The sequence below is a fragment of the Lolium perenne genome, chromosome 4 (assembly GCF_019359855.2).
Source record: "Lolium perenne isolate Kyuss_39 chromosome 4, Kyuss_2.0, whole genome shotgun sequence".
Taxonomy (NCBI): Eukaryota; Viridiplantae; Streptophyta; class Magnoliopsida; order Poales; family Poaceae; genus Lolium; species Lolium perenne.
The window spans coordinates 94,254,302-94,326,390 of NC_067247.2; the positions used below are offsets into that span (position 1 = coordinate 94,254,302).

At 43.7% G+C, this 72,089-nt stretch overlaps 1 protein-coding gene across 1 annotated transcript; it reads left to right on the forward strand.

The window, feature by feature from the left end:
• The first annotated feature begins 21,997 nt into the window (after nucleotides 1-21,997).
• On the forward strand, nucleotides 21,998-29,149 carry LOC139839036 (uncharacterized). Its single transcript, XM_071829080.1, has 8 exons — nucleotides 21,998-22,919; nucleotides 23,410-24,297; nucleotides 24,757-24,998; nucleotides 25,107-25,758; nucleotides 26,074-26,553; nucleotides 26,620-26,705; nucleotides 26,837-27,526; nucleotides 29,126-29,149. Exons 1-8 carry the CDS (start codon nucleotides 21,998-22,000, stop codon nucleotides 29,147-29,149), a joined length of 3,984 nt encoding a protein of 1,327 aa, XP_071685181.1.
• Nucleotides 29,150-72,089: the final 42,940 nt, after the last annotated feature.

A 72,089-nucleotide genomic window follows, 5' to 3' on the forward strand; every position in this document is an offset into this window, starting at 1 on the left:
ATGAGAGATAGCTTTGCAAGATAATAAATACATGAAAGTAAATGTTAGTGCTGCAGCAATAAAATACACTAAGTAACCATATACCAACAGTACCATGAGTGTGGAAAAGGGTTGGTAATTGTGGTGGCTTTGTCCAAGATTAATTAGTGAAGACATTTAGTTTATTATCTTTGATGTAGTTTTCAATGTGGGGGAGGCTAAATATACAAGCGCTCCACTACTTGGGATTACAAGTACTATATGATTGGATTGTTAGCAAACATCCGTAAATACTAACAATGCATTAAGGTTTCCCCAACCATAGCCTTAAGTTTATGGTCCTCTTACTCCCATACATGCAACTAACCGGGTTGAGCCCTCAGGTTTCTGTCGCTCCGGCAGGACTACCCCCTTCCTTTGCACATACTACTAACCCTATGGTGTTGATCCATGCGCGCACAAGTATAATGGACACCAAAGGACGGTACCATATCAACATACAACTCTAATGAACCATAGACATTCAACAAAGCAATCAAAAGACAAATATACTACATAAACATGACATAGATCATAGGATAAATATTATAGCATCAAACACCATGTTTACATAGGATGGTACAGAGGTTTATGAGAGGATGAACCACTGAATACAAGGAGGACATGGTGATGGAGATGGCGGTGAAGACGTCGGAGAGGGGCAGCGCAGGGCGGCACCGGCGCCGGCGGCGCGGGGAAATCCTTTCCCCGTCGCCAGCAAGGTTGGGGAGCGCCGCCCCTTAGCCTCTCTCCTTCATGGCTTCAAGGGAGCCCTCCCCCATGGAGATGGGATCCATGGGGGAGGCAAAAACATGGCTTTGGTGGCTGGAAATTCGTGGGTGGAGGTGTCCTCCACGAGTTAGGTTTCCTCCCTCTTCTCGGATTTCCGTCACCCCTTTTAGGGTTCCACCAAAACGGGCTTACAGGTCGCGTCCAAACTCCGATTGGGCCGAATTTTAACTCCAGAACGTTCAGCAGAAAATTATCTACAACTTCCTCTTCATGCGCAACTCCGTTGGAGGTCATCTTCGAGGGTAAAACAGACAATCTCCGAAAACAGTTCTGGGACAGATTTCAGCAAAGTTCCAATTCGACTCCAACAAGGTTTCCTCTTGTATTCTTGATAATTCCTACACATCAAAGTGTAAAACAAGAATATTGTGCACTTTTGCAACTATTAATAGGTTAGTCCAAATAAATCATAAACTTAATACAAAAACAAGTGCCAAAGGCATAATATTAACATGAAACAATCAAAATTATAGATACGTTTTGGACGTATCAGAGGGACGAGGAGAATCTGAAGGCTGAAGCAAAAGATCGCATTGGCCCCCTCGCAGATCTCCTTCCCCACCACCTAGCGGTGGAGGTGGAGGCGAAGGCGGAGGCGGAGGCCGGAGATCCCGCTCTCGCTCAAAGTCTCCTCGCAACGTCTCAACGAATACAGATCTGAATACATTGGTCCAAAATGTTTTGGCAGGATGATTCGAGAGGAACCAAAGCCAAAGAGCCTGAACCTTAATCTACCCGGAAACCTGAAGCATTATGATGGCAGTGAAAGGCCGGATACCTGGATAGAGGATTACTACAATGCAGTGACCTTCGCCGGAGGAACTCCCAATATAGCCTGCCGCATGCTCCAGTTGTACCTTGTGGGTCCAGTCCGTATCTGGCTCAGTGACCTCGAGAGTAACTCCATATTTTGCTGGTTCGACCTGAAGAACGCCTTCGAGAAGCACTTCAGAGGCACCTACAAAAGGCCTGCCACGACAAGCGACCTACAGACATGTATCCAGAAGAAGGGTGAAACATCAAGGAACTTCCTCACCCGATGGTTAACAACCGGGAATGAGTGCGAGAACGTAGATAATTGCATAGCTATGCATGCCTTCATAGGTGGATTGCAGAGGGGAGGACTGCTCCGGCATAAGCTTACTTGCTTGGTCAATGAAAATAAGCTAACTTTGGATGACATGATCAACATCGCTAGCAATCACACTGCCGCTGATGACGATGCATGCGGAGACCTCGCAGACACAGCCATACCCCTGCATCAGCAAAAGACGGCAGTAACAACAAGCGGAAAATCCCCCCGACGATCAGAAGAGCGGCAGATCCGACATGGGTGCCATGGCGTTCCTACGCGAAGGTCAAGGAGGCGGAAGAGGCCGCGGTCACGGAGGCGGAGCTGGCAGGGGCCAGCGATGCGCTGACGAAGTCACCGTTGCCGGAACCCGCGCCCCAAACCTACGAGGAATACAGGGTCATGCCATGCTTAGCCCAAATAGATCCGACTACTAGCAAATCCTCTCACACCAACCGCAACTGCAAGTGGGTCAGTGATCTCAAGACTGACCCGAAAGCAGGTTACAAGCGAGCCCGGAAGCACCGCCCACGCGGCAAAGGAGGCAAGGGCAAGAACAAGGACAAGGAGGAGGATAGTTCCGAGGCGATGGACGAGGATGACACTTCGCCTGATCCCAAAGAGGGTTCCGCAGCTAACAATTCCAACCCCTTCGTCAAAAAGAGTGTTGGTGCGTATCACACCTTCCTCGGAACTCCGACGGTCCGGGCCAAGAAATCGGCTCTTCGGATCCTCAATGCGACGGTTCCGGCCGTACCTCAGTATGTCAAGTGGTCGGAAAAACCCTGCACATTTGACAGGGCGGATCACCCGGCCATCATCCCAAAGGAGTGCTACGCCCTGGTTGTGAGTCCCCGCATAGACGGATATGACTTCTCCAAGTGCCTTATGGATGGCGGAGTTAGCCTAAACATCATGTACCTGGAGACTCTGGAGAGGATGAACCTTACCAAGGAACAGCTCAAGCACAGCACCACTGAGTTTCATGGTGTGGTTCCGGGTAAAAAGGCGAATTCCCTTGGCAGCATCAAACTTCCCGTGGCCTTTGGCGATGTTAATAATTTCCACGAAGAGATGATCACGTTTGAAGTTGTGCCTTTCAAAAGCTCCTACCATGTAATCTTCGGCAGGCCCACCTACCACAAGTTCCACGCAAGGGCATGCTACATCTACAACAAGCTCAAGACTCCGGGTCCTAACGACATGATTACCGTATCTGGAGACTACAAGAAAGCGCAAGACTGCAAGGAGGGCGAAGCTGCCTTTGCATAATCCGTCATATCTGGAGAGGAGCTGCGAGGCTACAGAGCCGCGGTGACATGGGCATTACCCTTCGGGTAACTGTTATTGCGCTACCCTATGCGGCCCAACTAGAGGCCCATGAAGACACTCGAGGGCAAGTGGGCAAGTGGGCCACTACGTCGGTGCCGAAGAGGATTCCTTGAAGAACAAGACGAAGAGACAGAGAATACGAGGAAAGTTTAGGACTAGGACCCTTTGTAACCTAGTCGTACTCGGACAGATCTCTTGAGACCTGGCTCCCTATATAAGGGCCACGAGAGGGGTTGCCGAGGGACACACGCAAATCTTAGCAATCATAGCCACCATAAGTCTAGAGCTAGGTCCCTGCAGAACTTAGACTCTCGACGAGATCACAGCCGAAACCTTCGGCACCCTATTGTAACCCAATATTTTCTTAATCAAGATCAGACAGGCAGGACGTAAGAGTTTTACCTCATCGAGGGCCCCGAACCTGGGTAAATCGCTTTCCCCGCTTGTTTGATAACCGATGTCTCGTGTCAGCCTACATGATTCCATCTACCCTAAGCCCCAAACGGAGGGCATTGCCGAGGAGTACCCTCGACAATTGGCGCCGTCTGTGGGAAACCTGTTGGCACAAGATCCGTCATCGGCAGATCCATCTATGTCGTCGGTAGCTTCGTCGACGCCGTCGGCATCACCAAGCTCGAGGAGTCCGATCCGATTCGGTTCCTACGAGTTCACCCCGCACAACGACTCTTCCCGTTCAACTTTCTCGGGTCTGCAAGGAAACCTTGGTATGACGTTCGGGAGCGTCCACTGTAACGTCAACACAGAGGGAGTTCTTCGGTTGCTGGAGCCGTTTGTCCCTAGATCAGCAAGGAAATTGTCCTCATCACCCGCAGGTTCGATCATGTCATCATCGATTGATCTTTCGGCTGGCTTAACGGACTCGACGAGTTCATCTCCACCGTCAAACCCTCGGTCGGTGTCTTCGATGTCGGTTGGATACGATGACCCCATATCATCGGATATGACCTCGTACTAATGTCTGAACTACGACACCAGGCACGGATTGGGATCAAGCGACACACCGTTCATCTGCAGCGCCAGATATTTATCAGGAGAGGATAGCGTCGACAGCGTTGTCAGGACAACCACCTGGAAGACAGCGCGCCATCAAGTCTATGCTACTAATAATGCTGGAAACACAGGGAACGGAGGAGTCGAAGGAGATCGCACCCCCCCGCTCCACCAGGCGACACAACTTCGAAAATAGTGCTAGTAACAACAACGGCGATTACACCATCGCGGAGGAAGAATGGGCGATAGCCTGGGCAGTTGTATTCAACAAATACGCCACTTCCCGCCGGAACTTCGGTTGGAACCCTTAATGCCTATCGCTCTATCTTGGAGAAAAATCAGGAGCGACTATCGAACGAGCAGGCCACCCTCGAATGATGTCTGATAGCAGCAGACCAATCTAGCGAACGGCGGAGGGGCTCACGAGGAAGCGCGTCCCGAAGCAGCGAAGGCGCAGGAAAGCATCGATCAAGGCTGTCTCGACTTTCGGAGGACGATGCTAGAGAAATAACATCAAACCTATCGAAGTCCTTGATGATCACGGACACTGCGGGTATGTTAAGGCCAAAAACTGTCGAAGGAGCAACCGCCAACCTCGCGGCATATACCTCATTAACTAACGATCCAAAGGTTCTATGGCTCAAGCTCATCGGGGTGCACTAGAAAGCCTAACAATCCTGGGAGACAGTCTGGTTCCGCAAAAGGAAAAATCCACGCTTCAAGCCAGCGGCTCAAAGCACCATTCAAGGGACGCCCGAGATGAAATCACCCAGAGTAGAATCGACAAAGCCAGGGGACGGTGAGCTGCAAGGGAGGAGTATGATAGTGACGCCTCGGAAGAAAGCCAGGAGTATGATGGCGAGATGAGGGGAGCTGATTGTTTAAGTTATAAGATCCGCGAGACGATGCCACCCAAAAGGTTCAAACCTACTCCTACTGATGCCGCTAAATATGACGGGCAGCAGGAGCCGAGGTTTTGGATAGATGATTATCTGCAGACTGTGATCTTACACAAAGGAAATCAGATAGCAGCAATGCAGTGCTTGCAACTTTACCTGAAGGATTCGGCACGAGCCTGGCTGAGAGGCCTGCCGAAGGGCTCCATCAAGTCATGGGATGATCTGCTAGATGCTTTCGTCAAAAACTTCCAAGCAACATACAAAAGGCCTGTTGGGATCGAAGAATTATGGCATTGCCAGCAGAAGCCGAAGGAGTCGATGCGTGCATACATTGGGAGGTTCACTAAACTCCTGAACGCTGCCGAAGATGTTTCCATCGATAGAGCAATCAATGCCTTTAGCGATGGCATTCGACGTGAAACTTACATAGCGGAGCTTGGGCGCAAGAAGCCGAAGACCATAACCAAGTTAATGGAAATTTCCAACAGATGGGCTGATGGCGAAGACAACGTGCGAAGGCCTCGACCACGCAGTGATGACGAAGATGTTGATCAGCCGAGGCATGATTCGGGTGGTCGAAGAGATCATCGTAAGAAAAGGAAAGACTGTAGTTATGATGACAGCAACTTGGTAGCCGCAAGATATTCTGATCGACGAGATGACCGGTATGACGACATGCAAGACGATCGACAGGACGGCAATCGAAGTAATTCTAGGAACCGTGGCAACTACAAACCACGACCTCAGAGGACCCCCGAGTTACCCTTCGCTGAGCAGATAAACGCCCCTTGCTACCTGCACGCGTACATCGACTCTAAAGACAACAAGAAGAAATCAAGTCATCTCCTCAGAGACTATCGATAGTTCATCGAGATGCAGAAGCTCATCCAGCAGCAGCAGTCAATTCAACCACAACCGCCACCTCAGCACCAGGTTCAGCAGGTCCAGCCTCATAACTCTAACGAGCCTTTTCCGCCACCACTTGGACAAATGAGTATGATCCATAGAACTAGTGTTTCGAGAAGGGAGATAAAGAAGCTCACCCAAGAAATCAACCTGGCAGAAAGTATCATGGATAATATTCCTGAATAAATCGACTGGTCATCTCAGAGCATTCTGTTCAGCAGAGCAGATCACTCGATGACAATTCCAAAGCCAGGGCACGCTGCTTTAGTAGTCGAAGCGCGAATTTTGAGGGTTTAAAATGAGCAAGGTCTTCATGGACGGTGGAAGCGGATTAAATCTGATGTTCCTCAAAACAATCAAAGACATGAGAATTACGATGAGGATGCTGGAAGAAACAGATACTTGTTTCCACGGGATCCTCCCCACCTTACCGGCGTACTCTCTTGGCAAAGTTTACTTGAACGTTGTGTTTGGAATACCCGATAACTTCAGGAAGGAAAAGATCGAGTTTGAAGTAGTAAACTGGGAATCACAGTATCACGCTATACTCGGAAGATCAGCTTATGCCAAGTTCATGACTGTGCCACATTATGCGTACCTCAAGCTCAAGATGCCTGGGAACAATGGAACAAACATCACAGTCTATGGAAGTTTTTCATGCTCAGATAATTGTGATCGCGTGTTTCAGAGGATTGCTGCCAAGTTTGGACTAAAGCAAGAACCTGACGACTTCCGTTCAAAATCATCAGCACTCGATAACAAGGAAGATGAACGCGTCAAGAAACTGAAGAAGAAACCGGCTGATCTTGCTCTGGAAGCTTCGACAGTAAAACCTTCGGTAGCTGACGGTAAGACCATTATCGAAGAAAACAAAACTCCGGCACTCGCTGCAATAACTCCTGATGAAACCAGTGACGCTTCCAAAGCTATCGGCACGTTGGATAAGCTCGAAGATAAGAAGAACCCTCCTCTTGTTTAAAAGGATGGGTAGCATTATATTTAGTTTTTTCCTATTTTCAATAGGGCCCTTTTAGCCCCTTTGTTCTCGCTTATTTTGTTAATGAAGACTCAAGTTTTGTTTCTTTGAAGTGTTGCAGTAATTCAGGACACCCGAATAAAATCATCAAGAACTTTGTTCGTATACTACAGTGAACATCGGTTTAATTGAAAATATGCCCAAACATTGCACCCTAAAAAGCCTCTGAAATTACGGGTGCTATGATGCAAAATCGATGGGAATCTTGCCTTTTATCCTTAGCTACAGACGCCTCAAAGAGTGCCGCAGATAGCAAGGATCATGAAACACGTACGAAAATGACCCATGTCCGGTACTTTACACTACAGAAGTACTAAAGAGCGACAGAGTCATCGGCAGATCTAGTTCCACCGATTCGTTCGGGAGCTGCTGTCAAGTCATACATCGGTCGAAAGCAAAGTTGCACATACAACAGGTTTAGCAAAACCTGTAACACTAGCTGATCACTCAAATAATTTGCTACCGATAAACATATGTAAAACGAGTAATTCAAATTTACTCCTTCAAATCTTGCCAACGGCATTACCAAAAAGGAGGTACATCTATACACCTGCCGATAAATTAGTTGGACCTTAATCATCCGAACATTCGGATGCAGCAAGTATCGGGGCATTTTCTTTACATCAGGAGTATTTTCTGAACTATTCCTGCGGAGCCTCCACTTCTTCGGCTGATTTCGAGGATCCTTCGAGCCTTTCGATAACAATGGCGACAGGAACCTGCACCTTCGGGTAAAGCAGCCCTAAGTCACCAATAGCGTTGGCAATTGTCATCAAATCTACCGAAGGTTGACATACAAGAACAAGGGCAAATGCAGCTTCAGCTCCTGCGATAAGTTGTGCTCGAATCAAGCTTCGGATCTTCCTAGTATTACTGAATTCTGACATTAAAGTCAACAACGTGGGGGGAACCACGTTCACGGGGAACATTGTCTTCCAGATTATTCTCAATACTTTATAGCACTTGTCGAAGAATCGGTGGACCTGTTGAACCCGATCTTGGAACTTCGCGACAGTGGAAGCCTTTGATTGGTTCTTCCAAAAAAACCTCATCTGAAGATGATAGTTGAGTCAATGCATTTACGCGCTCATGGATACGCTTGTTTTCCTTAGCTGGGTTCGGAGCTATGACTAGAAGGAGAAACGAAGGAAGATGAGAAGACACCTTTTATGAAAGATAAGGAGCAGGAAGTTAAGAGCACTTACAGTTCAAGCTTTCTGTGGCTCTATGTAGTTCAGTAACAGCATAGCGTTCTATGTCAGCCGCCAATTTGTTCTTCTTCCTGATAATAGAAGCCAAAGCATAAGTGCTGCGCATATCCTTCTCCATCTGAGCAATTCGATCCTTCATGCGTTGGAGTCGATCATTCTCACAAATAGCACCCGAAGAGTCATCGATAAATGCAGGCACAGGAAAAACCTGCAAAAGGTTATTAAGAACCATGATGGATTATATGGGTTCAACACTGGAATTTACTCCCATCGGGAGCATGCAAATAAAAGTATTATAACAAGAGGGTAGTGGCAACATTGCCAGTACGAAATTCGTTACAATCACAGAGGTCTTATGACGGGAAATTGTTTCAATCAAGCATGATTACAAAAATGAAGTCAAAGAGCTTGGGTTTGGTTAGACAAGCTTGGTCCGATGGACGATTTCTTTGCTGAGACCAACTCAAGAAGATGGCGAGCACACTTAAGCGCTGGGGTTTTGAAGTCACCCAAGTCAACAAATCGCCCGTCTTGGTCCTTCGGCAGTTCCTTAGACATCTCTTCGATATTGGCTTTGAAACCATGACCCATCGTAAGTTGAAAGGCTAGGAGGGCACCATAGGTGCCACGAAGTACGTTTGAATACCTCGATAACCTCCTTCGTGTTGATGGCAAAAGCATCGATCAACTGTCCCAAAGTCTTGTTCTGGTCAATCTTGAGAAAGATCATCGAGTGCATCTTCACCATGGCTCCCTTACCCTTCTGGAGAAGGTCCTGGACAAGCTTGTGAGACTCAAGGGCCAGTGACAAAGCATTTGCTGGAGAATTGTTCGGGAGTTTGTCCAAAGCTTCAGCAGGGATGTCGCCAGCTTCTACAAGGAACGAAAAGGAAGAGTTCACTAATTGAAAATGGAATCAATAAAGAAAAAATAAAAAAGAAAGCCAAATGAAGAATTACTGAGCAAGGCCAAAGAAGATTGGCGAAGAAGATCATCCTTTTCAATCACCCGAGCTTCGGCAGCAAGCCTGGATATTTCTCCGTCCTTCAGCTTCCTCTTCAGCTCCTCGATTCACCCTTTAAGGAATCAACCTCCTGGCGTGCCTCGGCAGCAATTTTTATTGCGACCTCCAACTTTGAAGAAGAAGACTTGACCTCCTTTTGTAGTTGGGCCTTGTCGACTTCAAGAGAAGTATATTGGGAGGCAAAGGCCTCCAGTGAAGAGATAACGGCTTGCAAATCCTGGGGAAATAAGAAAAAAAGATTATTATTAAACGGAGAATTAACCGTCAGAAAAGTCTTAAAGACCCACTCGGGAGCCACCAGAGATGTATATACTGTTGAAGCGGAAAAGGCTTACAGGTTTATCTGGAGGAGATGTCGTAGTTGCGGCAGCCGAAGGAATCTCCTTCCCTTTGGAGAGGGAAGAATTTGTCGAAATTTGAGCCGCATGGGCTGTAGCAGGAGTCAAAGCCTCGGAGGCTGCTGGATTCGGCTTGTCGGTGCAAGTTTTAGCCTTCTTGCACGGAGGTTCGATGAAACCCTCTTCACTACAAAAGTAAGAAACTAAAAAAAGTGAAAATCGAATACGGATGGACATCATGAGAATCTAATTCTTGAAAAAGTAGCAAGGACTTACAAATCATAAAGATCGTCTTCGTCGGCAAAGCCGCCGGATGATCTCTTTGAAGGCAGCGCGTCGGCCTTCTCCGTAGCTGCATCAACAAAGGCAACACGATCAGCGTCGTCATCATGGATCGACCCCGTTGTATCACTTATATCATCAGCAGGGGATTGAGGATCGATGAAAGAAGCTTCAGGATTCATTGGGTCGTCATGTTGATCTTCTGGGTTTGCATGGGATTCTACGGGGACCTAAGAACCCCTTTTCTCAGAAAAATCGTTCTACAGGTCTTGCAAACATTCGGGAGCTATAGGAATCAGTCGAAGTAATCAAGTGAGAATGATGAAAATTGAAAAGATTAGAAGAAACAGGTCAACAAGAACATGAAGGAAAAGATTTACCTCGGCTGGTGGATGATCAACATCAAATGGCAGTTGGGGAGATATCAGTGGGATTGAGTCTTCTTGGCTAAAAAGAGTGAGGCGCCGGACTTCATCAAGCAGATCCTTCTCAGATAACTCAGCAACATTCACTCTGGTCTCATCTTTGGAGCCCGAATACAACCACATCGGATGGGCCCTAGACATGATTGGCTGAACTCGGCGCTTTAAGAACACAGCAGCTACCTCAGTACCTATCATAGTCTGGCCGTCGGAGTCTTTGGTCCGTAGGAATTTCTCGAATAATCTATCGACTGTGGGTTTTTCGTCGGATGAAAGGATATTTTTCCAAGACTTCTTAGGCTCTGCTTCTAGAACATCGGAGAATTGGGGGAGCTGGGTGTCGGTTGCTGATGAATCTCTGATGTAAAACCACTTAAGCCTCCATCCTTGAACAGATTCTTTCATTGGAAAGTTGAAGTAGTTGAATTCTTTACGGACGACAAACCCAACTCCACCAATGACGAAAGACCCACCACTGCCGTTGCATCTATTCACGAAGAAAATTTTCTTCCACAAACCGAAGTGGGGCTCAATGCCCAGGAACGCCTCACAGAGGGTGATAAAGATGGCAAGATGAAGGATTGAGTTGGGAGTCAACTGCCACAGTTGGATCTCATACACGCGGAGGAGCTGATGAAGAAATTTGTAAGCAGGAAGCGAAAGACCTCGATACAAGAAGGATAAGAACATCACGGTAAAACCGGCAGGGGGATTGGGCCGTGAAGTCGCACCTGGAAGAATGATGTTCCCCTTGTCGGAAGAAATTATTCCAAGGCTTCGTGCCCTCTTCTCATCGCACTTCGTGGTAGTAGAAACTGGCCAATCGACGGGCATTGGCCCAGCTGTGGAGCTTTCCGGCGCGGGCGGCGCCGGAGCTGGGGGAGGAGCATCTGATGCGCTTATCCTTGATGAAGGTGGAGGAGTCTTGGTGGTGGCGCCACTGGCGGAGAGAATATGATTCTTCTTTTTCAGCATTGCGAGATCCGGAGAAGATCTGGGAAACGGCGGCGACGCAGTGGTTGAGAGCGAGGAGAATGAATGAGGAAGAGAGGTTGCGAGAAGAAAGCGTGGAAAGGGGAGAATTTACCCTCTGAGATTATAAAGTAAAAGTAAGATTGAGAATTGAATGGGAACGTGTCGTTGCCTCCAATTTATTAAAGAGATCCCTCTTCATCATAACGCAGAAATCAAGGAGTTACCTTGGTAACTGCACAGAAGTAGGGGTCATTTCCTAAACAGAACCGCGCAGAGGTAGGATGGGCCCGTTGATACGTCTCGAACGTATCTATAATTTCTTATGTTCCATGCTAGTTTTATGACAATACTCATATGTTTTATATACACTTTATATCATTTTTATGCATTTTCCGGCACTAACCTATTAACAAGATGCCGAAGCGCCAGTTCCTGTTTTCTGCTGTTTTTTGTTTCAGAAATCCTACACAGGAAATATTCTCGGAATTGGACGAAACAAAAGCCCACGGTCTTATTTTCCACAAAGTCCGAATAGGAGACGAAGAGGGGCGTCGAGGCGGCCACACCCTAGGGGGGGCATGGCCCCACCCCTGGCCGCATCGCCCTATGGGGTGGGCCCCAAGAGCATCCCCGACTCTGCCCCTTCGCCTATATATTCTCTCCGTCGCGAAAACCCTATTACCGAGAGTCACGATACGAGAAAAGTTCCAGAGACGCCGCGGCCGCCAATCCCATCTCGGGGGATTCAGGAGATCGCCTCCGGCAGCCGGAGAGGGGAATCATCACCTGGAGGACTCTACATCACCATACCCGCCTCCGGACTGATGCGTGAGTAGTTCATCCTTGGACTATGGGTCCATAGCAGTAGTGTAACATCCCTAGTTTTCAAAATACAAAAACCTGCATGCATTCATGGCATCTTTGCATCTGTTCATGTACACACAAAATGTTAAGCACAATTGGGAAACCTATAGCTACATATCCTATTTGCAAAGAACTTTATTTCCCTACCAGGCTAAATTGTGTCAAAACTTTGTTCTCCATTGTTTAAATCAAAGCCCTGGATTTTACAAAAATTTAGAAACTGGTTTGACCCTATTTGGTTTCCTAAAACAAAAGTTGTGAAGAAAACAGTAAAAAGAAAAAATGAAAAATGAAAAGAACAAAAAAAAAAGAGAAAACGGTTCGGACCGGCCAAATGGGCCAGCCCGACCATTTCGGCCCAAAACGGCCGCACCGCACCGGCCCACTCAGCGGGAGAAGCGGCCCGTAGCGCCGAACCGCCTCTGCCCCCTCACGCTGACGGGTGGGACCGCCTGACGCGGGGCCCACGCCTTCTTCCACCTCGAGTCCGAAGCGGACTCCACGCCGCCGCCCCTGACCTAGATCGGCGCGGTTCGATCTCAGCCGTCCGAGGCCGCCTCGACGTCCGTGCCCCCGCCTATATAAACCCCCGCGACCCCGCGTTCTTTTCCCCAAGCCGCCGCCCCCGATCGCGCCGCCTAGCGCCGCCGATTGCTCGCCGTTGCGCCGCGCCTGCCGCCGCCTCCAGCCCAAAGCGCCGCCGCCGCCCTAGTCCGCCGCTTGCCGCGCCACCACCACCACTGCCCGCGTCGCGCGCCTCGCCCCGTCCGCCCCTCGCCGCTGCCGTTTGCCGCCGGTAGCACCGCCGACGCCGTCCACCAGAGCCGCCGCCGCCGCGCCATTACAGCCGGCCAAGGTGAGCTCCACCTACTCCCTATCCCCTTTTCTTTGCTTTTCTTTTCTTTTAATCTGGACCATCTAGATCGAGTAGATCCAACGGTCATAGTCCTCCCAGGGGGCGATCCGCGTGATCACCGCGCGGCCAATCACGTCGCGCCGCGTGGCAGCCTCTGTCAGCGCCCCAGTCAACTCAGTCAAACGCGTTTTAAATTTGAAATTTAAATCTCAGATTTGTTACCCATCTGGTAAAATCCGTAGAAAATCAACCGTAGGGCCAAATTTTGTAAACTTTATAGTTTCGGAAAGCTTACAGTATGTACTACACGTTTGTGCAGTAATATGGCATATGTACTGTGTTAGATATCGCATCAAATTTCAATTAGAGAAATAGACCAGATTACACTATAAAAATTGTATAAAATAATCTACTGGTCCAAATTTGATGATTTTGTACTTTCTGGAATCCTCAGAACATGTACTTTAACTTGGTATAGGATTGGTACAACTTTGATACGTGCACAAACTTGCTTTAGTAAAATCCATCCGAATCAGTAATTCGAAGATAATTCGAATTCTATAAATAGTTTTCGAATAATTCCAATTGCACTACTTTTGTATTACTGTAACCTATCCAGGGAGGTCAAACTCATATTTTTACAACACCTAATGCTTGCAGTAGCTAATTATTAAGATTGTATATGTTAAATAGATACTCGGTTAATGATTTTTCTAAATCAAATTATATGTCCAGAATATTTTATTAACATGACACATATCAGAGAGCACATAATGCAACACTTACACACCACCTCATGTGTGAAATTAAATGGTTGCATAGCATGCATGCATACATGTCTATGATTGTTCATATCGAATGTGTGTTTATTTGTTGTAAATTGTTTGGATAGATTGTGGAGGAGATCAAGGTGGTGCTTGTGATTGCTGTGATTGTGCGGGTTGCTTTGATCAAGGCAAGTGACACTCAATTACCTACTATTTTGTTAAGCATTAGTGTTTTATAAACTAGTATGCATGGTAGGGATTTTGTTTTCGAAAGTTATGCTATGCTTAGATCCTAGTAGTGTGTAGCCATCCTTGAACCATTGCTAGTAATTTTAGTATGCCTAGCAATAACAAAATGCTACCGCTGTTTTGAATATTCTGGATTGTGAGTGTTGGGAATTAAAATTAACAACCTTAATGAAACACCTGGGTGGATTGGTTGATCGGTGGGCGGCTGCTCAGGCTCACGCGCCCTAGGGACTAAAGTGACTCCTCACGCGCCCTAGGGACTAAAGTGATGAATTCCTGAGAGTGCGCAATTGTAAAGTGGCTACTCAGGGCCACATTGTGGTTGTCATCGCCTGAGGGTACACTTGTGGATGGCCACTCAGGGTTAAAGAGATTAAGATGTCGTCCATGTCTTAGTTAGCTTCCAGTGCAGCCTTATGGTATTATGGGCTCTGCCGGGATTAAGTAAGTTGTGAGGCCAAACTTGTTGCTTGACATGATGATGTGGCTAGCTACCAAACGGGAACGGGTCTAGCTGGTTATGGTTGAAGTCTCCCTCTGAAAGATCTTGTCTCATTTCTTCTCTTGGGAAGGATGGGTCGTAAGGTGAAAGTGCACAACCTCTCGAGAGTTAAACCTAAGATCTTAGCCGTGTCCCCGGTTACGGACAATTTGAGCTTTCTAGGCAGGGAATGTACGGAAGAATCTCATCATCTTTTATGAATAAGTTAAAATTTGAGTAGCAACTGTCGGATAGTACATGGGAGATGTAACCATGGTACTATTTATGACATCATTATAAGTTTTGCAAAATGTTTTGATTTGAAATAAAATGTAGGATAAAATTGGCTTTGTGCAAATTTGCCTAAACTCCACTTGCCAAATATCATGTAGATAGCTATGCCCAAAACATCCACCATATAAGTGTCATTTGCCAGTACATCATTGTACTGACCTCCATTCGTGGGGCTGCATATTCAAACGTGCAGGTTCGTCTGAGGAGGAGTACTAGGTAGGATCTCGAGTCTACATTCCAACATGTCTGCCTGTGGCGCATGAAGACAATGGAGGCTCTCTGCAGTTATTTTCCGTTGTGTTTGCTTTGAACATTTGAGCTAGTCTATTTTGGCTATGCAATTTGTAAGACTTTATTTTTTATCTCCTAAGGATCTGCGTTGTAATAAATTTGATACTATTGCTATGATTACTACATTTGAAATGTGTGTGCTATCAGTGATCCCGGGAATAGCACTATACACAGGTATCTTACCTTTATTAAAAGGTAGGGTGTGATACGTCTCCAACGTATCTATAATTTCCGATGTTCCATGCTTGTTTTATGACAATACCAACATGTTTTGTTCACACTTTATATCATTTTCATGCATTTTCCGGAACTAACCTATTAACAAGATGCCACAGTGCCAGTTCCTGTTTTCTGCTGTTTTTGGTTCCAGAAAGGCTGTTCGGGCAATATTCTCGGAATTGGACGAAATCAACGCCAAACCTCCTATTTTTCCCGGAAGCGTCCAGAACACCGAAGAAGAGTCGGAGAGGGGCCAGGGGCCACCACACCACATGGCGGCGCGGGCCAGGCCTAGGCTGCGCCGGCCTAGGGTGTGGCGCCCCCAGGTGCCCCCCTGCGCCGCCTCTTCGCCTATAAAAGCCCTTTCGACCTAAAAACGCAGTACCAATTGACGAAACTCCAGAAAGACTCCAGGGGCGCCGCCACCGTCGCGAAACTCCAATTCGGGGGACAGAACTCTCTGTTCCGGCACCCTGCCGGACGGGGAATTGCCCCCGGAGCCATCTCCACCGCCGTCTTCACCGCCATCTTCACCGCCATCGCTGCTTCCATGATGAGGAGGGAGTAATCCACCTCCGAGGCTGAGGGCTCCGCTGTAGCTATGTGGTTCATCTCTCTCCCATGTACCTCAATACAATAATCTCATGAGCTGCTTTACATGATTGAGATTCATATGAGTTTGTATCACAATTTATCTATGTGCTACTCTAGCAAAGTTATTAAAGTAGTTCTATTCCTCCTGCACGTGTGTAAAGGTGACAGTGTGTGCACCGTGTTAGTACTTGGTTTATGCTATGATCATGATCTCTTGTAGATTGCGAAGTTAACTATTGCTATGATAATATTGATGTGATCTATTCCTCCTACATATGCATGAAGGTGACAGTGTGCATGCTATGTTAGTACTTGGTTTAGTCTGTTGATCTATCTTACACTATAAGGTTACTTAAACATGAGCATTATTGTGGAGCTTGTTAACTCCGGCATTGAGGGTTCGTGTAATCCTACGCAATGTGTTCATCATCCAACAAAAGTGTAGAGTATGCATTTATCTATTCTGTTATGTGATCAATGTTGAGAGTGTCCACTAGTGAAAGTGTAATCCCTAGGCCTTGTTCCTAAATACTGCTGCGTTACTACTGCTTGTTTATCGTTTCTTTAACTGCGTTACTACTGCTGCAATACTACCACCATCAACTACACGCCAGCAAGCTATTTTCTGGCACCGTTGCTACTACTCATATATATTCATACCACCTGTATTTCACTATCTCTTCGCCGAACTAGTGCACCTATTAGGTGTGTTGGGGACACAAGAGACTTCTTGCTTTGTGGTTGCAGGGTTGCATGAGAGGGATATCTTTGACCTCTTCCTCCCTGAGTTCGATAAACCTTGGGTGATCCACTTAAGGGAAAACTTGCTGCTGTTCTACAAACCTCTGCTCTTGGAGGCCCAACACTGTCTACAGGAAAGGAGGGGGAACGTAGACATCAAGCACTTTTCTGGCGCCGTTGCCGGGGAGGAAAGGTAAAAGGTACTCACACTCCGGACCTCGGCTACCAAGCTATTTTCCGCCATTGTAAGTACTCGAAGCTATTTCCTTTAGATCCTGCAATTGCATCTTTTTGTTTCTTGTTTTACACTAGTAAGGCATAATGGAAAACATCTGTGAGCTCTTTGTACTATTTCCTGAGTCAAGACATGAATGGTTTAATGCGAAAATTAAAAAACCTATGGAACCTTATTTGCATGCTAGTAGCAATGATATTAGTATGAACACTTTGAACACCATTGTTGCTAATGATATGGAAAATTCTAAGCTTGGGGAAGCTGGCTTTGATGAGCATGATATTTTTAGTCCCCCAAGCATTGAGGAGAAAATTTACTTTGATGATACTTTGCCTCCTATTTATGATGATTATAATGATATTGGTCTTTTAGTGCCGCCTACTATGGAGAGTAATTTTTATGATGATAATACTATGCCTCCTACACTTGATGAGAATAATAATGATAGCTACTTTGTTGAATTTGCTCCCACTACAACTAATAAAATTGATTATGCTTATGTGGAGAGTAATAATTTTATGCATGAGACTCATGATAAGAATGCTTTATGTGATGGTTATATTGTTGAGTTTGCTCATGTTGCTACTGAAAGTTATTATGAGAGAGGAAAATATGGTGGTAGAAATTTTCATGTTACTAAAACACCTCTCTATGTGCTAAATTTTTTCAAGCTACACTTGTTTTATCTTCCTATGCTTGTTACTTTGCTCTTCATGAACTTGTTTATTTACAAGATTCCTATGCATAGGAAGCATGTTAGACTTAAATGTGTTTTGAATTTGCCTCTGGATGCTCTCTTTCGCTTCAATTACTATTTCTTATGAGTGTATCATTAAAACTGCTGAGCCCATCTTAATGGCTATAAAGAAAAGAACTTCTTGGGAGATAACCCATGTGTTATTTTGCCACAGTACTTTGTTTTATATTTGTGTCTTGGAAGTTGTTTACTACTGTAGCAACCTCTCCTTATCTTAGTTTTGTGTTTTGTTGTGCCAAGTAAAGCCGTTGATAGAAAAGTAAGTACTAGATTTGGATTACTGCGCAGTTCCAGATTTCTTTGCTGTCACGAATCTGGGTCCACCTCCCTGTAGGTAGCTCAGAAAATTAAGCCAATTTACGTGCATGATCCTCAGATATGTACGCAACTTTCATTCAATTTGAGCATTTTCATTTGAGCAAGTCTGGTGCCATTTTAAAATTCGTCAATACGAACTGTTCTGTTTTGACAGATTCTGCCTTTTATTTCGCATTGCCTCTTTTGCTATGTTGGATGAATTTCTTTGATCCACTAATGTCCAGTAGCATTATGCAATGTCCAGAAGTGTTAAGAATGATTGTGTCACCTCTGAATATATTAATTTTTATTGTGCACTAACCCTCTAATGAGTTGTTTCGAGTTTGGTGTGGAGGAAGTTTTCAAGGGTCAAGAAAAGAGGATGATATACTATGATCAAGAAGAGTGAAAGCTCTAAGCTTGGGGATGCCCCGGTGGTTCATCCCTGCATATTTCAAGAAGACTCAAGCGTCTAAGCTTGGGGATGCCCAAGGCATCCCCTTCTTCATCGACAAATTATCAGGTTCCTTCTCTTGAAACTATATTTTTATTCGGTCACATCTTATGTGCTTTACTTGGAGCGTCTGTATGCTTTTGTTTTTGTTTGTGTTTGAATAAATGCTTGTGTGGGAGAGAGACACGCTCCGCTGGTTCGTATGAACACATGTGTTCTTAGCTCATAATATTCATGGCGAAGGTTGAAACTGCTTCGTTAAATTATTATATGGTTGGAATTGGAAAATGCTACATGTAGAAATTGGTGTGATGTCTTGAATAATGTGATACTTGGCAATTGTTGTGCTCTTGTTTAAGCTCTTGCATCATATACCTTGCACCCATTAGTGAGGAAATACATAGAGCTTGTTAAAATTTGGGTTTGCATGAGTGGTTTCTCTAGAGTCTAGATATTTTCTAGAAAGATGTTTGAACAACAAGGAAGACGATGTATAGTTTTATAATGCTTGTAATATGTCTTTTATGTGAGTTTTGCTGTACTAGTTCGTGCTTGTGTTTGCTTCAAACAACCTTGCTAGCCTAAACCTTGTATCGAGAGGGAATACTTCTCATGCATCCAAATCCTTGAGCCAAACAACACTATGCCATTTGTGTCCACCATACCTACCTACTACATGGTATTTTACGCCATTCCAAAGTAAATTGCTTGAGTGCTACCTTTAAAATTCCATCATTCACCTTTGCAATATATAGCTCATGGGACAAATAGCTTAAAAACTATTGTGGTATTGAATATGTAATTATGCACTTTATCTCTTATTAAGTTGCTTGTTGTGCGATAACCATGTTCACTGGAGACGCCATCAACTATTCATTGTTGAATTTCATGTGAGTTGCTATGCATGTCCGTCTTGTCTGAAGTAAGAGAGATCTACCACCCTATGGTTAAGCATGCATATTGTTAGAGAAGAACATTGGGCCGCTAACTAAAGCCATGATCCATGGTGGAAGTTTCAGTTTTGGACATATATCCTCAATCTCATATGAGAAAATTATTAATTGTTGTTACATGCTTATGCATAAAAGAGGAGTCCATTATCTGTTGTCTATGTTGTCCCGGTATGGATGTCTAAGTTGAGAATAATCAATAGCGAGAAATCCAATGCGAGCTTTCTCCTTAGACCTTTGTACAGCGGCATAGAGGTACCCCTTTGTGACACTTGGTTAAAACATGTGCATTGTGATGATCCGGTAGTCCAAGCTAATTAGGACAAGGTGCGGGCACTATTAGTATACTATGCATGAGGCTTGCAACTTGTAAGATATAATTTACATGATACATATGCTTTATTACTACCGTTGACAAAATTGTTTCATGTTTTCAAAATAAAAGCTCTAGCACAAATATAGCAATCGATGCTTTCCTCTTTGAAGGACCATTCTTTTACTTTTATTGTTGAGTCAGTTCACCTATCTTTCTCCACCTCAAGAAGCAAACATTTGTGTGAACTGTGCAATGATTCTTATATACTTGCTTATTGCATTTGTTATATTGCTTTGCATTGACAACTATCCATGAGATATACATGTTACAAGTTGAAAGCAACCGCTGAAACTTAATCTTCCATTGTGTTGCTTCAATGTCTCTACTATGAATTTATTGCTTTATGAGTAACTCTTATGCAAGACTTATTGATGCTTGTCTCGAAAGTACTATTCATGAAAAGTCTTTGCTATATGATTCACTTGTTTACTCATTGCATTTACATTGTTTCGAATCGCTGCATTCATCTCATATGCTTTACAATGGTATGATTAAGATTATGTTGGTAGCATGTCACCTCAGAAATTATCTTTTATCGTTTACCTACTCGAGGACGAGTAGGAACTAAGCTTGGGGATGCTGATACGTCTCCAACGTATCTATAATTTCCGATGTTCCATGCTTGTTTTATGACAATACCAACATGTTTTGTTCACACTTTATATCATTTTCATGCATTTTCCGGAACTAACCTATTAACAAGATGCCACAGTGCCAGTTCCTGTTTTCTGCTGTTTTTGGTTCCAGAAAGGCTGTTCGGGCAATATTCTCGGAATTGGACGAAATCAACGCCAAACCTCCTATTTTTCCCGGAAGCGTCCAGAACACCGAAGAAGAGTCGGAGAGGGGCCAGGGGGCCACCACACCACATGGCGGCGCGGGCCAGGCCTAGGCCGCGCCGGCCTAGGGTGTGGCGCCCCAGTGCCCCTGCGCCGCCTCTTCGCCTATAAAAGCCCTTTCGACCTAAAAACGCAGTACCAATTGACGAAACTCCGTAAAGACTCCAGGGCGCTGCCACCGTCGCGAAACTCCAATTCCCGGGGGACAGAACTCTCTGTTCCGCACCCCGCCGGGACGGGGAATTGCCCCCGGAGCCATCTCCACCGCCGTCTTCACCGCCATCTTCACCGCCATCGCTGCTTCCATGATGAGGAGGGAGTAATCCACCTCCGAGGCTGAGGGCTCCGCTGTAGCTATGTGGTTCATCTCTCTCCCATGTACCTCAATACAATAATCTCATGAGCTGCTTTACATGATTGAGATTCATATGAGTTTGTATCACAATTTATCTATGTGCTACTCTAGCAAAGTTATTAAAGTAGTTCTATTCCTCCTGCACGTGTGTAAAGGTGACAGTGTGTGCACCGTGTTAGTACTTGGTTTATGCTATGATCATGATCTCTTGTAGATTGCGAAGTTAACTATTGCTATGATAATATTGATGTGATCTATTCCTCCTACATATGCATGAAGGTGACAGTGTGCATGCTATGTTAGTACTTGGTTTAGTCTGTTGATCTATCTTACACTATAAGGTTACTTAAACATGAGCATTATTGTGGAGCTTGTTAACTCCGGCATTGAGGGTTCGTGTAATCCTACGCAATGTGTTCATCATCCAACAAAAGTGTAGAGTATGCATTTATCTATTCTGTTATGTGATCAATGTTGAGAGTGTCCACTAGTGAAAGTGTAATCCCTAGGCCTTGTTCCTAAATACTGCTGCGTTACTCTTGTTTTCTTGTTTTTCTTTGCATTACCGCTGCAATACTACCACCATCAACTACACGCCAGCAAGCTATTTTCTGGCACCGTTGCTACTGCTCATATATATTCATACCACCTGTATTTCACTATCTCTTCGCCGAACTAGTGCACCTATTAGGTGTGTTGGGGACACAAGAGACTTCTTGCTTTGTGGTTGCAGGGTTGCATGAGAGGGATATCTTTGACCTCTTCCTCCCTGAGTTCGATAAACCTTGGGTGATCCACTTAAGGGAAAACTTGCTGCTGTTCTACAAACCTCTGCTCTTGGAGGCCCAACACTATCTACAGGAAAGGAGGGGGAACGTAGACATCAGGGTGCTACAAAATGGTATCAGAGCATAGTGTTGCCTGTAGGATCGAGACCCTAGGAATTGGAAAACCATAGGATACAAACTTGTTTAAAATGATAATTATGAAAATTTAATTCTGCACTTATCTATTCTTTTGGATTCCTTTCTAATCTTGCCTTCTCTTATAAAATTTTTAGATGGCCGACTACGACGAGACGTATTGTGCTGGAGACGCACCTTTCTACCTCAGCAGCATACTGTTTGATATGTCATCACTAGTTGGGATACCACCTCCGGTCATCCAGGGCAGACAGCTGTACAAGGAACATGACACAGAGGCTTGGTTGATCAAGACCTTTATTCCAGGAAGTGATGATGACCTTGATGACCCGAGCATGACATATTCTGACATCTACCCTGATTGGGAGAATTCTGTGGAGATCACCATCCAGGGCGCCATCGCCCGCATCCGCCACAAGTTCCATCGTAAGATTCCCCCGACGTCGCCTTACTATCAATTCGGTGAGCGTGCAGGAGATGGTACCCCACTCCGCCGCATTGGTGCTCGGAATGAATCGGTTTGTCGCAACTATATGATCGAGAGGGAGTTTGTGCCCGCTAACACCGAGATGCTGCTGAGGAGGCAAACCACCTTGGTGACTGAAGCCAGGGAGACGCTCCAATATGCCAACGCCAGAAATATGCAGATGGAAGCAGCTCTATTGGCCATAGATGACAAGAGACTGGCGCTAGAAGAGCGCATCGCCCTTCTGGAGGATCCAGTGAAGCTGGAAGAGAAGATAACCATTAGCGACAACTGGGCGAAGGCAGTCCAGAAGACAATAACGCTGATGCTGGAGAACAGGGCCATTGAAACTAAGGAGCATGATGAGATGAAGAAGGAGAATGACGCTTTGAAGATGGAGAACAAGCTTCTGAAGGAAACAATTGAAGAACTCTCGGCTGGGAAAGAGGAAGAAGATCCTCAAGAGAGGCTCATGTTTAACTCCGATGGTGAAGTAGAGCTAGTTGCGGAAGAGAAGAAGGAGAAGAAGAAGAAGAAGAGGAAGACCAGCCAGGAGTCCTACCCCTTAGCATGCTATGGAGCGATCAAGAGATGTTAGAAGATCCCTTTAGACTATTAGGTTTTCTAGTTCATTACGTTTCTTTGTATTGTCCTACTATCTGATGTAAGGCAGTACCAACTATCTTAGTCGTATTTTCGAAACTCGATAAGTTTTAAGTAAAAGTTTGAATTTCTGGTTTCAATGTTTCTGTTTGGTTGTGTGATTTGTTTTGTGCATGGGTAGAAAATTTTACTTCCTAGATCTGTCTATCTTATTCTTATCTGTGCTAAAACTATACCAGATGCCGCCAAGACGTGACCCAACTCAGGATACACTGAATCAGATGATGACAGCTCAGGCACAGCTCATGCAGTTGATGACCCAGTTCATCCAAACCACCCAGAACAACAACAACAATCCACCACCACCACCTCCACCACCTCCGCCACCTCCACCACCACCACCACCCCCAGTGGATAGACTCGCCAGATTTCTGAGACTCCGACCAGCTAAGTTCTCCAGTGCCACTGAACCTATTGTAGCTGATGACTGGCTGCGCTCTGTCAACAAGGACTTAGTCACCTGTGAGTGCACGGAGGCTGAGAAGATTAGGTTCACCGCTCACTTGCTGGAAGGACCTGCTGCGATGTGGTGGGAGACTTATCAACTTACCCATCCAATAGATGGCTTAGACTGGGAAACATTCAAGGAGGGATTCCGTACTGCCCACATCTCCTCGGGCATTATGAATCTCAAGAGAGATGAATTCCGCAGTCTGAGACAGGGAGGGAGAACCCTGAAAGAATACATGGATGATTTCTGTACCTTGGCGAGGTATGCCCCTGAGGACATCGACACTGATGCTAAGAGGAAGGAGAAGTTCCTCAATGGACTTAAGGGTGAACTGAAGATTCCATTGTCGGTAGCTTACGCACCCAGTTACCAGTCCCTACTTGATCAAGCCATCACCCTGGACAACAATATCAAGAAGGAGGAGAACCGCAAGAGGAAGTTTAGCAATAAGAGTCACACTGAGCCATTCCACAAGAAGCACCATTCTTCTGATGGGAATGGAAGTCATAGCTCACACAGGCATAACGGTCATTTCAACAAGGGGAATGGCAATAATTTCAATGGTCACAAGTTCAATGGAGGATCCAGGGGAAATCATTCCAATGGGAACCACAGTGGAAACAATGGCCGTCACAATGGGGGTAATGGACACCCCAATGGTAATAATGGCCAACACCGACACAATTCAAGAGACTTGTCCACTGTCACATGCTACAAGTGTAAGAAGACGGGACATTTTTCCAATGAATGCCCGGAAAATAAGTCCGCTGAAGCTACCAAAACAAATTCATTCCAGAAGGGACAGGCAAACCACCTCAACGTGGAGGAAGTGATGAATGAACCTGATGCTGTGATGGGTATGTTTCCACTCAACTCGTTTACAGCATTGGTTTTATTTGATACTGGTGCATCTCATTCATTCATATCAAGAGCTTTTGTGAATAAAAATGGATTACCCACTGAAACAATAGGAAAAACAATTAAAGTAAGTTCCCCTGGTGGAGAGATGATAGTTAATTCTGGATGTAGAGATTTGATTTTAGAGATTGGCCCTTATAAATTCCCCGCTCACTTAGTAATCCTAGAATCACAAGGTTTGGATGTTATTTTGGGAATGGACTGGATGACAACCCATAGAGGAGTCATAGATTGTGTGAGTAAATCAATCACTCTCACAACCCCCGAGGAAAAACGAATTAGGTTCAAATCCCGATTGGACTTTGGAGAAATAAGGCCGGAAAATCTTAAGGGGGTTAGCCTAGACCAAGTACGCATAGTCAAGGAATACCCTGATGTTTTCCCTGATGAGCTACCAGGAATGCCTCCTGATAGAGATGTGGAGTTCCTTATAGAACTGCTTCCGGGCACAGGCCCTATAGCAAAGAGACCTTACCCTATGTCTACTGATGAGTTGAAGGAGCTCAAGAAACAGCTGAAGGAGCAGTTAGGAAAAGGTTTCATTAGGGAGAGTTCGTCGCCGTGGGGAGCGCCTGTTCTGTTTGTTGAGAAGAAGGACAAGAGCCAGCGCTTGGTTATGGACTACCGTTCGCTAAATGAGGTTACCATCAAGAACAAATACCCCCTACCCAGAATTAATGATCTTTTTGATCAGTTGGTTGGAGCTAGCGTGTTTTCCAAGATCGACCTTCGGTCTGGATATTTTCAGCTCAAGATTAGGGAGCACGACATTCCCAAGACAGCCTTTGTCACTAGATATGGTTCGTATGAGTATACGGTGATGCCGTTCGGCTTAACCAATGCTCCCTCATACTTTATGAATATGATGAACAAAGTGTTCATGGAATTCCTCGACAAGTTTGTCGTAGTCTTCATTGACGACATACTTATCTATTCCAAGAGCGAAGAGGAACATGAGAAACACCTCCGCCTAATATTGGAGAAACTCCGAGAACATCAGCTATATGCCAAGTTTAGTAAATGCGAATTTTGGCTCAGTGAAGTAGGATTTCTTGGACACATCATATCCAAGGATGGGATTGCTGTTGATCCATCCAAGGTAGCAGCTGTGACAGAATGGGAACCGCCCAAGAATGTCGGAGAAATTCGTAGCTTCTTGGGATTAGCAGGTTACTATAGGAGATTCATTGAGAATTTCTCCAAGATTGCGAAACCAATGACTGAGTTGCTGAAGAAAGAGAAGAAGTTTGCTTGGACTGATGCCTGTGAAGCCAGTTTTCAGGAATTGAAGAAGAGATTAGTGTCTGCACCAATTCTGTGTTTACCAGATCTGGAGAAGGAGTTCCAAGTATACTGTGACGCATCTCATCAAGGGCTTGGAAGTGTGTTGATGCAGGAAGGCAAGGTAGCAGCTTATGCTTCGAGGCAACTCAAGAAACATGAAGTCAATTATCCCACACACGACATAGAGTTAGCTTCAGTTGTGCATGCACTGAAGACCTGGAGACACTATTTGATGGGGAAACGATGTGAAGTGTACACCGACCATAAGAGTTTGAAGTACATCTTCACCCAGAAGGAATTGAACATGAGACAAAGAAGATGGTTGGAACTCATCAAGGATTACGATCTGAGTTTGCAATACCACCCCGGTAAAGCAAACGTAGTGGCAGATGCCCTAAGTCGTAAGTCTTATCTGAATTGGCTATCGACAGAGGATCTACCTGAAGATCTGTGCCAGGCATTGAAGGACCTTAGTTTGGAAGTAGTACCAGAAGGATTTGTAGCATCCTTAATAGTACAACCTACGTTGATGGATAAGATAAAAGAAACCCAGAAGGGAGACGAAGATATAGAGAAGATAAAGGAAAACTTGAAGGAGGATAAAGCGAAAGGTTTTAGTGAAGATGAGCAGGGTATTGTTTGGTTTGGAAAGCGTATTTGCGTAGCAAATGATCCTGAACTTAGGAGACTGATATTTCAGGAAGCTCATGAGACACCATATTCCATTCACCCCGGCAATACCAAGATGTACATGGATCTGAAGGAGAGATTTTGGTGGAATAATATGAAGCGAGACATTGCAGAATATATAGCCAAGTGTGATGTGTGTAGCAGAGTAAAGGCTGAGCACCAGAAGCCAGCTGGATTGTTACAGCCACTGAAGGTTCCAGAATGGAAGTGGGACCAAATCGGTATGGACTTTATCACTAGATTACCCCGAACAAAATCCGGTTATGATTCGATTTGGGTTATTGTAGATCGTTTGACCAAGGTAGCTCACTTCGTGCCTGTGAAGACCACTTACACCAGCGCTAAGTTAGCAGATATCTATATGAAGAGGATAGTATGTCTTCACGGTGTTCCTAAGAGTATTGTGTCAGATAGAGGTACCCAATTTACCTCGCATTTCTGGAAGCAGTTGCATGAGTCCTTAGGAACTAGATTGGAGTTCAAGATCTGACATTTCACCCTCAGACAGATGGACAGACTGAGAGAGTGAATCAGATCCTGGAGGATATGCTGAGAGCTTGTGTTATAGACTATGGAACTAGTTGGGATGACAGTTTACCGTATGCGGAGTTCTCCTACAACAATAGCTACCAAGCCAGCATAGAGATGTCCCCATTTGAAGCCCTGTATGGGAGAAAGTGTACCACGCCCCTGCTATGGAGTGGAGTAGGAGAAAGGAGTTTCTTTGTACCAGATATTATCCAGGAAGCCGAAGAAAAGGTTAGACTGATCAAGGATAGATTAAAGGTGGCACGGTCCAGACAGAAGAGCTATGCTGACAACAAGCGTAGAGATGTCTCATATGAAATAGGCGATAGAGTTTATCTCAGAGTGTCACCCCTTCGAGGAGTCAAGAGATTTGGAATTAAGGGAAAGTTAGCCCCAAGGTTCATCGGACCGTTCAAGATCTTATCTCGCAAGGGAGAAGTAGCTTATGAGATAGAATTGCCAGAGATTCTTTCAGCAGTTCATAATGTGTTCCATGTCAGTCAGTTGAAGAAGTGTCACCCTGAGATGTCAGAAACGCCATTGAAGGATACAGTACCGCTCGAGAAAGTTCAACTGGAAAGTGACTTGACATATGAGGAGAAACCCATCAAGATCTTGGAGAGAGCTGAAAGAAATACTCGCACCAAAACTATCAAGTTCTGCAAGGTCCAATGGAGTCACCATACCGAGGAAGAGGCAACCTGGGAACGCGAAGACAGTCTTCGAGAAGATTACCCACACCTATTTGCTAGCCTTTCCGAAGCCCGAGGACGTGCTTCATCTTAAGGGGGTTAGTCTGTAACATCCCTAGTTTTCAAAATACAAAAACCTGCATGCATTCATGGCATCTTTGCATCTGTTCATGTACACACAAAATGTTAAGCACAATTGGGAAACCTATAGCTACATATCCTATTTGCAAAGAACTTTATTTCCCTACCAGGCTAAATTGTGTCAAAACTTTGTTCTCCATTGTTTAAATCAAAGCCCTGGATTTTACAAAAATTTAGAAACTGGTTTGACCCTATTTGGTTTCCTAAAACAAAAGTTGTGAAGAAAACAGTAAAAAGAAAAAAAGAAAAATGAAAAGAACAAAAAAAAAAAAAGAGAAAACGGTTCGGACCGGCCAAATGGGCCAGCCCGACCATTTCGGCCCAAAACGGCCGCACCGCACCGGCCCACTCAGCGGGAGAAGCGGCCCGTAGCGCCGAACCGCCTCTGCCCCCTCACGCTGACGGGTGGGACCGCCTGACGCGGGGCCCACGCCTTCTTCCACCTCGAGTCCGAAGCGGACTCCACGCCGCCGCCCCTGACCTAGATCGGCGCGGTTCGATCTCAGCCGTCCGAGGCCGCCTCGACGTCCGTGCCCCCACCTATATAAACCCCCGCGACCCCGCGTTCTTTTCCCCAAGCCGCCGCCCCCGATCGCGCCGCCTAGCGCCGCCGATTGCTCGCCGTTGCGCCGCGCCTGCCGCCGCCTCCGATAGCGCCGCCGCCGCCCTAGTCCGCCGCTTGCCGCGCCACCACCACCACTGCCCGCGTCGCGCCTCGCCCCGTCCGCCCCTCGCCGCTGCCGTTTGCCGCCGGGAGCACCGCCGACGCCGTCCACCAGAGCCGCCGCCGCCGCGCCATTACAGCCGGCCAAGGTGAGCTCCACCTACTCCCTATCCCCTTTTCTTTGCTTTTCTTTTCTTTTAATCTGGACCATCTAGATCGAGTAGATCCAACGGTCATAGTCCTCCCAGGGGGCGATCCGCGTGATCACCGCGCGGCCAATCACGTCGCGCCGCGTGGCAGCCTCTGTCAGCGCCCCAGTCAACTCAGTCAAACGCGTTTTAAATTTGAAATTTAAATCTCAGATTTGTTACCCATCTTGTAAAATCCATAGAAAATCAACCGTAGGGCCAAATTTTGTAAACTTTATAGTTTCGGAAAGCTTACAGTATGTACTACACGTTTGTGCAGTAATATGGCATATGTACTGTGTTAGATATCGCATCAAATTTCAATTAGAGAAATAGACCAGATTACACTATAAAAATTGTATAAAATAATCTACTGGTCCAAATTTGATGATTTTGTACTTTCTGGAATCCTCAGAACATGTACTTTAACTTGGTATAGGATTGGTACAACTTTGATACGTGCACAAACTTGCTTTAGTAAAATCCATCCGAATCAGTAATTCGAAGATAATTCGAATTCTATAAATAGTTTTCGAATAATTCCAATTGCACTACTTTTGTATTACTGTAACCTATCCAGGGAGCTAATGCTTGCAGTAGCTAATTATTAAGATTGTATATGTTAAATAGATACTCGGTTAATGATTTTTCTAAATCAAATTATATGTCCAGAATATTTTATTAACATGACACATATCAGAGAGCACATAATGCAACACTTACACACCACCTCATGTGTGAAATTAAATGGTTGCATAGCATGCATGCATACATGTCTATGATTGTTCATATCGAATGTGTGTTTATTTGTTGTAAATTGTTTGGATAGATTGTGGAGGAGATCAAGGTGGTGCTTGTGATTGCTGTGATTGTGCGGGTTGCTTTGATCAAGGCAAGTGACACTCAATTACCTACTATTTTGTTAAGCATTAGTGTTTTATAAACTAGTATGCATGGTAGGGATTTTGTTTTCGAAAGTTATGCTATGCTTAGATCCTAGTAGTGTGTAGCCATCCTTGAACCATTGCTAGTAATTTTAGTATGCCTAGCAATAACAAAATGCTACCGCTGTTTTGAATATTCTGGATTGTGAGTGTTGGGAATTAAAATTAACAACCTTAATGAAACACCTGGGTGGATTGGTTGATCGGTGGGCGGCTGCTCAGGCTCACGCGCCCTAGGGACTAAAGTGACTCCTCACGCGCCCTAGGGACTAAAGTGATGAATTCCTGAGAGTGCGCAATTGTAAAGTGGCTACTCAGGGCCACATTGTGGTTGTCATCGCCTGAGGGTACACTTGTGGATGGCCACTCAGGGTTAAAGAGATTAAGATGTCGTCCATGTCTTAGTTAGCTTCCAGTGCAGCCTTATGGTATTATGGGCTCTGCCGGGATTAAGTAAGTTGTGAGGCCAAACTTGTTGCTTGACATGATGATGTGGCTAGCTACCAAACGGGAACGGGTCTAGCTGGTTATGGTTGAAGCCTCCCTCTGAAAGATCTTGTCTCATTTCTTCTCTTGGGAAGGGTGGGTCGTAAGGTGAAAGTGCACAAGCTCTCGAGAGTTAAACCTAAGATCTTAGCCGTGTCCCCGGTTACGGACAATTTGAGCTTTCTAGGCAGGGAATGTACGGAAGAATCTCATCATCTTTTATGAATAAGTTAAAATTTGAGTAGCAACTGTCGGATAGTACATGGGAGATGTAACCATGGTACTATTTATGACATCATTATGAGTTTTGCAAAATGTTTTGATTTGAAATAAAATGTAGGATAAAATTGGCTTTGTGCAAATTTGCCTAAACTCCACTTGCCAAATATCATGTAGATAGCTATGCCCAAAACATCCACCATATAAGTGTCATTTGCCAGTACATCATTGTACTGACCTCCATTCGTGGGGCTGCATATTCAAACGTGCAGGTTCGTCTGAGGAGGAGTACTAGGTAGGATCTCGAGTCTACATTCCAACATGTCTGCCTGTGGCGCATGAAGACAATGGAGGCTCTCTGCAGTTATTTTCCGTTGTGTTTGCTTTGAACATTTGAGCTAGTCTATTTTGGCTATGCAATTTGTAAGACTTTATTTTTTATCTCCTAAGGATCTGCGTTGTAATAAATTTGATGTATGATTACTACATTTGAAATGTTTGTGCTATCAGTGATCCCGGGAATAGCACTATACACAGGTATCTTACCTTTATTAAAAGGTAGGGTGCTACAAGTAGCTAGATGGTTGTCTTCTCCTCTTGTGCTATCATGTTTAGATCTTGTGAGCTGCCTATCATGATCAAGATCATCTATTTGTAATGCTACATGTTGTGTTTGTTGGGATCCGATGAATATGGAATACTATGTCAAGTTGATTATTGATCTATCATATATGTGTTGTTTATGATCTTGCATGCGCTCCGCTGCTAGTAGAGGCTCTAGCCAAGTTGATACTTGTGACTCCAAGAGGGAGTATTTATGCTCGATAGTGGGTTCATGCCTCCATTGAATCTGGGACAGTGACAGAAAGTTCTAAGGTTATGGATGTGTTGTTGCCACTAGGGATAAAACAACAATGCTTTGTCTAAGGATATTTGTATTGTTTACATTACGCACAGTACTTAATGCAATTGTCTGTTGTTTGCAACTTAATACTGGAAGGGGTGCGGATGCTAACCCGAAGGTGGACTTTTTAGGCATAGATGCATGCTGGATAGCGGTCTATGTTCTTTGTCGTAATGCCCTAAGTAAATCTCATATTAGTCATCATGATATGTATGTGCATTGTTATGCCCTCTCTATTTGTCAATTGCCCAACTGTAATTTGTTCACCCAACATGCTATTTATCTTATTGGAGAGACACCACTAGTGAACTGTGGACCCCGGTCCATTCTTTTACATCTGAAATACAATCTACTGCAATCATTGTTCTCTGCTGTTCTTTCCAAACAAACATCATTCTCCACACCAATCGTTTAATCTTTTGTTTACAGCAAGCCGGTGAGATTGACAACCTCACTGTTAAGTTGGGGCAAAGTATTTTGATTGTGTTGTGCAGGTTCCACGTTGGCGCTGGAATCCCTAGTGTTGCGCCACACTACACTCCTTCACCAACAACCTTCACGTGGCCTTCATCTCCTACTGGTTCGATAACCTTGGTTTCTTACTGAGGGAAAACTTGCTGCTGTACGCATCACACCTTCCTCTTGGGGTTCCCAACAGACGTGTGCTTCATGCGTTATCAAGCTCTTTTTTTGGCGCCATTGCCGGGGAGATCAAGACACGCTGCAAGGGGAGTCTCTCACATCCAATCTCTTTACTTTGTTTATTGTCTTGCTTTACTTTATTTTATTTTATGTTTTGTTTGCTTTCGTTATATCAAAAACACAAAAAATTAGTTATTGCATTTACTTTATTTACCTTTTGTTTATTTCATCATGCTTTCCCCTAAGTTCACTCTGAAAGATATATCAGTAGGGCGTGGGTCTATCATTGGAAGAGATAATATAGAAGAATTTTTCACTCATGTTAGTACAGTTAAACATTTTGAAGATAGACACTTGGTAGAACTTGCTCCTACTTATGAAATTGCTACTGCCTCTTTAGTACACATGTTGGAAGCTAGATTTGTTAATCTTAACCCTATAATGCAACATATATTTCTTACACTCTCTGATATGGAAGTAGGAGAAAAGAGAGATTTTGTTTTAGAAACCCTTCTCAAAGAATTTGGTGATGTAGCTAGAGAAGCTAGAAAAGTCTTTATTAAACATAAGATGCTTGGCTTTTATACCAATTTTGCAAATGACCTTGAAAAGATGGAAAGAGATAGACTAAAGTACACTAATAAAGTCAATTGTGAGAGGGAGATTAAAGTACCAATACCTTATAAGCTCTTAGGAATGCATGAGGCACTAGAAAAGAATTTTGATTGGATTGTTCCTGAAAATTTATGTGAGGAGGATAGTAAGCCTAAAAGTAATGAAAAAGGAGCCTATGAAACTTACATAGATAAGATACAATGCATTGTTGAGAAAACTCCCAACTCCTCTGTTGATGCTTCATCTTTTGATAATACTTGATTTACACTTTCTGCGCCTAGCTGAAAGGCGTTAAAGAAAAGCGCTTATGGGAGACAACCCATTATTTTATTTCTGAAATTTTTGTTTTATATTTGTGTCTTGGAAGTTGTTACTACTGTAGCAACCTCTGCTTATCTTTACTTTATTGCATTGTTGTGCCAAGTAAAGTCTTTGATAGTAAGGTTGATACTAGATTTGGATTTCTACGCAGAAACAGATTTCTAGCTGTCACAAATTTGAGTATATCTCTCTGTAGGAAACTCAGAAAAATCTGCAAAAAATCATGAGTAATCCTCAGATATGTACGCAACTTTCATTCAGTTTGAGCTTATTCATCTGAGCATGTTAAGTGCCTCTAAAAAAATCGTCTTTACGGACTGTTCTGTTTTGACAGATTCTGCCTTTTATTTTACATTGCCTCCTTTACTGTGTTTGAATGGATTTCTTTGCTCCATTAACTTTCAGTAGCTTTGGGTAATGTCCAGAAGTTTCAGGAATGATTGTGTCTTCTCTGAACATGTGAATTTTTGATTATGCACTAACCCTCTAATGAGATTGTTTTGAGTTTGGTGTGGAGAAAGTTTTCAAGGGTCAAGAGAGGAGGATGATATGATATGATCAAGAAGAGTGAAAATTCTAAGCTTGGGGATGCCCCCGTGGTTCATCCCTGCATATTTCAAGAAGACTCAAGCATCTAAGCTTGGGGATGCCCAAGGCATCCCCTTCTTCATCGACAACTTATCAGGTCACCTCTAGTGAAACTATATTTTATTCCGTCACATCTTATGTGCTTTACTTGGAGCGTCTGTATTTTTTTATTTTTGGTTGTGTTTGAATAAAATCGGATCCTAGCATTCCTTGTGTGGGAGAAAGACACGCTCCGCTTGTTCATATGAACACTGGTGTTCTTAGCTTTACTTTTAATGTTCATGGCGAAGGTTGAAAAACGCTTCGTTCATTGCTATTTGGTTGGAAACAGAAAATGCTTCATGTGGTAATTGGTATATTATCTTGAATAATTTGATACTTGGCAATTGTTTTGAGCTCTCAAATAGATCATGTTTAAGCTCTTGCATCATGTAGTTTGAACCTATTAGTGGAGAATTACTGTAGAGCTTGTTGAAATTTGGTTTGCATGATTGGTCTCTCTAAAGTATAGATATTTTCTGGTAAAAGTGTTTGAACAACAAGGAAGACAGTGTAGAGTCTTATAATACTTGCAATATGTTCTTATGTAAGTTTCTTTGTGCAGTTCATACTTGTGTTTGCTTCAAACAACCTTGCTAGCCAAAGCCTTGTACTGAGAGGGAATGCTTCTCGTGCATCCAAAACCTTGAGCCAAAACCTATGCCATTTGTGTCCACCATAACTACCTACTATGTGGTATTTCTCTGCCATTCCAAGTAAATTGCTTGCGTGCTACCTTTAAAATTTAATTCCTTGTCTTTGCAATATATAGCTCATGGGAAAGTAGCTTAAAAACTATTGTGGTAAAGAATATGTCGCTTATGTATCTTATTTCTTATAAGTTGCTTGTTTCATAAATAACAGTAGCATAATTATTTTCACAAGTTTTACTCATAGGTAGTATTTCAAGAGAATCCACAGGAACATAACATTCAACCTCTTCTGGTAAGCATGGAGGACAATCAAATAGTGTAAGAGATGAAGAGTTACTCTCATTAGAAGGTTGGCATGGGTAGCTAATCCATTCTTCCTCCTTTTGTTCGTCGCTCTCCTCTTCTTTTTCATCCAATGAGCTTTCAGGTTCATCAATTTCCTCCTCTTTTTCATCCAATGAGCTTTCAGGTTCATCAATTTCTTCTTCCACCGGTTCCTGCAGATTGTGAGTGCATTCTTGTGCATTAATGTGTCTCTCTTTATAATCAAGGATATAAGGATTCCTACTGTAGCATTCTATGCAAGAATTAAGGATAGTAGAGACATAATCTTTAAGGTCCTTACAAATAGCACAAGTTTCATAATTCTCAACCATGAAGGATTCTATCTCGGAGGCTCCCATAAATAAGACAAATTGCTCTACCTCTTCGAACCCATAATGAATATAGCAATTCCGATTATAGTTCTTAATTAAAAATTCCTCACTAAAGCCACATTGAAATTTAAGATGTTTAGTATCCTGTTGAGAGCAACAGTTTATATCATGGCGTCTAAGCAAGATTCTAGCCATTGTATTCAATTTTTCTATCATAGCACTCATTATTTTACCAGTTCTTGATTCTCTATAATTATTATAACATTCTATAAGCTCCAAGTAGGTTGTAGGTTCTCCCATAACAGCAGTTTTTAATTTTTTGGTTTTTCAAATTTTTATGGATTTTTGGGTATATGAGACAAATAAAACAAGACAAAAATAAACTAAGCAAAAGTAAACTACGCAAAATAATACTAGATAGAAATAAACTAAGCACAAATAAACTAGACAAAAGTAAACTAAGCAAAACAAAATAAAATAAAACAGAGAGAGAGGTAGAGTGTACTCCCCAGGTGAACTTATGAGTAGAGCTATGCCTCCCCGGCAACGGCGCCAGAAAACAGTCTTGATGACCCACAAGTATAGGGGATCGCGATAGTCTTCGAGGGTAGTATAACCCAAATTTATTGATTCGACACAAGGGGAGGTAAAGAATACTTATAAGCCTTAACAACTGAGTTGTCAATTCAGCTGCACCTGGAAAAGCACTAGCAACAGGGGTGATGTGAAAGTAGCAGTAATATGAGAGCAATAGTAACAAGAATACATAACACAGCAAAGAATAGCAATATGAGAGCGATGGCACCAGAAGATAGTTGATACTACTTCCAATGACATGTAGAACAAGTATATTATGATGAGAGATGGACCGGGGTTCCCAGCGATCTACACTAGTGGTAACTCTCCAATAAGTGACAAGTGTTGGGTGAACAAATTACAGTTGGGCAATTGATAGGAATCAAAGCATTAAGCTAGAACATCAAGATTATTAATTATGTAGGCATGTTTTCCAATTATAGTCGTACGTGCTCGCAATGAGAAACTTGCACAACATCTTTTGTCCTACCAGCCGGTGGCAGCCGGGCCTCAAGGGAAACTACTGGATATTAAGGTACTCCTTTTAATAGAGTACCGGAACAAAGCATTAACACTCCATGAAAACATGTGATCGTCACATCACTACCATCCCCTCCGGTTGTCCCGATTCTTGTCACTTCGGGGCCTTTGGTTCCGGACAGCGACATGTGCATACAACTTGTAGATACAATCTAAGCAATACATATAGAGCTTAAATCTAAGATCATGGCACTCGGGCCCTAGTGACAAGCATTAAGCATAACAAGATTGCAGCAACAATAACTTCACAAACTTTATAGATAGACTAATCATAATGTATCATCCATCGGATCCCAACAAACACAACACCGATTACATCAGATGAATCTCAATCATGTAAGGCAGCTCATGAGACCATTGTATTGAAGTACATGGGGGAGAGTATACCGACATAGCTACTGCTAGAACCCGTAGTCCATGGGGGAACTACTCACGGAGCATGATGGAGGCGATGGCGTTGATGGAGATGGCTTCCGGGGGCACTTCCCCGTCCCGGCAGGGTGCCGGAACAGAGTTCTGTCCCCCGAATTGGAGTTTCGCGATGGCGGCGGCGCCCCTGGAGTCTTTCTGGAGTTTCGTCAATTGGTACGGTGTTTTTAGGTCGAAAGGGATTTTATAGGCGAAGAGGCGGCGCAGGAGGGTCGACAGGGTGGCCTCACCCTAGGCCGGCGCGGCCAGGGTCTGGCCCGCGCGGCCCTATGGTGTGGGGCCCCCTGGCTCTCCTCCGACTCTTCTTCGGTGTTCTGGAGCCTTCCGGGAAAAATAGGAGGTTTGGCGTTGATTTCGTCCAATTCCGAGAATATTGCCCGAACAGCCTTTCTGGAACCAAAAACAGCAGAAAACAGGAACTGGCACTGTGGCATCTCGTTAATAGGTTAGTTCCGGAAAATGCATGAAATCATCATAAAGTGCAAGCAAAACATGTAAGTATTGTCATAAAACAAGCATGGAATGATAGAAATTATGGATACGTCGGGGACGTATCAGCATCCCCAAGCTTAGTTCCTGCTCGTCCCGAGCAGGTAAACGATAAAAAGAATAATTTCTGTAGTGACATGCTACTTACATAACCTTGATCATACTATTACAAAGCATATGAAATGAATGAAGTGACTCAAGGCAATGATCTATAATTGCTAACGAGTAGATAACATATAGCAAAACTTTTCATGAATAGTACTTTCAAGACAAGCATCAAAAGATTGCACAAGAGTTAACTCATAAAGCAATAAATTCAAAGTAAAGGTGTCAACACCCGGATTTTTAAGTCCAGGTGCCTGTCATGCCATACATCGCAATCCCAGGAATATTGTTGTTGCGAGACATAACAGTTGAATATCATAAGTCATCATTCATTACATACCATAGTCGTCTTACAAATAGAGATCACACGATCCCATATTACACACAGAGTTGATCTAGGGATCAACATTCACCAAATTCATAGTTTCATAGCGGAAGCGTAAAGTAGAAGGGACTCTCTAGTCCACAGGCCAACGTCTGACGTCAGAAGGCTCCCTAGTTGTCGTGGGCGTCCTGCTGGTCATCTTCTTCATACTGCTGTTCTGCTTCATAATCTGGCCATTTGAATAGCCAGGGACACAGCCGTGAGTACTTTTAAAGTACTCGCAAACTAATATCACGGTAAGTACTAAAAGTTCTAGTAAGGGGATACTAAGCCCTAGTTTATTTCGCATAAAGCAGATTTTGTTTCACCAACATTTTTGTAAACAACTCTTTATGTACTAAATAACTCAAGTGGGAACATTAGTGTCATTCCCACTACCAGGTTGTGATTCCAAGTCAAAGTCTCACTTCAAGTTCAAAATCAGAAGTCACCCTTCACCATCTATAGTTTTCAAAAAAAAGTTCTGATGACGGAACAGTATGGCCTTTCCAACTGTCCATAACCGAGGACGCGGCTATTCGAATAGGTTTACTCTGCAGAGGTTGTACACTTGTGCCACAACAATTGCAATAGCTCGTCAGGGGTAACTGGCCCTGATTTATCGTACGCGATGCGCGAACTACCAATCATAACCTTTCATTTACATACCCTAGTATAGGCACCTCTCCCCATGAGCTTGGCCTCCCAGTGAAGACCAGCTGTCAACACAGGAGCTGCACAGGCTTGGGCCGGACATTCACCTCATCGCGCATCATATCGTATCATCTCAGTTGTTGTGGTAGAGGCAGCTTTCGGCATAACCCCGATGATGCTTGTTTAGAGGGAACCCATACTAAGACACACAAACTTCCAGTTAAGCCCTACCCAGATTCAGGTATTGTGGGGGTACGGTAAAATTGGAATGGTATCGCATCCGAACCCAACCATCAGTATTTTTGAAACATTCACCAAGTCATTCACCAGTCATATTCACCTTCAAAAGAAATCATTCAATGGAATGCATCTTCATCCCAAGGTTTCGAAACTCCTTTAGAAATCTCTCAATAGAATGACTCGTCATTCCAAGGTTTTCGAAATCATTTCAGTTCCCAGTCTCCCACATGGAGTAGCCACTTTCAAATCAGTACTAGCATCTATGCAAGAGGGATGCTAAGTATTTGGTGTGTTTCTAGGCTAAGTTTGATACTCTTGTACTAGTCCAATACTAGCCAAGTGAATCATGAATCAAAAAGTACTTTGATAAAACAAAGGTAAATAAAGTTTGTAAGTATAAACGGGGAATTAAGATCATAAGCCTGAAGTAAAATAGGGGAAGGCTTTGCTCATCGAGAGCTTAGCAAGTGTGCAAGATTATTATCTTGCAACCAAAATGGTTTGCCTCAAGCTAGCTTGCATTGGTGGTAGCTTGCTAACTTTACTACTTTGATCACCAACTTGTACTTTGACCAAAGTTAACTATAAAAGTAACCCATCTAGAAAACAAGTAAGAATTTGTAAAATCAAAACTTAGGATGGGTTCATAGAATAAAAGGTAAGAAACCTGGTGCCTTGCCCCAAGGGGCGTTGCACCTTGCAAGAATAGTAGTTTGCAAACAATATCTTAGCTTGCAAACAATATCACCTTGCAAAGGTAATTTCTATCAGTGCTAGCTTGCGTTGGTAATAACTTGCAATACTATCAGCTTGCCTTGGTTGAAGTGAGGGTCCAAGTTCTCTTCTCCTTCCTTGTTGTAGAAGTCCTCCTCTTCCTGATGGTCTCCGGTACTAGCGTCTAAAATACGAATACGGGGTACACGATCATCATACCAAACTTACATACTAACTAATCTCATACAAGCTTCACACAACTTAACTCGTATCACACACTACTATTAAGTGGGTGGAGGTGTTCTTCCTATTTAAGAAAATAATTTTCTCTCATACTAACTTATGTGTTACTTTTAATTACTTAGAGAAATACTTTCCTCTCATATCTTATTAAGATTTAATTTCTCTTATGAACAAAATATGACCTAGGTTGACTAAAGTCAACCTCTTCATACTCATCATTTAAGAAAATGATTTAAATGAGGTTTCATACCTCATACAATTTAATACTAAAAGGGTAATGATTTAAGGTCACCAAATACTCAATATGAGATTATATAGACCATGGTCCATACCTCATGTTGAAATACTTGAGAACAAGATTTAAATGAGAGGGAAAGCCTCTCATAAGATTTAACACATAGTTGTAACTAGGTTAACAACTACCATTGAGGTGATTTCACATCCTCAACAATTCATTGGCTATTCTAACATCAAGTGTAATTACACCCATTTATTCTATTCACACAAAAACTACACTTAGGGTGCATTGGTTGTGTGGTTTGGAAGGGTAATTTCCTCTCCTTACATGGAAATGATAATTTCCATCTAGGGTTGGAAAAACACTTCTCTCTTATTGAAAACTTCTTAAGATTTAATTTCTCAAACAATCATGCATGAAATCATGTTGACCCAAGTCAACCATTCATCATTATTATTTGAGAAATAGATTTAAATGAGGTAAAATACCTCATACTATTTAATAACACTACAATGATTTAAATCTCTAAGGAATTCATATAAGTGAGTTTGGCCAGGGGTCCAAACATCACATGAATTCCTTTGAGATAAGATTTAACTGAAGCATAAGACTTCATATGCATTACTTAATAATTTTGGACAATATCAACTGGTTAAACTAGCCATATTATCCACTACTTAAACTAGGGCATGATCATGCAAGGTGACCACACCATTTTATTGCATAAACAATTAGTGCAAGTCAAATGTGAGCTAAAGGAGTTGGAATTGACTCAATATCTATTTTGGTTGATTTTTAAGAATTATTCTAAGGCAGAAAAGTCCCTGGCTTGTTATTTTTGCCAGATTAATTCTACAAAGAGATTGACCATGAGGTCAGGGGCATTGGATAGATATTTTCCTAAGCTTTCCAAAAATATAAAATTCACTAGATTTGGTTTAGCCAATTTGAAATGGTTGAATTTCAAAGTGGAGGCGATATTACAATTTATAACCAATTTATTTAACAGGATTTGCAAAATGGGCGGCGGGGAAACTAAACGGGCCGAAAGATTTGAAAATGCCCGGGGGCAGCCCAACTAGCGCTGCGGGCCAGCTGACAAAGGGGCCCGCGCGTCAGTGAGTGAAACTCACCGAAACGGTACGGGAGAAGGTGGGCGGTTGGATTAGATGCAGATCGGGCGGCTGTGGATCGTCGTCGTCGTCGACGAGAGGCAGACGCGGGCACGGCGGAGGTAGGGGGTCGGCGGCGAGCTGGGACGTCGGCGAGCGGCGGCGTTGATGCAGGTCGATGTTGTAGACGACGGCGGTCCTCCTGGTAGCAGTGGCGTCTCCGGGGAGGGCTCCAATCGACGGCGGCGTCTGCGGCAGCTTGCGGGTCTCCGGCGACGAATTGGCTTGCTCCGGCGGCCAATGTGGTTGGGGAAGGAGTAGAGGTGGTTCAGAGAGGGGAGGGAATGATGCGGGTGTGCAGAAAGAGTCGAGGGGAGGCTCCCTTTTATAGGCGCGTGAAGGTGCTGAGGCGCGGCGATGATGGCGACTAGGGCGCGGCTTCTCCGGCGATGGAGAGGGGTAGGAGGGAGCAGGGCGAAGTAGAGGGTGTCTGGGCGGTGCTAGGGAGCTAGCAGGCGAGGTGGGGGACGGTCCGGTGACGACGCGCGACGGTGACGTTCTGGCGGCAGGGTTGCGGGAAAGCGGCGAGCTGGTCGTCGGCGACGGCGCTCGCGGGGACACGGGCGCTTGTCTGGCGGGTTCAGGGTGCGGCGGCGAGGCTCGATGCGCAGAGAGGGGGTCCAGGGGAGGCGTGCTGCGGCGAGGCGACGCGTGCCCAGGGTATGTCCACGGACGCGCGCGCTGCGACGCGAGCGGCATCCGAGTAGATTTTGGGCGAGCGAATTCCGGCGACCCTCGGCATCTTCTCCGACCAGGGTTGGTATAGGCTGCACTAGGGAGGTGAGGTGGTGCTTATGGACATCAGGGCCAGGGCTGGAGGTGAAGGAGAGAGGAGGGAGCACGGCATGGCCGGCATGCCATTGGCATGGCCATGGCTAGGCCATGTCTTGCCCTTCCCTAGGGTTCCTGTGGTGGTGTGAGGCAGGGAGGGGGCAAGGGGACAGTATGGTGTAGGTTGGGGGAGATTATGGGTAGTAGAACACTATTTCAAATAGTGTTGCATTTATGCCATATTTGGAAATTGCCAAATTTGCTCAAATTTGATTGAGTTCAAAAGGTTGACCAAAAAGACAAGAGTGGGTTTGGTTTGGTTCTAAATGACCAGAGGCAAGGAGAGGTGGTGGTGGAATTTAGAAATTCAAAATAGGTCAATTTTCACTAAGTGGGAGATTGTTCCACTTAATTAAAAGTGCCAACTTTGGAGGAGCAAAGCAATTGATCAAGAAGGATTTTGGCAAGGTGGTCTTTACAAAAAGTGTTCATCTTGATGTCCTCTTAGATGACATGCAAAGAGTTGGGAAAGTTCAGTTTAAAAAACTTGAAATAGAGAGGCTCAAAGTAGTGAACAGAATAATAATGGCAGATTTGACCATTATTGCATGTGATCCCCAATTGAGTTTGAAATTGATTTGAATTGGGTTTCTTGGATTCCAAAAGTTGTAATAGATGTTTAGCATCATTATACAACTAATGGTGAAGGCCAAAATGGGCTAGGGTCAAAATTTAGAAAAAAGGCATAAGCCCTATGTGAGGTTTTGTGAATTTCTAACTATTTAAACTTTTATTTTTCTTGGCCTTGCTTTGACAAGGGTGAGGTTTATTTGGTGTTAGATGAAGTTGGATGAAAGGTTCCAACCATGTTGAGGCAAGGTTGGTGCCTAGATCAAGAGTTGATAAATTGGCCCTATGTGTATGTGAGGGAAAAATGGAGTTATCCCACTATTGGGTTTCTCTCCATTTGAGTGGACTTGTCTTGACTCTAATGTCATTTTTATTAGTTTAGAAACAATTTCAAACCATTGAAACCATTCCAAGAGGTCTAGCTCAAAGATTTGTAAAATTGGCCAAAACACATAGGAGATGACAAGTCAAGATTTCTTATTCTTGTCAGATGCTCCCCTTGCTTTACTTGAGCAAGGGTGAGGGTCAATTTAGGATTAGACTGGGTTCAGAGATGGGTTCACACCATTGGGAAAAGGTAGAAGTGCATAGGACAAGAATTTGTGAAAATGGCTAGGGGTCACATATGCCTCTATGCATAAGTGGCATTTGATTTTTAATAGAACTTGGCTTGACCCAAAGATGTTGTTGGGGGTTGAAATGGCATATAGGAGTGATCCAACCATTCAACTTCAAGTCTAGGGTCAAGATCCTCAATTTCACGAATTTGATATTTTGCTCTCATATGCCTCTATGGCATTATTACTCTCTTTTTGAAAACCTTGTGTTCCACATTTGGATTGCGTTGAAAAAGCACTAACTAGGGTTCAAGAAGGTTTTCCAATTCTCTACATCCAGTAGAAAGGCCTAGGGAAAGTTTTACAAAAAGGGCCATAGGCATATCTGCCTCTTTTCTTAAATAAGATTTTTCCTTTTTATTTTAATCTTCCAAGATTGAGGACAAGAGGGGTGAGGTTGAGGGTTTAGTAACTTTGGCAAAGGTTCACCACTATTTAGCAGGAGAAAAGGGGTAAGGTTTCAGATTCACATATTAGGGCTATAGGCCCACATATAGTTTTTCCTTTATTCAGGGTTTCTCAAAATAGATCAAAGGAGTTTTGAAAAGGTTAGGGCTTAGGGTTCTTCTTATTTGATTTCTTTCTTTTTTTTGTTTTTATTTGGTTTGTGATCTTTACTTGATCACTCTAGGGTTTTAGGGTGGGTCACATAAGCATACTAACACTCATCAAGGCAAGAACACAAGTAATAGATAGGAGCAATAAGTCTAATACCTTATATAAGAAAAGTTTTTGTTGGTTCTCATTTTTGGAAAAAAGTAAATTCCTTTTTGCTTTGTTTTGAAATTTGGGGTGTTACAAACCCTTCCCCTTAAACAAATCTCGTCCCGAGATTTTAAGAGGAGTTAGGTTCCTAGGAGAGATTGGGCGGTTTGATTTAGTAGGAAACATACTTGTCATGTTCCGAGATGCTTCTTGTGCTTCGGCGGTCTTCAGGTGGTAGTAGCGACCGGTGCGGTTGTTCGGGTAGTTTGGAGCAAACTTTCTTCTAGTTGCGATATGGTGCTGCTGCTGTGCCAGTGCAGAGGGGTTGGCGGCGATCTTGGCAAGCTTCTTGCGGCATTCATTGGAGAAATGACCCACAGTTCCACATTCATAGCAGGTTACCGTTGACTTGCTTGTTTGTGCGATGGGTACAGCATTGCTTCCCGTCCTGGGGGCATTGTTGGTGGCTTTCCTCGGGCACTTGTTAGAGTAGTGACCAGTAGCACCGCATGCGTAGCAAGTCACATTGGACTTGGCTCTAGGGGCATGGTGGGGTACTGGGATGAGCCGTTCTAGTGATGCTATCTTCACGCGGAGGCGGGCAATGAGGTAGTCCTTCTTGGCGTGTTGGTGGCGAAGTGCCTTGCGCTCCATTGCAAGGATGTTGATGGTGTCAGTCATCTTGGCGTGCTCAGTGTGTATCTGATTGGCCTGGGCACGGGAGTTGTTACGGGTAGGAGGGGCCATCTGAACATTGAAGTAGATGATAAGATAAGAGGGAAACTTCTAGGGTTTGTTTGAGTTAAAGTTCACAAAGTTCAAAACTTGAAAACTTGAGTAGTGTTGAAGGGGGTAAAAACCAGCAACACCTTTTCATTCATACCAAACATCACACATTACAAATCTAACACACCGTTGGTTTGAAGAACCATTCATTCGTTCTACGATACATGGGGATCCTGATACAACTCACACCTACTTAAGTGCTGAGGTGATACTACTCTTCCGGGTGGAATCTTCTTCTTCACGGGTGAGATGCTTGACGATAGGCGAGGGCGTTGTCCAAATCCCTGCGGGTTTTGTACTGCCTGAAGTCCTGAGGTGCTTCGTAGGGGTTCATCCTTGGTTGCGGTGGGGGCATGGTCATTGGTTCTCCCCAGGGGTCATGTCTTGGGTAGTAGATGAAGCGAGTGTTCTTGATCTTGTCCTTATTTTGTCCACACAGACGAAAAATTGCCTCTTGCATCGCTTCGGCTAGTCCTTCCTTCCAAGTGTTTCCCGTTACAGCAATCCAAATGGTTTCCCATACCGGGGCATCAAGCTTCCTTCGTAGATCAGTAGAAACGTCCCACTGGGGTGGTTCTCCTGCCTTAGCCTTGAGTGGCATTCCGAAGAACTTGGGGTATGGGTGTCCTAGATAATCCACTAGTTGCTTCAACTCTTTTTCGAACTTGAGGTCGCCTTCGGACCCAAGCTGATAGGACTCCCACTGGTACGTCATCTGTGAGCAAAGAGGAGTAAATTAGAGAAGTAGTCAAGTGTGCAAATTTTTATGTAGGCTTGCGAGAAGTAGAGTATGTCTTTCTCATTTTTGGCAAAGAATTTCAAGGGTAAGAGTAAGAACAAGTTTTCACAAATATTCACTTCATTGGTTTTTGAAACGAAGTTTTTCAGACGTCCATTCTAACTAGGGTCTCCTAAGGTCAAACAATGGCTCTGATACCAACTTGTCAACACCCGGATTTTTAAGTCCAGGTGCCTGTCATGCCATACATCGCAATCCCAGGAATATTGTTGTTGCGAGACATAACAGTTGAATATCATAAGTCATCATTCATTACATACCATAGTCGTCTTACAAATAGAGATCACACGATCCCATATTACACACAGAGTTGATCTAGGGATCAACATTCACCAAATTCATAGTTTCATAGCGGAAGCGTAAAGTAGAAGGGACTCTCTAGTCCACAGGCCAACGTCTGACGTCAGAAGGCTCCCTAGTTGTCGTGGGCGTCCTGCTGGTCATCTTCTTCATACTGCTGTTCTGCTTCATAATCTGGCCATTTGAATAGCCAGGGACACAGCCGTGAGTACTTTTAAAGTACTCGCAAACTAATATCACGGTAAGTACTAAAAGTTCTAGTAAGGGGATACTAAGCCCTAGTTTATTTCGCATAAAGCAGATTTTGTTTCACCAACATTTTTGTAAACAACTCTTTATGTACTAAATAACTCAAGTGGGAACATTAGTGTCATTCCCACTACCAGGTTGTGATTCCAAGTCAAAGTCTCACTTCAAGTTCAAAATCAGAAGTCACCCTTCACCATCTATAGTTTTCAAAAAAAAAGTTCTGATGACGGAACAGTATGGCCTTTCCAACTGTCCATAACCGAGGACGCGGCTATTCGAATAGGTTTACTCTGCAGAGGTTGTACACTTGTGCCACAACAATTGCAATAGCTCGTCAGGGGTAACTGGCCCTGATTTATCGTACGCAGTACGCGAACTACCAATCATAACCTTTCATTTACATACCCTAGTATAGGCACCTCTCCCCATGAGCTTGGCCTCCCAGTGAAGACCAACTGTCAACCTGGGAACTGCACAGGGCTTGGGCCGGACATTCACCTCATCGCGCATCATATCGTATCATCTCAGTTGTTGTGGTAGAGGCAGCTTTCGGCATAACCCCGATGATGCTTGTTTAGAGGGAACCCATACTAAGACACACAAACTTCCAGTTAAGCCCTACCCAGATTCAGGTATTGTGGGGGTACGGTAAAATTGGAATGGTATCGCATCCGAACCCAACCATCAGTATTTTTGAAACATTCACCAAGTCATTCACCAGTCATATTCACCTTCAAAAGAAATCATTCAATGGAATGCATCTTCATCCCAAGGTTTCGAAACTCCTTTAAAAATCTCTCAATAGAATGACTCGTCATTCCAAGGTTTTCGAAATCATTTCAGTTCCCAGTCTCCCACATGGAGTAGCCACTTTCAAATCAGCACTAGCATCTATGCAAGAGGGATGCTAAGTATTTGGTGTGTTTCTAGGCTAAGTTTGATACTCTTGTACTAGTCCAATACTAGCCAAGTGAATCATGAATCAAAAAGTACTTTGATAAAACAAAGGTAAATAAAGTTTGTAAGTATAAACGGGGAATTAAGATCATAAGCCTGAAGTAAAATAGGGGAAGGCTTTGCTCATCGAGAGCTTAGCAAGTGTGCAAGATTATTATCTTGCAACCAAAATGGTTTGCCTCAAGCTAGCTTGCATTGGTGGTAGCTTGCTAACTTTACTACTTTGATCACCAACTTGTACTTTGACCAAAGTTAACTATAAAAGTAACCCATCTAGAAAACAAGTAAGAATTTGTAAAATCAAAACTTAGGATGGGTTCATAGAATAAAAGGTAAGAAACCTGGTGCCTTGCCCCAACCGGCGTTGCACCTTGCAAGAATAGTAGTTTGCAAACAATATCTTAGCTTGCAAACAATATCACCTTGCAAAGGTAATTTCTATCAGTGCTAGCTTGCGTTGGTAATAACTTGCAATACTATCAGCTTGCCTTGGTTGAAGTGAGGGTCCAAGTTCTCTTCTCCTTCCTTGTTGTAGAAGTCCTCCTCTTCCTGATGGTCTCCGGTACTAGCGTCTAAAATACGAATACGGGGTACACGATCATCATACCAAACTTACATACTAACTAATCTCATACAAGCTTCACACAACTTAACTCGTATCACACACTACTATTAAGTGGGTGGAGGTGTTCTTCCTATTTAAGAAAATAATTTTCTCTCATACTAACTTATGTGTTACTTTTAATTACTTAGAGAAATACTTTCCTCTCATATCTTATTAAGATTTAATTTCTCTTATGAACAAAATATGACCTAGGTTGACTAAAGTCAACCTCTTCATACTCATCATTTAAGAAAATGATTTAAATGAGGTTTCATACCTCATACAATTTAATACTAAAAGGGTAATGATTTAAGGTCACCAAATACTCAATATGAGATTATATAGACCATGGTCCATACCTCATGTTGAAATACTTGAGAACAAGATTTAAATGAGAGGGAAAGCCTCTCATAAGATTTAACACATAGTTGTAACTAGGTTAACAACTACCATTGAGGTGATTTCACATCCTCAACAATTCATTGGCTATTCTAACATCAAGTGTAATTACACCCATTTATTCTATTCACACAAAAACTACACTTAGGGTGCATTGGTTGTGTGGTTTGGAAGGGTAATTTCCTCTCCTTACATGGAAATGATAATTTCCATCTAGGGTTGGAAAAACACTTCTCTCTTATTGAAAACTTCTTAAGATTTAATTTCTCAAACAATCATGCATGAAATCATGTTGACCCAAGTCAACCATTCATCATTATTATTTGAGAAATAGATTTAAATGAGGTAAAATACCTCATACTATTTAATAACACTACAATGATTTAAATCTCTAAGGAATTCATATAAGTGAGTTTGGCCAGGGGTCCAAACATCACATGAATTCCTTTGAGATAAGATTTAACTGAAGCATAAGACTTCATATGCATTACTTAATAATTTTGGACAATATCAACTGGTTAAACTAGCCATATTATCCACTACTTAAACTAGGGCATGATCATGCAAGGTGACCACACCATTTTATTGCATAAACAATTAGTGCAAGTCAAATGTGAGCTAAAGGAGTTGGAATTGACTCAATATCTATTTTGGTTGATTTTTAAGAATTATTCTAAGGCAGAAAAGTCCCTGGCTTGTTATTTTTGCCAGATTAATTCTACAAAGAGATTGACCATGAGGTCAGGGGCATTGGATAGATATTTTCCTAAGCTTTCCAAAAATATAAAATTCACTAGATTTGGTTTAGCCAATTTGAAATGGTTGAATTTCAAAGTGGAGGCAGTATTACAATTTATAACCAATTTATTTAACAGGATTTGCAAAATGGGCCGGCGGGAAACTAAACGGGCCGAAAGATTTGAAAATGCCCGGGGGCAGCCCAACTAGCGCTGCGGGCCAGCTGACAAAGGGGCCCGCGCGTCAGTGAGTGAAACTCACCGAAACGGTACGGGAGAAGGTGGGCGGTTGGATTAGATGCAGATCGGGCGGCTGTGGATCGTCGTCGTCGTCGACGAGAGGCAGACGCGGGCACGGCGGAGGTAGGGGGTCGGCGGCGAGCTGGGACGTCGGCGAGCGGCGGCGTTGATGCAGGTCGATGTTGTAGACGACGGCGGTCCTCCTGGTAGCAGTGGCGTCTCCGGGGAGGGCTCCAATCGACGGCGGCGTCTGCGGCAGCTTGCGGGTCTCCGGCGACGAATTGGCTTGCTCCGGCGGCCAATGTGGTTGGGGAAGGAGTAGAGGTGGTTCAGAGAGGGGAGGGAATGATGCGGGTGTGCAGAAAGAGTCGAGGGGAGGCTCCCTTTTATAGGCGCGTGAAGGTGCTGAGGCGCGGCGATGATGGCGACTAGGGCGCGGCTTCTCCGGCGATGGAGAGGGGTAGGAGGGAGCAGGGCGAGGTAGAGGGTGTCTGGGCGGTGCTAGGGAGCTAGCAGGCGAGGTGGGGGACGGTCCGGTGACGACGCGCGACGGTGACGTTCTGGCGGCAGGGTTGCGGGAAAGCGGCGAGCTGGTCGTCGGCGACGGCGCTCGCGGGGACACGGGCGCTTGCCTGGCGGGTTCAGGGTGCGGCGGCGAGGCTCGATGCGCAGAGAGGGGGTCCAGGGGAGGCGTGCTGCGGCGAGGCGACGCGTGCCCAGGGTATGTCCACGGACGCGCGCGCTGCGACGCGAGCGGCATCCAGGTAGATTTTGGGCGAGCGAATTCCGGCGACCCTCGGCATCTTCTCCGACCAGGGTTGGTATAGGCTGCACTAGGGAGGTGAGGTGGTGCTTATGGACATCAGGGCCAGGGCTGGAGGTGAAGGAGAGAGGAGGGAGCACGGCATGGCCGGCATGCCATTGGCATGGCCATGGCTAGGCCATGTCTTGCCGTTCCCTAGGGTTCCTGTGGTGGTGTGAGGCAGGGAGGGGGCAAGGGGACAGTATGGTGTAGGTTGGGGGAGATTATGGGTAGTAGAACACTATTTCAAATAGTGTTGCATTTATGCCATATTTGGAAATTGCCAAATTTGCTCAAATTTGATTGAGTTCAAAAGGTTGACCAAAAAGACAAGAGTGGGTTTGGTTTGGTTCTAAATGACCAGAGGCAAGGAGAGGTGGTGGTGGAATTTAGAAATTCAAAATAGGTCAATTTTCACTAAGTGGGAGATTGTTCCACTTAATTAAAAGTGCCAACTTTGGAGGAGCAAAGCAATTGATCAAGAAGGATTTTGGCAAGGTGGTCTTTACAAAAAGTGTTCATCTTGATGTCCTCTTAGATGACATGCAAAGAGTTGGGAAAGTTCAGTTTAAAAAACTTGAAATAGAGAGGCTCAAAGTAGTGAACAGAATAATAATGGCAGATTTGACCATTATTGCATGTGATCCCCAATTGAGTTTGAAATTGATTTGAATTGGGTTTCTTGGATTCCAAAAGTTGTAATAGATGTTTAGCATCATTATACAACTAATGGTGAAGGCCAAAATGGGCTAGGGTCAAAATTTAGAAAAAAGGCATAAGCCCTATGTGAGGTTTTGTGAATTTCTAACTATTTAAACTTTTATTTTTCTTGGCCTTGCTTTGACAAGGGTGAGGTTTATTTGGTGTTAGATGAAGTTGGATGAAAGGTTCCAACCATGTTGAGGCAAGGTTGGTGCCTAGATCAAGAGTTGATAAATTGGCCCTATGTGTATGTGAGGGAAAAATGGAGTTATCCCACTATTGGGTTTCTCTCCATTTGAGTGGACTTGTCTTGACTCTAATGTCATTTTTATTAGTTTAGAAACAATTTCAAACCATTGAAACCATTCCAAGAGGTCTAGCTCAAAGATTTGTAAAATTGGCCAAAACACATAGGAGATGACAAGTCAAGATTTCTTATTCTTGTCAGATGCTCCCCTTGCTTTACTTGAGCAAGGGTGAGGGTCAATTTAGGATTAGACTGGGTTCAGAGATGGGTTCACACCATTGGGAAAAGGTAGAAGTGCATAGGACAAGAATTTGTGAAAATGGCTAGGTGTCACATATGCCTCTATGCATAAGTGGCATTTGATTTTTAATAGAACTTGGCTTGACCCAAAGATGTTGTTGGGGGTTGAAATGGCATATAGGAGTGATCCAACCATTCAACTTCAAGTCTAGGGTCAAGATCCTCAATTTCACGAATTTGATATTTTGCTCTCATATGCCTCTATGGCATTATTACTCTCTTTTTGAAAACCTTGTGTTCCACATTTGGATTGCGTTGAAAAAGCACTAACTAGGGTTCAAGAAGGTTTTCCAATTCTCTACATCCAGTAGAAAGGCCTAGGGAAAGTTTTACAAAAAGGGCCATAGGCATATCTGCCTCTTTTCTTAAATAAGATTTTTCCTTTTTATTTTAATCTTCCAAGATTGAGGACAAGAGGGGTGAGGTTGAGGGTTTAGTAACTTTGGCAAAGGTTCACCACTATTTAGCAGGAGAAAAGGGGTAAGGTTTCAGATTCACATATTAGGGCTATAGGCCCACATATAGTTTTTCCTTTATTCAGGGTTTCTCAAAATAGATCAAAGGAGTTTTGAAAAGGTTAGGGCTTAGGGTTCTTCTTATTTGATTTCTTTCTTTTTTTTGTTTTTATTTGGTTTGTGATCTTTACTTGATCACTCTAGGGTTTTAGGGTGGGTCACATAAGCATACTAACACTCATCAAGGCAAGAACACAAGTAATAGATAGGAGCAATAAGTCTAATACCTTATATAAGAAAAGTTTTTGTTGGTTCTCATTTTTGGAAAAAAGTAAATTCCTTTTTGCTTTGTTTTGAAATTTGGGGTGTTACAAAAGGCATCGAAGCAACACAAAGGAAGATTAAAGTTTCAGCGGTTGCTTTCAACTTTCAACATGCATATCTCATGGATATTGTCAACATAAAGTAATATGATGAATGCAAATATGCAAGTATGTAAGAATCAATGCACAGTTAACACAAGTGTTTGCTTCTAAGGTGGAAGGAAGTAGATAAACTGACTCAACATAAAGTAAAAGAATGGCCCTTCAAAGAGGAAAGCATCGATTGCTATATTTGTGCTAGAGCTTTTATTTTGAAAACATAGAGAGAGCATAAAAGTAAAGTTTTGAGAGGTGTTTGTTGTTGTCAACGAATGGTAATGGGTACACTAACTACCTCGCCAACCGGGCTTTCAAGAGCGGCTCCCATGAATTATTTGCATGTTTATGTGGCACTCCTTCCAACCTTTCTTACACAAACCATGGCTAACCGAATCCTCGGGTGCCTGCCAACAATCTCATACCATGAAGGAGTGCCTTTTTATTTTAGTTTTATTATGATGATGACACTCCCCCCAACCTTTGCTTACACAAGCCATGGCTAACCGAATCCTTCGGGTGCCGTCCAACAATCACAAACCATGGAGGAGTGTCTATTTAGGTTAATTAATTTGGGACTGGGAATCCCGTTGCCAGCTCTTTTTGCAAAATTATTGGATAAGCGGATGTGCCACTAGTCCATATGAGAGTCCATCAAAAGTAAATGACAAGGTTGAAAGCTAAACACCACATACTTCCTCATGAGCTATAAAACATTAACACAAATTGAGAAGCATTTTGAATTGTTTAAAGGTAGCACTCAAGCAATTTACTTTGGAATGGCAGGAAATACCACATAGTAGGTAGGTATGGTGGACACAAATGGCGTAGTGGTTGGCTCAAGGATTTTGGATGCATGAGAAGTATTCCCTCTCGATACAAGGCTTAGGCTAGCAAGGTTGTTTGAAGCAAACACAAGTATGAACCGGTACAGCGAAACTTACATAAGAACATATTGCAAGCATTATAATACTCTACACTGTCTTCCTTGTTGCTCAAACACTTTTACCAGAAAATATCTAGACCTTAAGAGAGATCAATTATGCAAACCAATTTCAACAAGCTCTATGGTAGTTCTCCATTAATAGGTTTAAACTACATGAAAAAAAACTTTAATCATGATCTACTTGAGAGCTCAAAACAATTGCCAAGTGTCAAATTATCCAAAACATATGAGGCATTTTCTGTTTCCAACCAAATCACAATAAGTGCTGTAGCTTCCAACTTTTATCATTGAACATTAAAAGTAAAACGAAGAACAAGTGTTCATATGAAAAAGCGGAGCGTGTCTCTCTCCGAAACAAGGATTGCTAGGATCCGATCTTATTCAAACAAAACAAAAATAAAAGCACACAGACGCTCCAAGTAAAGCACATATGGTGTGACCGAATAAAAATATAGTTTCAGGGGAGGAACCTGATAAGTTGATGAAGAAGGGGATGCCTTGGGCATCCCCAAGCTTAGACGCTTGAGTATTCTTGAAATATGCAGGGATGAACCACGGGGGCATCCCCAAGCTTAGACTTTTCACTCTTCTTGATCATATATCATCCTCCTCTCTTGACCCTTGAAAACTTCCTTCACACCAAACTTCTCATAAACTTCATTAGAGGGTTAGTGCATAATCAAAAACTCACATGTTCAGAGGTGACACAATCATTCTTAACACTTCTGGACATTGCCCAAAGCTACTGGAGTTTAATGGAACAAAGAAATCCATCCCACATAGCAAAAGAGGCAATGCAAAATAAAAGGCAGAATCTGTCAAAATAGAACAGTCCGTAAAGACGAATTTTATTGAGGCACCAGACTTGCTCAAATCAGAAAACTCAAAACTAACGAAAGTTGCGTACATATCTGAGGAACACGCACGTAAATTGGCATATTTTTCTGATTTTTCTACAGAGAAAACAGCCCAGATTCGTGACAGATAGAAATCTGTTTCTGTGCAGAAATCCAAATCTAGTATCAACCTTCGATTAGAGGCTTCACTTGGCACAACAAAACACAAAACTAAGATAAGTAGAGGTTGCTACAGTAGTAAACAACTTCCAAGACACAAATATAAAATAAAGTACTGTAGCAAAATAACACATGGGTTATCTCCCAAGAAGTTCTTTCTTTATAGCCATTAAGATGGGCTCAGCAGTTTTAATGATGCACTCGCAAGAAATAGTATTTGAAGCAAAAGAGAGCATCAAGAGGCAAATCCAAAACACATTTAAGTCTAACATGCTTCCTATGCAAATGAATCTTGTACACAAATAAATTCATGAAGAACAAAGTGACAAACATAAGAAGATAGAACAAGTGTAACTTCAACAGTTTCAGCATATAGAGAGGTGTATTAGTACCATGAAAATTTCTACTACCATATTTTCCTCTCTCATAATAATTTTCAGTAGCTTCATGAACAAACTCAACAATATAACTATCACATGCAGCATACTTTCCATGATTTCCAAACACATAATTTTTATCAAGTTCAAGAATAGTGGAATTAAAACTTTCAAACTTACTTTTATTAATAATATAACAAGGTAGTTGATCAATCTCAAGAGATATGGGACACATAGATAAAGTCAATAACTCTCCAATCCCATTTTCATTAGTAGTGCAATTAATATTATCAAGTAACATAGGACCATCATCTAGAGCTTTATCATAAACATTTGCTAAGCAAAATTCTTTAGTACCATGCATTTCGACATCAGGCACAAACAAAGAATTATCATAAGATTTATCAAAGTAGCATGGATTATCATAAATAACAGTAGCATAATTATTTTCACAAGTTTTACTCATAGGTAGTATTTCAAGAGAATCCACAGGAACATAACATTCAACCTCTTCCGGTAAGCATGGAGGACAATCAAATAGTGTAAGAGATGAAGAGTTACTCTCATTAGAAGGTTGGCATGGGTAGCTAATCCATTCTTCCTCCTTTTGTTCGTCGCTCTCCTCTTCTTTTTCATCCAATGAGCTTTCAGGTTCATCAATTTCCTCCTCTTTTTCATCCAATGAGCTTTCAGGTTCATCAATTTCTTCTTCCACCGGTTCCTGCAGATTGTGAGTGCATTCTTGTGCATTAATGTGTCTCTCTTTATAATCAAGGATATAAGGATTCCTACTGTAGCATTCTATGCAAGAATTAAGGATAGTAGAGACATAATCTTTAAGGTCCTTACAAATAGCACAAGTTTCATAATTCTCAACCATGAAGGATTCTATCTCGGAGGCTCCCATAAATAAGACAAATTGCTCTACCTCTTCGAACCCATAATGAATATAGCAATTCCGATTATAGTTCTTAATTAAAAATTCCTCACTAAAGCCACATTGAAATTTAAGATGTTTAGTATCCTGTTGAGAGCAACAGTTTATATCATGGCGTCTAAGCAAGATTCTAGCCATTGTATTCAATTTTTCTATCATAGCACTCATTATTTTACCAGTTCTTGATTCTCTATAATTATTATAACATTCTATAAGCTCCAAGTAGGTTGTAGGTTCTCCCATAACAGCAGTTTCTAATTTTTTGGTTTTTCAAATTTTTATGGATTTTTGGGTATATGAGACAAATAAAACAAGACAAAAATAAACTAAGCAAAAGTAAACTACGCAAAATAATACTAGATAGAAATAAACTAAGCACAAATAAACTAGACAAAAGTAAACTAAGAAAAACAAAATAAAATAAAACAGAGAGAGAGGTAGAGTGTACTCCCCAGGTGAACTTATGAGTAGAGCTATGCCTCCCCGGCAACGGCGCCAGAAAACAGTCTTGATGACCCACAAGTATAGGGGATCGCGATAGTCTTCGAGGGTAGTATAACCCAAATTTATTGATTCGACACAAGGGGAGGTAAAGAATACTTATAAGCCTTAACAACTGAGTTGTCAATTCAGCTGCACCTGGAAAAGCACTAGCAACAGGGGTGATGTGAAAGTAGCAGTAATATGAGAGCAATAGTAACAGTAACACAGCAGCAGTAATAGAAATATGAGAGCGATGGCACCAGAAGATAGTTGATACTACTTCCAATGACATGTAGAACAAGTATATTATGATGAGAGATGGACCGGGGTTCCCAGCGATCTACACTAGTGGTAACTCTCCAATAAGTGACAAGTGTTGGGTGAACAAATTACAGTTGGGCAATTGATAGGAATCAAAGCATTAAGCTAGAACATCAAGATTATTAATTATGTAGGCATGTTTTCCAATTATAGTCGTACGTGCTCGCAATGAGAAACTTGCACAACATCTTTTGTCCTACCAGCCGGTGGCAGCCGGGCCTCAAGGGAAACTACTGGATATTAAGGTACTCCTTTTAATAGAGTACCGGAGTAAAGCATTAACACTCCATGAAAACATGTGATCCTCACATCACTACCATCCCCTCCGGTTGTCCCGATTCTTGTCACTTCGGGGCCTTTGGTTCCGAACAGCGACATGTGCATACAACTTGTAGATACAATCTAAGCAATACATATAGAGCTTAAATCTAAGATCATGGCACTCGGGCCCTAGTGACAAGCATTGAGCATAACAAGATTGCAGCAACAATAACTTCACAAACTTTATAGATAGACTAATCATAATGTATCATCCATCGGATCCCAACAAACACAACACCGATTACATCAGATGAATCTCAATCATGTAAGGCAGCTCATGAGACCATTGTATTGAAGTACATGGGGGAGAGTATACCGACATAGCTACTGCTAGAACCCGTAGTCCATGGGGGAACTACTCACGGAGCATGATGGAGGCGATGGCGTTGATGGAGATGGCTTCCGAGGGCACTTCCCCGTCCCGGCAGGGTGCCGGAACAGAGTTCTGTCCCCCGAATTGGAGTTTCGCGATGGCGGCGGCGCCCCTGGAGTCTTTCTGGAGTTTCGTCAATTGGTACGGTGTTTTTAGGTCGAAAGGGATTTTATAGGCGAAGAGGCGGTGCAGGAGGGTCGACAGGGTGGCCTCACCCTAGGCCGGCGCGGCCAGGGTCTGGCCCGCGCGGCCCTATGGTGTGGGGCCCCCTGACTCTCCTCCGACTCTTCTTCGGTGTTCTGGAGCCTTCCGGGAAAAATAGGAGGTTTGGCGTTGATTTCGTCCAATTCCGAGAATATTGCCCGAACAGCCTTTCTGGAACCAAAAACAGCAGAAAACAGGAACTGGCACTGTGGCATCTCGTTAATAGGTTAGTTCCGGAAAATGCATGAAATCATCATAAAGTGCAAGCAAAACATGTAAGTATTGTCATAAAACAAGCATGGAACAACAGAAATTATGGATACGTCGGGGACGTATCAAATATTATCAGTTGTTGAATGCTTAAGCATTAAAGAGGAGTCCATTATCTGTTTTCTATGTTGTCCTGGTATGGATGTCCTCAAGTTGAGATCTATCAAAAACGAGAAATCAAATGCGATCTATCTCGTTGGACCTTTTTACAGGTGGCATAGAGGTACCCCTTTGTGACACTTGGTTGAAACATATGTAATGCAATGATAATCCATGGAAATCCAAGCTAATTAGGACAAGGTGCGAGCACTATTGGTATTCGATGCATGAGGCTTGCAACTTATAGGATGTTTTGTGCATAACACATATGAATTATTACTACCGTTGAAAAAATTGTTTCCATGTTTTCAAAATAAAAAGCTCTAGCACATAAGTAATCCTTGCTTCCCTCTGCGAAGGGCCTTTCTTTTAGTTTATGTTGAGTCAGTTTACCTACTTCTTTCTATCTTAGAAGCAAACACTTGTGTCAACTGTGTGCATTGATTCCTACATACTTGCTTATTTGCACTCATCATATTACTTTGTGTTGACAATTATCCATGAGATATACATGTTGAAGTTGAAAGCAACTGCTGAAACTTATATCTTCCTTTATGTTGCTTCAAAACCTTCTATTAAGAATTTATTACTTTATGAGTTAAATCTTATGCAAGACTTATTGATGCTTGTCTTGAAAGTACTATTCATGAAAAGTCTTTGCTATATGATTCAGTTGTTTATTCATTATCTTTACCATTGCTTTGAATCACTTCATTCATCTCATATGCTTTACAATAGTATTGATCAAGATTATGATAGTAGCATGTCACTTCAGAAATTATCCTTGTTATCGTTTACCTACTCGAGGGCGAGTAGGAACTAAGCTTGGGGATGCTTGATACGTCTCAAACGTATCTATAATTTCTTATGTTCCATGCTAGTTTTATGACAATACTCACATGTTTTATATACACTTTATATCATTTTTATGCATTTTCCGGCACTAACCTATTAACAAGATGCCGAAGCGACTGTTCCTGTTTTCTTCTGTTTTTGGTTTCAGAAATCCTACACAGGAAATATTCTCGGAATTGGACGAAACAAAAGCCCACAGTCTTATTTTCCACGGAGCCTTCCAGAAGTCCGAAGAGGAGACGAAGAGGGGCATCGAGGCGGACACACCCTAGGGAGGCGCGGCCCCACCCCTGGCCGTGCCGCCCTATGGGGTGGGCCCCTCGAGCGTCCCCCGACTCTGCCCCTTCGCCTATATATTCTCTCTGTCGCAAAAACCCTATTACCGAGAGCCACGATACGAGAAAAGTTCCAGAGACGCCGCCGTCGCCAATCCCATCTCGGGGGATTCAGGAGATCGCCTCCGGCACCCTGCCGGAGAGGGGAATCATCACCCAGAGGACTCTACATCACCATGCCTGCCTCCGGACTGATGCGTGAGTAGTTCATCCTTGGACTATGGGTCCATAGCAGTAGCTAGATGGTTGTCTTCTCCTCTTGTGCTATCATGTTTAGATCTTGTGAGCTGCCTATCATGATCAAGATCATCTATTTGTAATGCTACATGTTGTGTTTGTTGGGATCCGATGAATATGGAATACTATGTCAAGTTGATTATTGATCTATCATATATGTGTTGTTTATGATCTTGCATGCTCTCCGTTGCTAGTAGAGGCTCTGGCCAAGTTGATACTTGTGACTCCAAGAGGGAGTATTTATGCTCGATAGTGGGTTCATGCCTCCATTGAATCTGGGACAGTGACAGAAAGTTCTAAGGTTATGGATGTGTTGTTGCCACTAGGGATAAAACAACAATGCTTTGTCTAAGGATATTTGTATTGTTTACATTACGCACAGTACTTAATGCAATTGTATGTTATTTGCAACTTAATACTGGAAGTGGTGCGGATGCTAACCCGAAGGTGGACTTTTTAGGCATAGATGCATGCTAGATAGCGGTTTATGTTCTTTGTCGTAATGCCCTAAGTAAATCTCATATTATTCATCATGATATGTATGTGCATTGTTTTGCCCTCTCTATTTGTCAATTGCCCAACTGTAATTTTTTCACCCAACATGCTATTTATCTTATTGGAGAGACACCACTAGTGAACTGTGGACCCCGGTCCATTCTTTTACATCTGAAATACAATCTACTGCAATCATTGTTCTCTGATGTTCTTTGCAAACAAACAACATTCTCCACACCATACGTTTAATCCTTTGTTTACAGCAAGCCGGTGAGATTGACAACCTCACTGTTAAGTTGGGGCAAAGTATTTTGATTGTGTTGTGCAGGTTCCACGTTGGCGCTGGAATCCCTGGTGTTGCGCCGCACTACACTCCTTCGCCAACAACCTTCACATGGCCTTCATCTCCTACTGGTTCGGTAATATTGGTTTCTTACTGAGGGAAATCTTGCTGCTGTACGCATCACACCTTCCTCTTGGGGTTCCCAACGGACGTGTGCTTCATGCATTATCACCCGCCAAGCTCAACTTCAAGATTTTCAGCAAAAAGAGAGGTGTTTTAGTAACATGAAAACTTCTACAACCATATTTTCCGCTCTCATAAAGATTTTCAGTAGCATCATGAACAAACTCAACAATATAACTATCACATGAAACATTCTTATCATGAGTCTCATGCATAAAATTATTACTCTCCACATAAGCATAATCAATTTTATTAGTAATAGTGGGAGCGAATTCAACAAAGTAGCTATCATTATTATTCTCATCAAGTGTAGGAGGCATAGTATAATCATTATAAAATTTACTCTCCATAGTAGGTGGCACCAAAAGACTACTGTCATTATAATCATCATAAATAGGAGGCAAAGTATCATCAAAGAAAATTTTCTCATCCATGCTTGGGGGACTAAAAATATCATGCTCATCAAAGCCAGCTTCCCCAAGCTTAGAATTTTCCATATCATTAGCAACAATGGTGTTCAAAGCGTTCATACTAATATGTTCCATAGGTTTTTTAATTTTCGCATCAAACCATCCATGTCTTAACTCAGGAAATAGATTAAAAAGCTCCATGTTGCTTTCCATTATGCCTAACTAGTGAAATAAAAACAAGAAACAAAAAGATGCAATTGCAGGATCTAAAGGAAATAGCTTCGAGCACTTACAACATCGCCAGAAAAAAACTTAGTTACCTGGGACCGGAGTGTGAATGCCTTTTACCTTTCCTCCCCGGCAACGGCACCAGAAAATAGCTTGATGTCTACTCACACTTCTTTTCCTGTAGACAGTGTTGGGCCTCCAAGAGCAGAGGTTTGTAGAACAGCAGCAAGTTTTCCCTTAAGTGGATCATCCAAGGTTTATCGAACTCAGGGAGGAAGAGGTCAAAGATATTCCTCTCAAGCAACCCTGCGATCACAATGCAAGAAGTCTCTTGTGTCCCCAACACACCTAATACACTTGTCAGATGTATAAGTGCACTAGTTCGGCGAAGAGATAGTAAAATGCAAGTAATATGGATGTATATGAGTGGTAATAGCAATCTGAATAAAATATGGCAGCGAGTAAACATGCAGTGGAACAGTAAACAAACAGTGACCTCCCTGGCAATGGCACCAGAAAATACTTGCTGGCGTGCAGTTGACGTGGGAGATAGGAATCTTTGCGGTGTGACTTTTCTATTTGGAAACAAGGCCTAGGGATCATACTTTCACTAGTGGACACTCTCAACATTGATCACATAACTGAAACTACTATACACTCTCGTGTTGGATGATGAACACCACTAATTGTGTAGGGCTACAAGAGCACCTCAATGCCGGAGTTAACAAGCTCCACAACATTCGATGTTCATATTTAAATAACCTTAGAGTGCATGATAGACCAACGCAATTATACCAAGTACTAACATAGCATGCACACTGTCACCAACAGACTATGAAAGGAGGAATAGATCACATCAATACCATCATAGTAATAGTTAACTTCATAATCTACAAGAGATCACAATCATAAACTACGCCAAGTACTACATGATGCACACACTGTCACCATTACATCATGGAGGAGGAATAGAGTACTTTAATAACATCACTAGACTAGCACATAGATTAATAGTGATACAAAGCTCATATGAATCTCAATCATGTAAGGCAGCTCATGAGATCATTGTATTGAAGTACATAGGGGAGAGATTAACCACATAGCTACCGGTACAGCCCTTAGCCTCGATGGAGAACTACTCCCTCCTCATGGGAGACATCAGCGCTGATGGAGATGGCGGTGGTGTCGATGGAGATGCCTTCCGGGGGCACTTCCTCGTCCCGGCGGCGTGCCGGAACAGAGACTCCTGTCCCCCAGATCTTGGCTTCGCGATGGCGGCGGCTCTGGAAGGTTTCTCGTACCGTGGCTTATTCGTATCGAAGATTTAGGTCAGGGGGCTTCTTATAGGCGAAGAGGCGGAGTCGGAAGGGCTACGGAGCCGCCACACAATAGGGGGCGCGACCCCCCTCTTGGCCGCGCCGGGCACACGTGTGGGCCCCCTGTGGCTCTCCTCTGGTCCCTCTCGGGTGTTCTGGAAGCTTCGTGGAATTATAAGATGCTGGGCGTTGATTTCGTCCAATTCCGAGAATATTTCCTTACTAGGATTTCTGAAACCAAAAACAGCAGAAAACAGGAACTGGCACTTCGGCATCTCGTCAATAGGTTAGTTCCAGAAAATGCATCCAAACGATATAAAGTGTGAACAAAACATGTAAGTAATGTCATAAGACAAGCATGGAACATAAGAAATTATAGATACGTTGGAGACGTATCAGCATCCCCAAGCTTAGTTCCTACTCGTCCTCGAGTAGGTAAACGATAACAAAGATAATTTCTGAAGTGACATGCTACCAACATAATCTTGATCATACTATTGTAAAGCATATGAGATGAATGCAGCGATTCAAAGCAATGGTAAAGACAATGATTAAACAACTGAATCATATAGCAAAGACTTTTCATGAATAGTACTTTCAAGACAAGCATTAATAAGTCTTGCATAAGAGTTAACTCATAAAGCAATAGATTCTTAATAAAGGCATTGAATCAACACAAAGGAAGATTTAAGTTTCAGCAGTTGCTTTCAACTTGTAACATGCATATCTCATGGATAATTGTCAATGCAAAGTAATACGATGAATGCAAATATGCAAGTATGTAAGAATCAATGCACAGTTAACACGTGTTTTCTTCTAAGATGGAAGGAAGTAGGTAAACTGAATCAACATTAAAGTAAAAGAATGGCCCTTCAAAGAGGGAAGCATTGATTGCTATGTTTGTGCTAGAGCTTTCATTTTGAAATCATAAAGAGAGCATAAAAGTAAAGTTTTGAGAGGTGTTTGTTGTTGTCAACGAATGGTAGTGGGCACTCTAACCCCCTTGCCAGACAAACCTTCAAAGAGCGGCTCCCATGAAACATTTTTATTTTTGGGTGGCACTCCTTCCAACCTTGCTTTCACAAACCATGGCTAACCGAATCCTCGGGTGCCTGCCAACAATCTCATACCATGAAGGAGTGCCTTTTTATTTAGTTTTATTTAGATGACACTCCTCCCCACCTTTGCTTTCTCAAGCCATGGCTAACCGAATCCTCGGGTGCCGTCCAACAATAACATACCATGGAGGAGTGTCTATTTGTAAAATTATGAAAGTTAATTAATTTGGGGCTGGGAACCCCATTGCCAGCTATTTTTGCAAAATTATTGGATAAGCGGATGAAGCCACTAGTCCATTGGTGAAAGTTGCCCAACAAGATTGAAAGATAAACACCACATACTTCCTCATTAGCTATAAAACATTGACACAAATAAGAGGTAATAACTTTTGAAGTGTTTAAAGATAGCACTCAAGCAATTTACTTGGAATGGCAGAGAAATACCATGTAGTAGGTAGGTATGGTGGACACAAATGGCATAGTTTTTGGATCAAGGATTTTGGATGCATGAGAAGTAATCCCTCTCAATACAAGGCTTAGGCTAGCAAGGTTATTTGAATCAAACACAAGTATGAACCGGTACAGAAAAACTCACATAAGAACATATTGCAAGCATTATAATACTCTACACTATCTTCCTTGTTGTTCAAACCCTTACTAGAAAATATCTAGACTCTAGAGAGACCAATCATGCAAACCAAATTTCAACAAGCTCTATGTAGTTCTTCATTAATAGGTGCAAAGTACATGATGCAAGAGCTTAAACATGATCTATATGAGCATAGCAATTGCCAAGTATCAAGTTATTCAAGTCATCGTACCAATTACCACATGTAGCATTTTCTGTTTCCAACCATATAACAATTAACGAAGCAGTTTCAACCTTCGCCATGAACACTAAAAGCTAAGAACACATGTGTTCATATGAACCAGCGGAGCGTGTCTCTCTCCCACACAAGCATTTATTCAGAGAATGAAAATAACAAAAATGAAAATAAAAGCACACAGACGCTCCAAGTAAAGTACATAAGATGTGACCGAATAAAAATATAGTTTCAAGAGAAGAAACCTGAGAAGTTGTTGATGAAGAAGAGGATGCCTTGGGCATTCCCAAGCTTAGATGCTTGAGTCTTCTTGAAATATGCAGGGATGAACCACGGGGGCATCCCCAAGCTTAGACTTTTCACTCTTCTTAATCATAAATCATCCTCCTCTCTTGACCCTTGAAAACTTCCTCCACACCAAACTCAAAGCAAACTCATTAGAGGGTTAGTGCATAATCAAAAATTCACATGTTCAGAGGTGACACAATCATTCTTAACACTTCTGGACATTGCCCAAAGCTACTGGAAGTCAATGGAACAAAGAAATCCATTCAACACAGCAAAACCGGCAATGTGAAATAAAAGGCAGAATCTGTCAAAACAGAACAGTCCGTAAAGACGAATTTTTTAGAGGCACTTAACTTGCTCAGATGAAAATTCTCAAATTGAATGAAAGTTGCGTACATATCTGAGGATCACGCACGTAAATTGGCAGATTTTTCTGAGTTACCTACAGAGAACCTTGCCCAAATTCGTGACAGACAGAAATCTGTTTCTGCGCAGTAATCCAAATCTAGTATCAACCTTACTATCAAAGACTTTACTTGGCACAACAATGCAATAAAATAAGATAAGGAGAGGTTGCTACAGTAGTAACAACTTCCAAGACACAAATATAAAACAAAAGTACTGTAGTAAAATAAACACATGGGTTATCTCCCAAGAAGTGTTTCCTTTATAGCCATTAAGATGGGCTCAGTGATTTTAATGATGCACTCCCAAGAAATAATAGTTGAAGCAACAAATAGCATCAAGAGGCAAATTCAGAACACATTTAAGTCTAACCCACTTCCTATGAAAAGGAATCTTGTAAATAAACAAATTCATGAAGCATAATGCAACAAGCATAGAAAAACTAGACAAGCTCAACTTCAAGATTTTCAGCAAAAAGAGAGGTGTTTTAGTAACATGAAAACTTCTACAACCATATTTTCCTCTCTCATAAAGATTTTCAGTAGCATCATGAACAAACTCAACAATATAACTATCAAATGAAACATTCTTATCATGAGTCTCATGCATAAAATTATTACTCTCCACATAAGCATAATCAATTTTATTAGTAATAGTGGGAGAAAATTCAACAAAGTAGCTATCATTATTATTCTCATCAAGTGTAGGAGGCATAGTATAATCATAATAAAATTTACTCTCCATAGTAGGTGGCACCAAAAGACTACTGTCATTATAATCATCATAAATAGGAGGCAAAGTATCATCAAAGAAAATTTTCTCCTCAATGCTTGGGGGACTAAAAATATCTTGCTCATCAAAGCCAGCTTCCCCAAGCTTAGAATTTTCCATATCATTAGCAACAATGGTGTTCAAAGCGTTCATACTAATATGTTCCATAGGTTTTTTAATTTTTGCATCAAACCATCCATGTCTTAACTCAGGAAATAGATTAAAAAGCTCCATGTTGCTTTCCATTATGCCTAACTAGTGAAATAAAAACAAGAAACAAAAAGATGCAATTGCAGGATCTAAAGGAAATAGCTTCGAGCACTTACAACAGCGCCAGAAAATAACTTAGTTACCTGGGACCGGAGTGTGAATGCCTTTTACCTTTCCTCCCTGGCAACGGCGCTAGAAAATAGCTTGTTGTCTACTCACACTTCTTTTCCTGTAGACAGTGTTTGGCCTCCAAGAGCAGAGGTTTGTAGAACAGCAACAAGTTTTCCCTTAAGTGGATCACCCAAGGTTTATCGAACTCAGGGAGGAAGAGGTCAAAGATATCCCTCTCAAGCAACCCTGCGATCACAATGCAAGAAGTCTCTTGTGTCCCCAACACACCTAATACACTTGTCAGATGTATAAGTGCACTAGTTCGGCGAAGAGATAGTAAAATGCAACTAATATGGATGTATATGAGTGGTAATAGCAATCTGAATAAAATATGGCAGCGAGTAAACATGCAGTGGAACAGTAAACAAACAGTGACCTCCCTGGCAATGGCACCAGAAAATACTTGCTGGCGTGCAGTTGACGTTGGAGATAGGAATCTATTTGGAAACAAGGCCTAGGGATCATACTTTCACTAGTGGACACTCTCAACATTGATCACATAACTGAAACTACTCTACACTCTCGTGTTGTATGATGAACACCACCAATTGTGTAGGGCTACAAGAGCACCTCAATGCCGGAGTTAACAAGCTCCACAACATTCGATGTTCATATTTAAATAACCTTAGAGTGCATGATAGACCAACGCAATTATACCAAGTACTAACATAGCATGCACACTGTCACCAACAGACTATGAAAGGAGGAATAGATCACATCAATACCATCATAGTAATAGTTAACTTCATAATCTACAAGAGATCACAATCATAAACTACGCCAAGTACTACATGATGCACACATTGTCACCATTACATCATGGAGGAGGAATAGAGTACTTTAATAACATCACTAGACTAGCACATAGATTAATAGTGATACAAAGCTCATATGAATCTCAATCATGTAAGGCAGCTCATGAGATCATTGTATTGAAGTACATAGGATAGGTATTAACCACATAGCTACCAGTACAGCCCTTAGCCTCGATGGAGAACTACTCCCTCCTCATGGGAGACAACAGCGTTGATGGAGATGGCGATGGTGTCGATGGAGATGCCTTCCGGGGGCACTTCCCCGTCCCGGCGGCGTGCCGGAACAGAGACTCCTGTCCCCCAGATCTTGGCTTCGCGATGGCCTCGGCTCTGGAAGGTTTCTCGTACCGTGGCTTATTCATATCGAAGATTTAGGTCAGGGGGCTTCTTATAGGCGAAGAGGCGGAGTCGGAAGGGCTACGGAGCCGCCACACAATAGGGGGGTGCGGCCCCCCTCTTGGCCGCGCCGGGCACACGTGTGGGCCCCCTGTGGCTCTCCTCTGGTCCCTCTCGGGTGTTCTAGAAGCTTCGTGGAATTATAAGATGCTGGGCGTTGATTTCGTCCAATTCCGAGAAAATTTCCTTACTAGGATTTCTGAAACCAAAAACAGCAGAAAACAGGAACTGGCACTTCGGCATCTCGTCAATAGGTTAGTTCCAGAAAATGCATCAAAACGATATAAAGTGTGAACAAAACATGTAACTAATGTCATAAAACAAGCATGGAACATAAGAAATTATAGATACGTTGGAGACGTATCATGGGCCACTACGTCGGTGCCGAAGAGGATTCCTTGAAGAACAAGACGAAGAGACATAGAATACGAGGAAAGTTTAGGACTATGACCCTTTGTAACCTACTCGTACCTGGACAGATCTCTTGAGATCTGGCTACCTATATAAGGGCCATGAGAGGGGCTGCCGAGGGACACACGCAAATCTTAGCAATCATAGCCACCATAAGTCTAGAGCTAGGTCCCTGCAGAACTTAAGACTCTCGACGAGATCACAGCCGAAACCTTCGGCACCCCATTGTAACCCAATATTTTCATAATCAAGATCAGACAGGCAGGACGTAAGGGTTTTACCTCATCGAGGGCCCCAAACCTGGGTAAATCGCTTTCCCCGCTTGTTTGATAAGCGATGTCTCGTGTCAGCCTACATGATTCCATCTACCCTAAGCCCCAAACGGAGGGCATTGCAGAGGAGTACCCTCGACACGCGGTGGATCCAAAAGAGATGCATACCACCAAGAAGCAGATCTCCGAACATAAGACATCGTTCAAGGCCGCGATAGACACCAAGCAGGTCGACCTCAAGGTAGGCGATAACTCCAAGCAGGTATCGGTCGGAGCCGATATGGACCCCAAATAGGAAAGCGCGCTCGTCGAGTTCCTCCAAGCTAACATGGATATCTTCGCATGGCAACCTTCTGACATGTCTGGAGTACCAAGGGAACTCGCTGAGCACTACCTCAACATAAATCCGGGAGCAAAACCGGTGAAGCAAGCTATGCGACGCTTTGGAGATAAGAAGCGCAGCGCCATAGGGATGGAATTAGCAAAACTATTAGAGGCAGGTTTTGTAGTAGAAGTTATCCATACTGATTGGGTCGCAAACCCCGTACTTGTACCCAAAAAGAATTCTGAAATACTAAGAATGTGCATCGATTACTCTGGCTTGAATAAGCACTGTCCGAAGGATCTGTTCCCTTTGCCACGCATTGACCAAGTCATTGATTCGACGACATGGGCGGAACTTCTGTGTTTTCTTGACTCATATTCCGGGTATCACCAGATCCAGATGAAGAAGTCCGACCAAAAGGCGACCTCGTTCATCACACCCTTTGGAACTTACTGTTACGTCACCATGCATTTCGGTTTGAGAAATGCAGGTGCCACTTACCAACGTACGATGCAGCGATGCCCGAAGGACCAAATTGGCCGGAATGTGCACGCCTACGTCGACGGCATCGCGGTCATGACCCGGAAAGGATCCGACTTGATCAGCAACCTCGAGGAAACCTTCGATAATCTCCGATGGTACAAAATGATGTTGAATCCGCTGAAGTTCGTCTTTGGCGTACCAGCCGGAAAACTCCGTGGCTTCATTGTATCTCACAGAGGCATCGAAGTTAACCCGGAAAAGATCAAGGCGATTTTGTGCATCAAAATACCAACTTGTATCAAAGATGTGGAATGATTAACTGGTTGCGTCGCTGGAATCAGTAGATTTGTTAGCCGTCTTGGCGAGAAGGCACTACCTTTATACAAGCTGCTGAAGAAATCAGACAAGTTTGTCTGGGACGACGCAGCAGATGCAACACTTCAGGGGTTGAAAGACATACTCTCTTCCCCACCTATTTTGGTGGCACCAGCTGAGTCAGAACCTATGTTCCTCTACTTGGCAGCCTCCAACAAGGTCGCAGCCTAGTTATCATGGTGGAGCGAAAGGAAGAAGGCTACAAGCACAGAGTCCAGAGGCCAGTTTACTAAATAAGCGAGGTCCTAACGGAATCCAAGCAAAGATACCCTCACTTTCAGAAGCTAGTCTATGGAGTTTTCCTAGGCAGCCGGAAGCTGAGGCACTACTTCCAGGAGCATCCTATGACAGTGGTGAGCAAGGCTCCCTTGTCAACCATCATCATTAATTCCGACGCAATAGGGCGTATAGAAAACTGGGGCATTGAATTATCTGCCTTCAATATCAACTACCAAGCCAGAACCGCGATCAAATCCCAAGCTTTGGCGGACTTTCTCGCCAATTGGACTGAAGCGCTAGAGGGCACGCCTATGCCGGAACCTGAAACTTGGATCATGCATTTTGACAGATCCAAGCAACATCAAGGCTCGGGGGCTGAAGTTACCCTGAAGTCACCAACCGGAGAGGAACTGCAGTACGTCTTGCAGATTCACTTCGAAGCTACAAACAACATGGCGGAATACGAGGCTCTACAACATGGATTGCGCATCGCTAAGGAAATTGAGATCAAGCACATCATATGCTGCGGAGATTCTGACCTGGTGGCACAACAAGTAGCCGGAACCTGGAACGCCACAAACTCCATCATGGTGGCTTATAGAGACGAAGTTGACGAGATAGCCAAGTGCTTCCTCGGATATGAAGTCAAGTACATCCGGAGAGATGATAACGCAGCGACAGACATGCTGTCCAAGCTCGGATCCGGTCGGAAACCAATCCCACCAGGAATTTTCCTGGAGCACTTACGAACACCCTCAGTCAAGGGCGCTAACCCGGAAAACCCACATGTGGTAGTGTCTCCGGCTAAAGAGGTAATGGCTATTATTCTGGCCTGGACACAACCTTTCCTGGACTACATCATGGATCACAAGAAGTTGCCGGAGGACGAAGTTCTCGCGCGATAGATCATCAGACGAGCAAGATCCTACACAATTGTTGATGGACAACTCTGCAAAAGAAGTGCAAACCGGGTATTTCTCAAATGCGTATCAAATTAAGATGGCATTGAAATCCTCAGAGAGATCCATGCAGGGGACTGCGGGCATCACGCCGCTCCTAGATCGCTCGTTGCAAAAGCTTTCAGGCTAGAATTTTACTGGTTAACAACTAAAGAAGATGCTGATAAAATCGTGAAAACCTGCCGAGGTTGCCAGTACTACGCTACTCAGCCAAATGCTCCAGCTCAGGAGCTGAAGACCATCCCCATCACTTGGCTGTTTGCGGTCTGGGGGCTAGATATGGTCGGAAAATTAAAGAAATCATCTCCTGGCGGTTTTGAATACCTTTTGGTCACTATTGACAAGTTCAGTAAGTGGATCGAGGCAAAGCCAGTGAGAAAAGCCGATGATGCTACAGCACTTAAATTTGTTTGCAGCCTCGTGATGAGATTTGGCATCCCACACAGCATAATCACAGATAATGGCACGAACTTTGCACAAGGAGAATTGAAGGATTACTGCAATGACGTGGGGATCCGGCTTGACCTTGCATCTGTGGCTCATCCACAATCTAACGGTCAGGTCGAACGAGCCAACGGCCTTATATTAGCCGGAATCAAACCTCACCTTGAAGAACCGCTGCAACGTGCAGCCGGAGCTTGGGCTGAGGAGTTAGACTCTGTTCTGTGGAGTTTAAGAACTACCCCTAACAGATCAACCAGATTTACTCCTTTTTCCTGGTATATGGATCCGAAGCAGTGCTCCCCTCCAACATCATCCACGATTCACCGCGAGTTTCCGCCTACAATGAAGAAACTGCTGACGAGGCTCGACAGCTATCTGTGGACCTGATTGAAGAAGCTCAGAATTTAGCCGACCAATGTTCCGCCATTTACCAGCAGAAACTCCGACGCTACCATAGTCGTCGAGTTCGGAACCGCTCGTTCATGACAGTAGACTTGGTCCTCCGCCTTCGCCATGTGAAAGACCAGAAGTTGCAATATCCATGGGAAGGACCTTTCGTCATCAGCAAAGTGCTTCACAACGGATCTTACTACCTCGTTGATTTCCGAGAGTTAAAGGATAGACCTGCTAATTGGCTACGGAAACGCAAGCGAGAGGATCCAGATGACATGTATGATGAAATAGATCTTCCCTGGAATATAGCACAGCTACGTCCTTTCCACACTTAGCAAATTCCGCATTACATACCTTGTAATATCTATGATACATGTCGTTGCCTAATCGACGGTACCTCGGAGGAGGGATCCTCACGAGGGGGAGAAGAAGTAGGGGCCATAGGGCGGAGTGCACACGGGACGGTGGTACGCGATTTACCCAGCTTCGGAACACCTGCACGATGACATGGCCTACTGCTGCTTGTCTGGAATTATCTGGGCGCTTTCGCGATGTTACAATGAGTTGTTGTTCTCTTGCCTCTAGGGCTCCCAGGATCCGGCTTATAAAGGCGCACGGATCTAGGGTTTACATGGAGAGTCCTAGCCGGATTACAGATAGCCTAACCACGGTACAATATCTTGCCGTGCACGTCACGGATCCGCCTTCCATATACGTCGTACTGGATCCGGGTTCCTCACGGGCCTCCACGGATCCGGGTTCCTCCTAATGTCGGTACGGATCCGGCTTACTGATCCTGGGCCAGACTTCTTCCTTCATGATCAACAGCAACTGGGCCGCCCGATGGGCCACATGCCTCATCACCATCTGTGGGCCACCCGGGCTTGCCGGATCTAGGCACTGTCGATGGTACACCCATGAAGTATACCCACAACAGTAGCCCCCAGAGTTCTCCGAGTTTCACCTGCGGTTTCCGCCTTGCTGGTCCACCATGATCTCCGACAAATGTTGGTAACGCGGAGAAACTTGAAGAACTCCAACTTCACTTTTCCTTCTTTTTCCAACTTATAGCCGGAAAATGCTCCCATCCTGCGGGACTTCATCCATCGACGTTCCAAAGAACATTTCCGGGTTACTCCCTGCTCGCGAATGAGAGCCAACTTATCCTCACGCAATTACCCGGAATCTTAAAAGACTCAAACGGTTCCGCCAATTCTGGCGCCATTTTCGCGCGTTTTGTGCGGTAACTTATCTCTAGCCATTTTTACCGTTTAGGGTTTTGGACACGTGTCACACATCCAACGGTGCGACGCTTGCGTTCCGACCACAGGATGCGGAGCACGAATCTCGTCCCTCCGGCCTATAAATATCCACCGTCAACCCTAATTCCTCATTCACCCCCCTTTCTCACCTCTCCACGCAGCGCCGCTCGCGAGCTCTTCCTCCGCCGTGCCGGAACCCGCCGGAAATTTCGCCGGAGCATCACCGGAGCGAGTTCACCACCGTGGTGTTCTTCGTGTTCTTAACTCCGGCGAGCCACCGCACGAAAACCTCGTCGCCGGCGACTCCGACCACCGCGGAATCCATTACGGTAAGTTCTCCGAGCTTCGACCCTTTGCCGTAGTTGGTAGGGATGATCGCTAGGTTGACGATGCCGGATCCGACTAAAAAATGTTTCCGCCAAAACCTTTTCTTCAGATGTCTTCGACGACTCCGCCTCCGACCTCAGATCCTATCATGGCGACCCCAATCTCCTCCGCCCCTCCACCCTTCGTTCCAGTCAGGCTGGATCCTTCAAAGGATTCCGGCAAGGAGGCTGAAGGGACCTCCGCTCACCCGGAGAAAGCCTCCGGAGCGGATCAAACGGAGCACCAGGCGGAAGAGGTCGTCAAAAAGTCGAAAGCTCGCCAACGAGACTCCGAAGCCAAGGGAAAATGGTGGCCCTGCACCACCACCGAGATGGAGCTGAAGAACCTCGAGGCGGAGGGTTTCCTGCAACCCGGAAGCTGGAGGTCAATTCCGAATGAACTAGCTCCAGCTCCTAAGGACGACGAGATGGTGCTGACGAAAGCACTGGTGGAGCGCGGTTTTTCATTTCCGCCTTCAGACTTCTTCCTAGAGATTCTGAAGACCTATGGGCTTCAACCCCACAACATTTCTCCGAACAGCGTGCTCGCAATCTGCAACCATGTCACCCTCTGCGGAGGCCATCTCCGGGTAACCCCCGAGCTCTCTCTGTTCCAATACTACTTTACTGTCAAGAAGGAGAGGGTCTGGCAATCCAGCGAACTAGCTACATGCGGATCCATCACCTTCATGATCCGCCCGGGCCGCGTCTACCCCCCCACCGACCGCCACGAATCCGCGAGGTACTGGTCTGGGGGTTTCTTCTACTTGAAGGACGTCTCCGACCCCGCGAGCGAAAGAAAGTTGCCGCCATTCAAGAACTGCCCCCCCATCGAGCTTCCGGCATGGTCGCACTGCCC

Bases quoted from the DNA above. Each gene is read 5' to 3' on its own strand.
- LOC139839036 (XM_071829080.1), top strand. From the start codon at position 21,998: ATGGCCGACTACGACGAGACGTATTGTGCTGGAGACGCACCTTTCTAC. The intron at 22,920-23,409 runs GTTAGAAGATCC...AACCTATTGTAG, and splicing joins CTATGGAGCGATCAAGAGAT to CTGATGACTGGCTGCGCTCT. The intron at 24,298-24,756 runs GTATGTTTCCAC...ATGAGCTACCAG, and splicing joins TGAACCTGATGCTGTGATGG to GAATGCCTCCTGATAGAGAT.